Source organism: Equus asinus, chromosome 24 (assembly GCF_041296235.1).
Source record: "Equus asinus isolate D_3611 breed Donkey chromosome 24, EquAss-T2T_v2, whole genome shotgun sequence".
NCBI lineage: Eukaryota > Metazoa > Chordata > Mammalia > Perissodactyla > Equidae > Equus > Equus asinus.
In genome coordinates, this window is record NC_091813.1 from 42,959,691 (window position 1) to 43,014,346 (window position 54,656).

General features: G+C 43.8%; 2 protein-coding genes and 1 non-coding gene across 9 annotated transcripts; 1 reads left to right on the forward strand and 2 right to left on the reverse strand.

The window, feature by feature from the left end:
- Positions 1-1,087: 1,087 nt before the first annotated feature.
- MTRES1 (mitochondrial transcription rescue factor 1) lies at positions 1,088-49,165 on the forward strand. 7 transcript variants are annotated; one of them, XM_070496570.1, is made up of 7 exons: positions 1,089-1,226; positions 1,928-2,061; positions 4,551-4,666; positions 27,372-27,431; positions 42,154-42,626; positions 44,277-44,349; positions 48,886-49,165. In XM_070496570.1, the coding sequence occupies exons 5-7, from the start codon at positions 42,166-42,168 to the stop codon at positions 49,063-49,065; spliced, it is 714 nt and encodes a 237-aa protein (XP_070352671.1). In that variant the 5' UTR covers positions 1,089-1,226; positions 1,928-2,061; positions 4,551-4,666; positions 27,372-27,431; positions 42,154-42,165; the 3' UTR covers positions 49,066-49,165. The 7 variants fall into 7 exon arrangements, with proteins under 7 accessions (XP_070352670.1, XP_070352671.1, XP_070352674.1 ...); XM_070496569.1 differs by lacking the exon at positions 1,928-2,061 and having other exon boundaries at positions 1,088-1,226; XM_070496573.1 differs by lacking the exons at positions 1,928-2,061; positions 4,551-4,666 and having other exon boundaries at positions 1,090-1,226.
- On the reverse strand, positions 20,851-21,048 carry LOC123280520 (small nucleolar RNA U89). Its single transcript, XR_006519460.1, has one exon. It is a non-coding gene; the product is annotated as a small nucleolar RNA U89 (small nucleolar RNA).
- Positions 32,007-32,624, reverse strand: LOC139041806 (uncharacterized). Its single transcript, XM_070496452.1, has one exon. The coding sequence runs from the start codon at positions 32,622-32,624 to the stop codon at positions 32,007-32,009; it is 618 nt and encodes a 205-aa protein (XP_070352553.1).
- Positions 49,166-54,656: the final 5,491 nt, after the last annotated feature.

Here is a 54,656-nt window from a genome sequence, read left to right on the forward strand (position 1 = left end):
ATTGTTCTTAAGTAACAAACATGCTTTGCAGACTCTGATTTTCTTCGGACCGAAGCTTCATTAAGCTAAAAACCCAATTGCTGAAATAAATATGAAATTCAATCCTAAGAGAAACATCTAACATCACACTCAACTGGTCTGTAAGGAAGCACCTCTGCCTCCATACACAGCACAAACCGGCATTTCTCCCTCACTATGACGTTTCAGTTACCACTGGTGAAAGAAAGATAGTACTGATTTACAATCATCTCTGGTTCTCAACTCCACTCCAAGTCTTAAGGTTGAAACTTATGTTAATAAGTTTATTAAAATCAAGGGAAAATCAAGGGAAATCAAGGGACCAAGGTAAAGGCCAAGTGATATTAAGCCAGAGAAGCTTACAGAAGGAGCCAGCAGTACTTCTCCACCCCTTCTCCCAGCATCACCAGGATTGTCCTGCCTAAACACTTCGTGTAAAGATGGGGTTTAAGTCTCAAGCTTCCAGTCCCCAAAGGTGGAGAGAAGCTTCCTAGCCTCGGCTGCACGTGGTTTGCACAAGTTCGGCTGGAACACAGAGCAGAGCCTTGGGGGGGAGCGGCAGTGTAGTTAGTGCAGCAGGAGGAGGAGGGAGAGGAGGCTGGGGGCTCGGAGGGGTCTCTGTCCACTGCTCTTTCCCCACCCCCGGCGGGAGCTGCTCTCAGCCCCTTTGCATTAGTCGCTCCGCTCTCTGGGTCATGCGACCTTAACGTAACCGTACAGGAATCGGAGGCAGCGGCGGCAGCAGCGAGACGCAAAGGCGGGGCGGAGGGGAGCGGGCGGCCAAGGCTGCCCAGCGGTGGTGCCTCCACACGCCCCGCCCCCCCTCCCCCGGTGTCCCCGTGCCGCCCCCTGCCCGGGCTCCGGGAAGGCGGGGGCCACGCGAGCTCGCAAACGGTTCCGGCGGCGACAAAGAAAACTAATGACCCCCGTCCCAGGGTTCCGGATGAAGGCACGCGGAAGGCCTGGAGCACGCGAGGACCCGGGTCTGGGAAGCGAGGGCAGGGGCGCCAGGTGGGGACTCTGGCCGCCTGACAAAACCACCCCCTGGAGCCAGGCGGCGGCTCGGAGGAAGTGGGTAGAAAGAGGGCGATTCGCGTTCCGTTCCCGGTCGCCGCTCCCTCCCTTCCCGACTCCACCGCGAAGTGCATCCCCAGCGGCGGCGGCCGCCGAGCGTCTCGCGCTGGAGCCCCGAGAGGTGGGCCTGTCAGGTACGTGATCCTTCCGACGCCTCGACGCCGCTGCTTCTTTGGCAGCAAGACCGCCAGTAGCGAAAGTGGGCTTGGGGGAGGGAGGGACCCGGTCCAACCGGGGCTGCCCGTCCTCTCTGACACTTTTCCCATCCTTGGCCGCTCCTCCAGGGGCTGCCACCCGTGCTGCGGCTCCGCCTCCCCGCTTACGGGTGAGGGGCGCGCACGCGAGCTTCCGGCTTCCTCGGGTCTCGCGTTGTCTCTGGCTCTCGCGCCATCTCCGCCCCTCTCCCTGCCGGGCCACCCTACGCCCTCGGCTCCTGGGCCTTTGCGCGCGCCGTAGGCGTCGGCACTATGTTAAACCCCGCGGGACTTGGGAGGAGCGCGCGCGTGCACGCGGGACTAAGGGCAGCGGGGAGCGTGCCGCGCCGCCCGAGTTCGTGGCCCCTCCCCTCCGCCCCTCGGGGATGGGGGCGGGGCCGGAGTGCGTGGTGCGCGGTGCGCTTGCCTCCCGAGGGTCTGACCGGCCGCACCCCTGGCCCGGCCCACGGGGCGGAGCAGGGCGCGGCGGCCGTTGGGCAGTTGTTCCCCCGGCCGGGGAAGTGCAGGCCTCCCTGGGCTCTGCCCAGGTCGCCCGCTGACCTGTGACATTGGGATGAGTCTTTCTGGAGCTGGAGACTCTCCTGCCATCTCTTACCTGTCTGTTGGTGCTTCATCCCTAGGCCCGCTCAGCTGTCTCTGAAGTAACTTTGAAATTTGGGGCAAGTAGTGTGCCAGGCTGTCTGTCACAGTAAAGGGAGGACTGCAGATCACCCAGAGACTTTACCATAAATTTCAAAATGCACCTGACAAAAGGGTATTTATCACTTTTCCTACTTCCTTGTGATCTTCAGGTCGCAAAGCATGACCCTGAAAACCCAAAAGGGAATTGAATTTTTATTTTCCTGAAGAAGAAAACAAAAATGTAAACATTCTAAGCATTAGATCGAGAAAATTATTATGCTCAAGTAGGTTATCATTTTTGTTAGCAAATTAAACTTACATGATTAAAATATGACTTTGAGTCGATAGTAAGTAAGATTCAGTGTTTTATGATGTTGATATGCCATTAAGAGATGAAGTCAGAAGCCGTAGAACACTTAGCAGGAGTTGGCAGTCCGAGACATTTAGGACCATTTTTTAATGGAACAAAGCCCAAGTGAGAGGCTGGTATTTATGCTCAAACACACAATCCCCCGAGGTGTGCATCATGTGTCTTTCTCACTTTAAGAAAGCTCGGTGTGCAAAGATAGGAATTTGTAAAGCACTTTTATGTATCTCGTTAAGTACTTACGAAACAACTTTTTTACTTTACAAGAAGGGCTATTTTTATTACGTTTTTTACTTTACAAGAACCATGCAGTTCCCTTAAATAGTCTGCACCCCTAAGTTCTGCACCAAGCAAGGGTGAGCATCGAAATCGTCTTGAGAACGATTTCAGTGTGCGTGAGTTTTCCTATGCCACACCTAGTCATTTAGATTCTCCACGCCCTCAAAGAGATTCTGAACAAGGGTTGTCTAAGTGTGGTCTACAGACCTGTGAATCCCCAGGACCCCTTCACGGTTCCACGAGGTCAAAACTGTTTTCATAATGATACAAAAACGTATTGGGCTTTTTCACTGTTGACAAAATGCGTCAACATTGGGAAGATCTGCCTAACTCAATGAGCTGATGTTTTCCAAATGACCGATGGTTTATGTGAAAAATCATGCATAGGTGAAAGATCCATTCAAAGTGCAAGACAGAGCAATGAATTTTACTGTAATAGAGTAGGGAAATTTCATTCATTGATGTACTTTTAGACCACACAGCTGACCTTTAAGAAACTACCACTTGTCGAGTTTTGTTGTAATATCAAAGAAGAATATCCACAATAACCTGAAGAGGCTATTAAAATACTTCTTTTTCAACTACATATGTGTATGAAGCTGGATTTTCTTTAATACTCAACCAAAACAGATTTCACAATAGAGTAAATGGATAAGCAAAGTAAATGCAGAATCCGATTGTCTTTTATGAAAGAGATTTGTAAAAATATAAAAAGGTGCCACTTCACTATTTTTTTGTTCTGGAAAATGTAATTATTTTTCATAAAAATGTGTTATTTATGTTAACATGAAATGGGTGTACAATTGCTATTTTTAGTTGAATTAATACACATTTTTTAAAGTTCTGAGTTTTAACTTCTAATATGGTAAATATCAATAGTTACGTTCCACATAGCCAAACATCTTTGGTGTCCTCAATAATTTTAAAGAGTATGAAGGGGTCTTGATACCAAAAAGTTTGAGAACCCCTGCCCTAAAATATTGAAATCAATTATTCAATTAAGACTCTGAGTTAAAACACATTTGCAGCTCCTCTCTGGCATACACCGAGCATACCTATAGGTGATTATATTTTCTTCAGATTGATTTTACTAATCATCACAGAGGATATGAAAAAGGAAGGTAATATCTACTTTGGTGGGTTATTAGAAGCAAATTAGATTAGGTTTTAAATTTTGCTTTGTGGTCATATGTAGGTTTCCATAAAGTTGACTATAGCATGATGCCTTTAGAGTTATCACTTTAATATCAACTCTTTATTAGCTATAAATCTCTAACCAGCTTCTCTTTGACACTTAAATTGTCCCTGAACTGCCTCCTTCTGACCTCAACTTATACTTAGAAATTAAAACTAATTTTAATGTTAACTTAAGCAAAATATAATTGAAAAGACAAATCTTTTACAAATGCAATGCTTTGCAAAGTCAAAATAAGTGCTATTGGTTAGTTTATGTTACTCCTCTTTCTAATTACTATGAAAGGGGATTGACTAAAGAAATGTTGAGACAAATATACCAATCTGTGACCAAAACTAAGTAAGATACATTTCCTGGCTTTGAAATACTCTTTAAATATATATCAGAATTCAAAGGACCAGCCTCATTCAAGTTTACTTTATGGGCCCTCAAATATCAATTATTAATAATACGAATTGAAAAAGCAGTTTTTTCATCCTAGTAAGTGGTCTAAACGACTTGAAAGAATCAGTCTTACTTGTGCGTAGTGCTTTTTGTGTTACTGATGTGTCTTGTGCATTACAGCATTCATTTATGCACAAATAAAATCAAGGATTTCAGAGGATCCTTTTGGTGCCCTTGAAATGGGTAGTCTAAGTGGTTAGCATTTTAGAAGAGCTATTTTCTTTAAAAAGTGAATCATCAATTCCCAAAAGCTGGTTTGGTCTCCGATTCTTATACTCAAAGTGATAGAGGAACTTGGGTTGTCAAAATATAATGTGAATATATTTGTCCCGTTTAGCTGCACCTCCGAACGATGAGTAACTTACTGAGGGATCAGCACACATGTGCCACATGCTGGAAGCTGGAAGCACTTGACATCTGGGTGGTATCCCGTATCAGCATGGGAAAACAGTGGTGAGGATAAAAGCCCACATCATTTATATTTGCCTTTGGAAAGTGGTTTTTACTTATTTCAACATGATATGTCTTACAGTCTCTGAATTTACTTAAGAAAAAAACCTCTTTGTATACATATGCATACATAGAGAAGACACTCTATGAAAACTCTATTTTTAAGAGTTGCCTCCCCTTTCCATCTCTACTGTTCTTCAGTTCCTCTCTGCTCACTGTTCTGAGTTAGGAAAGAATGTATTCTGCATACCACTGCATCTACTGGGTCTGGAACCTATATAGCCCTCACCAAATATTTGACCACTTCGCAGATCTGCTTCTTAAGAGCTAGCCCTATGTGGGCAAGTTACTTAACTTCTCTAAGGCTAGATTTCTTCTTCTGGAAAGAGGGTAACTGATCCTTGGCATGTAATAACTGATCCTTGGCACATAATAACTGATTCTTGGCACATAATAAGTGTTCATTATTAATGCTATGGTTATTCATTATTATAATTAATAATGGATAATAAGAAAATGATATGCCATGGTATTGTTGAGGATTAAATGTTATGTGTGAAGGGTTATTATAAACTATAAAGCACTATCCAAAACTTAATTATTAGCATGAAGAAACAGAAAGTGACGTTTTAAAATTGAAAAATTCTTCCAAAATATAGTGTGCAGTAAATTGATGAGAATTTTTTAGGTTGCTCTAGGATAAATAGAAATTGAACTTTTACCCCAAATCACCCAGCTAGTCAGAGGCCAACTCAACCGTCTTCTCCTCTCCAAACATATAGTTATTATTTATTTAACAAACATTGAACACCAGACAATGTGCTAGCCACATGGGTTAAAGTAATAAATGATAAAGAAGACAGTGCCAGGTTTCAGGAAGCATCAGACAGATATGTGGAAACTGGCATGTTCACAGATGCTCCGGAGGCAAGAAGAGCCTCCCAGTCTTGAGGGTCAGGGAATTTTGCAGGGGACAAGTAGAGCTGGGGGAGGTGGGGCAGGCAGTAAGTGGTGGGTCCTTCTGAACATGGCATGTTCAAAAGTCCGACACATGGCCCGGTGGCACAGCAGATAAGTTGCACGTTCTGCTTCGGCGGCCTGGGGCTCACCTGGCCTGGTTCTGATCCTGGGTGTGGACATGGCACCACTTGTCAAGCCATGCTGTGGCAGGCATCCCACATAAAATAGAGGAAGATGGGCATAGAGATTAGCTCAGGGCCAGTCTTCCTCAGCAAAAAAGAGGAGGAGGGTGGCAGATGTTAGCTCAGGGGTAATCTTCCTCAAAAAAATAAAAAATAAAATAAAATAAGAATAAAACAAAATTACATGTCAAAAATTTCTATAAGACAAAATTAAAAGAGAGTGCGAAAAACATTAGCAACATATGTGACAAAGGGTCCATTTTCCTTATACACAAAATGTTTTACAGATCCATAAGAAAAAGACAAACAACCCAATAAAAAAATGGGCAAAGCTCATGAGGAGATACAAGAGGAAATATAAATGATCAATCAACATAAAAATACATTTCATCTCATCATTGAATCCATAGAAGGTAAAAAGCGATATTGGCAAAGATCCTTTAAAAATAATAATACCCACTGTTGGCCAGAGTGTGGGGAAGTGGGGGGGGGGGGGGGGGGTGGATAGACAACTCTCACACTTTGTGTGTCCATAATATTTAAATCTCTTATACCATGTATATATACTTAAAGGCAGCAATAAAAATAACAATTCTTATTAATTTTAAACAAACACACTTGCACATAGTACATTTTGACAAATCAAATGAAGCCCAGTTTAAATCCTGCTTCTTGCACTAACAGATTCTGTGATTTGGGCGGGCTACCTGTTTCCTCATTTATAAAATGTGATAGCAATACCTCAAATAGCTCAAATAAGTTAGAGTGAAATCAAATGAATAACATATACAAATGAATGGTTAACAGTAAACACTCCATAAATAATAGCCACTCCCGTCATTAGCATCAAGGGATAAATAGTGATGTGTGATTGTCCCTGAAGCCACTGTCTATGAAAGTGCCACCCAAACCTGCCTAAGCAGGTAGGTAATCAGGATCAGAGTCAGAGGACCTGATAAAGCAGCTCTTCAGAGTCTGCTCTGAGAGGAGAGTAAGATGCAAAATGAAGTATTTTTGTAGAGAAAGGCAGAGTAGTAAGATGGAAAATGGATTCTGGCACTTTTCAGAGATCAGCCTCGAAGACAAGCTTCTAAGGTAATATCCTGGTGGAGTTCAGGTTAGAGTGATGTTTCTTTGTAAACCCAGTTACTTTGCAACCTGGCAACATCTCTGGCTTTCATCCTGAGCCCCACCCCTTTTCTCTGTCTCCCCTTCCTGATCTTAATGCTTTCACCTTCTCTGACATACACAGAGGACAACCGGGAACTAAGTTCCTGAGCCATTCCACCAATGTTCACGCTTAAACGAGACTACAGTCCAGGTCTCTGTGCCCAAAGGACCACACACTTCGATGACCCTCCTCCTCTCATACTTGGCTATGGCTCTTGGTAGAAAACATGAAACTTGGCATCCTGTGTTCTTGCTTTGTGACCTGATCATTCTCTTAAAGTCTTATTCCATTTTGTTCGTTTGTCTTAGGTCACACTAATTTCTGAACCTGCCAGATCATCCCTAGAGCAGGAAGAGGAGTGGGGAATTCAGCACCAGCTGAGTAACAATTGCCATTGGTCTGGTTTTGTTTTTGTTGTAAAGCTTACTGGTAATGCATTCTCCACAGTAGCTTCCCTAATTCTGAAGTTAAGCATCATAGTTGTCCATTTTTAAAAATCTGGCTAATTTATTAATATATGGTGGACTTTTAAAAAAAATTTTTATTTCTGTTTATTTATTTTTGAGGAAGATTAGACCTGAGCTAACATCTGCCACCACTCCTCCTCTTTTTTGCTGAGGAAGACTGGCCCTGAGCTAACATCCATGCCCATCTTCCTCTACTTTATATGTGGGATGCCTGCCACAGCATGGCTTGCCAAGCGGTGCCATTTCCACACCTGGGATCCAAACCGGCGAACCCCAGGCCACCAAAGCAGAGTGTGTGAACTTAACCACTGCACCACCAGGCTGGCCCTGGACTTTTTCTTTTAATTAAACTTTTTATTTTGAGATAACTGTAGGTTCACATGCAGTTGCAGGAAATCACAGAGAGATCTCATATACCCATATACCCTTCACCCAGTTTCCTCTAATGGAAACATCTTGCAAAATTGTGGTACAATCTTACAACCAGGGTATTGGCATTGATACAGTTCAGATACAGAACATTTCTGTCACAAGGATCCCTCATGCTGACCTCCTATAGCCAAACCCTCTTCCCTCCTGCTCCTCTCACCCCTCCACTACTAACCTAGTCTCCATTTCTGTAACTTTCAAGAATGAAGATACGACTGAAGTGCTGCAATCTCATGATAAAACTTTAATGGATAAGGAGTTGCTTCTTATGGATGAGCAAAAAAAGTGGTCTCTTGAGATGGAATCTATTCCTGGCGAAGATGCTGTGAAGATTGTTGAAATGACAACGAAAGATTTGGAATGTTACATCAACTTAGTTGATAAAGCCACTGCAAGGTTTGAGAGAATTGACTCTAATTTTGAAAGAAGTTCTGGGGCTGGCCCCATGTCCAAGTGGTTGAGTTCATGTGCTCCACTTCAGCGGCCCAGGGTTTTGCTGGTTCGGATCCTGAATGCAGACATGGCACCCCTTGTTGAGCCACGCTGGGGTGGCGTCTCACATAGCACAACTGGAAGCACTCACAGCTGAAGTGTGCAGGTGTGTACTGGGGGGCATTGGGGAGAAGGAGAAAAAAAAGATTGGCAACAGTTGTTAGCTCAGGTGCCAATCTTTTTTTTTTTAAAGATTTTATTTTTTTTTCCTTGTTCTCCCCAAAGCCCCCCGGTACATAGTTGTATATTCTTCGTTGTGGGTCCTTCTAGTTGTGGCATGTGGGACGCTGCCTCAGCATGGTTTGATGAGCAGTGCCATGTCCGCACCCAGGATTCGAATGAACAAAACCCTGGGCCGCCTGCAGCGAGTGCGCGAACTTAACCACTTGGCCATGGGGCCAGCCCCCTAAGGTGCCAATCTTTAAAAGAAAATAAACAGGAAGTTCTGCCGTGGGTAAAGTGTTATCAAATAGCATTGCGTACAACAAAGAAATTGTTTGTGAAAGGAAGAGTCCATCACTGCGGCACACTTCATTGTTGTCTTAGTTTAAGGAATTTCCACAGCCACCCCAACCTTCAGCAATCACCACGCTAATCAATCAACAGCCACCAACATCGAGGCAAGACACTCCACAAGCAAAAAGATTATGGTTCACTGAAGGCTCAGATGTTGGTTGGCATTTTTTAACAATACTTTTTTTCTTTTTTGGATGAGGAAGATTGGCCCTGAGCTAACATCTATGCCAGTCTTGACACCACCACAGCATGCATGACCTGATGAGTGGTGTGTAGGTCTGCACATGGGATCTGAACCCTCAAACCCCAGGCCACCGAAGCGGAGTGCACAAACTTAACTACTGTGCCACCAGGCTGGCCCCAATAAAGTATTTTTAATTAAGATATGCACATTGTTTTTTAGACATAATGCTATTGCACACTCAGACTACAGTGTAGTGTAAACATAACTTTTATATGCACTGGGAAACCAAAAAATTTGTGTGACGTGCTTTATTGCAATACTCGCTTTACGGCGGTGGTCTGGAACCAAATCTGCAATATCTCTGAGCTGTGCCTGTAATGCTGCCTTCTGATAGGATGGCGTGGACAGTAATAGATAGACCAGAGACATCCTTTGTAAAGTTATATGCAGAAAGGTCAAATATCACAAAGGAAAGAGAAAAACTCAGCAGGAGAAAGGAAACAGATAAATTGAAGTCGACATTTTAACTGTTGTTGAAAGGACTGTGTCAGCGAGCCCATAACAGACAGGAGGGTGAGATTTTGTCAGACTTCATAGCTGGGGAAATGAGAAGAGAAATCAGGGTTTGGCCCAGTGGGGCAGCAGTTAAGTTCACACGTCTGCTTCTCGGCGGCCCGAGGTTCGCCGGTTTGGATCTCGGGTGTGGACGTGGCACCACTTGGCAAGCCATGCTGTGGCAGACGTCCCACACATAAAGTAGAGGAAGATGGGCATGGATGTTAACTCAGGGTCAGTCTTCCTCAGCAAAAAGAGAAGGATTGGCAATAGTTAGCTCAGGGCTAATCTTCCTCAAAAAAAAAGAAGAGAAATCAGTCACTCCTAGAGACTTAGGAACCCGCTATGGAAGAGCAGGTAGGAAGAAGGAACTTGTTAAGAGAAGAGAGGGGCAAGCATGCAAGGAAAAGGACAGGAATCAAGATTTTTTAAGCACCAACCACGTGCCAGGCCTTGGCAGTGCTAAGTACATGACATGTCGTGATACCTTCAACTGCCTGACACAGCAGAGTTTTAATAGGATTTAATATATGAGAGCTGTATGAGGGAGAATACTTAAAATCTCTAATGCCTACAGGGCAAAGTTCAAACTTGCTAGTAAGGCACCTGTGCCCACCCAGCCCTAATTAACCACCCCAGTCTCCCCCCTCTCCGCCCCATCTCTCCCAGCGTATTGTCCTTCTCACTGTCCCCGGCACAGCATCTTCCGTGCCTTTGCATATGCTGTTCATGTGGCTGGGGGTACCTTAGTCCACTGGTAAATGCCTGCCCATCCTTCAAGCCTCAGTTCAAATGTCACTTTCTCTATGAAGTCTTATCAAATTCTGCCAGGCTCAGCAAGTTTATTTCCTTTTTCTGCTTCCATAAAACCCTCCACATCTTTATACATATTAAAACATTTCATGTTGGGCTGGCCAGTGGTGTAGTGGTTAAGTTCGTGTGCTCTGGTTTGGCAGTTGGGAGTTTGCTGTTTTGGATCCCAGGCGTAGACCTACACACCGCTCATCAACCCATGCTGTGGCAGCATCCCACATACAAAACAGGAAGATTGGCACAGATATTAGCTCAGCGACAATCTTCCTCAAGCAAAAAGAGGAGGATTGGCAACAGATGGGAGCTCAGGGCCAATCCTCCTCAGCAAAAAGAAGAAAAAGAAAGACTCATGTTGCATTACAATGATCTGTTCTGTTGTCCATCTCCTCCAGACAGTAGCTTCTTGTGGGCAGTGCAGCATCCCAGCACCAGCACTATGCCTGGAACCTAGTAGGTATGTGATAAATGCACGTTGACTTAAAGGAGCATTGAATGAACAAATGTACACAGGCACTGTTTACTGAGCAATGACATGTGCACAACAGACATGTAAGCAACTAGCTGGAATACGTCAGTGTGTCTCCCTTTTGTTTCCGGTCAGTCTGCTGGATGAGATCTGAGTGTTACCCTCTTTTCCTGGCAATCTCTTTGAGACATTGGAAACAAGCGAGTGATTCAAATGACATAACGCATGTAAGTATACAATATGACAGCAATAGATCACTTTAAGCCAGTGCATCCAATAGAACATTCTGCAATGATGGAAATATTCTACATTTGCACTCTCTGAGGTATGGTAGCCACTAGCCACATGCAGCTACTGAGCACTTGAAATGTGGTAAGTGCAAATGAGGAGCTGAATTCTTAATTTTAGTTAATTTAAGATAACCACACGTGGCTAGTCGCTACTATATTGGACAGCACAGCTTTAGAGGATCACTAACCCACAACATAGCAGGGAAGTTCTACCTCATTATAATTTTTCTGTGCAAAAAACAAAAACTCAACTACTTTGACAAGCTGGGTAATCTTAAGAACTTCCCTAACCTTTCTGTTTCTCATTTTGTTCACCTGTAAACTCAGCAAGAAGGACTAGATGATAGAAGATTGACCGCTCGAAGCTCCATGAAGGTGTGCCTTTGGGCTCAGTTCTCTTTCTGCCACAGCGAGCCCTCTGGAGGGACAGCTGAAGGGAGCACCCCAAGAGCCCTTCCCAAAGTGGGAGGGCTGACAAATGCTCACACACCCATGTGGATCCTGGGGGTTTCCTCCAGAGAATTATAGATGACAGGTTCATTCCAACCCATGAGTCAGAGGACCATGCTGAAAACTCCTAAGGTCCCAGGGGAAATCACATGCAAATCTTAACATACAACTGGAGAAGCTCTCGCTAGTTGCAAAGCAATGCATCCTTGGGCCCTGTCAGTTCCTCAGGTCGGTGCAGTCTGGAGCAGCCTCCTATGTCAGGGATAAATCACTCAGCTGCTTTCCCTTAGGTGTTTTGTGCCCAGGTAGAGTGAGGCTTGTAGAGCCTGCTGGGCTATGTTTTTTTTTAAAGATTTTATTTTTCCTTTTTCTCCAAAAGCCCCGAATGCCCCCCAGTACACAGTTGTATATTTTTAGTTGTGTGTCCTTCCATTTGTGGCATGTGGGACGCTGCCTCAGCATGGCCTGATTCACTGTTCTAAGCACTTCACATATATTAACACATTTAATCCTCATCATCCTTTAAGATAGGTGTACTATTATCCCTCTTTTACAGTAAAGGAAACTGAGGCACAGAGGTTAAATGATGTGGTCAGAGTCACACTGCAATAAGTAGTAGAACCAAGATTTGAACCCAAGTTATCTAGCTTCAGAATCCATGTTCATAACCCTTTTATAGAATTTTGGTATTTTCTGCTCATCCATTTAATACTGAGCAATGGGCTTGCTCTGCTCGCTGCAATCTGAGGCAATCACAAGTTAGAGATGAGAAAGGAAGTTTAATTAGATTAGCCAGCTAATTGGAAGACGGGTGACTAATATCTCAAAAACCCATCTTCGGGCTTTACAGAATCTTGAGGCAGTGATATAGGGAAAATGGGCAGTGAGGTGGGTCCAGGGATATTGGTCTCCAGGCATGAGGGGCTCCAGGCATCACGCTGTTCTATTCTTCTGTCAGCTGTGATGGATACGTTGTTGGTGTGTTTCCCGCCTGTGGTCAGCCTTTTCCTGGAGAGAAACTCATAGAACAAAGTTTTAATTTATCAAGGTATCAGGGAGTACATACATAAGCGGAGGCCATAAATCAGGAGAGCATGTGAATTTTTTAAAGTACGTGCAAAGCCACGAGTAGTCACACAGAGGAGGGGCTGGGGCCATGTAGCAAAACAAGATGGCCTCACTTTTGCTCTCTTACACATTTACTCATTTGTCTTGAGAAAGATCACTGACAGGAATGGAATATTTGAGTGAACGGGGCAGCACCTACATTTCCCAAGAGGAAAGTCTGGCTGGGAAACAGCCTCAGGGTTATCAATTGTCGGGGGTTGGAACCAAGGTGAGGTGAACTGGAAGATCTCAATGGCCCCGACAGCCAGCCTCATGCCCCCAGCTCCCCTCACTAACTGGACAGGAAGATTTGTGTTGACCAGCCAGCCAGTGCTGAAGACATGGCCAACCTTCTAAGCTGGCTCTTACCTGAATTTCTAATAAGGGTTTATCCTGCCCTGGTACGTGCAGAGCACCGTGCTAAATACTAGATGTTGATGCAAAATAACCAATAACCATTCTATGGATGAGAGAAATAAGGTGAGTTTTCCTTTAGCCAGAGTGAAGGTCGTAACCCCGGGAAGGCCTTAGAAAGCGTTCCTGAGAAGGATAGTTTTCAGTACAGTCTTATATCTGTTTAGAACAAAGAACGTACATTAAACACACCCAGGATACGTTTTCATCAAAGTTTCAAAGAGGTATTTAGTTGCAAATTAGCAGGTCAACACAACCTTGATGTGGAGAAAGGGACTAATCTGGTTGTTACCACTATGGCGTTCAATAGGGAAGGGGCCTTCCGATAGGGAGAGGACATACACATTCTTATCTGAAGACAGTGCATTCTTTTCTTTTGATGTATGATGTATGTTTGATAGGCCATAAGTCAGGCTTTTTTGTTCTTATATTTTGAGGATGACTACCCCTGAGCTAACATCCGTGCCCATCTTCCTCTACTTTATATGTGGGACGCCTGCCACAGCATGGTGTGCCAAGCCGTTCCATGTCTGCACCCGGGATCTGAACCGGCAGACCCCAGGCCACTGAAGCGGAACGTGTGCACTTAACCGCTGCACCACTGGGCTGGCCCCACCCTAAGTTAGGCTTTTTAAAAGTTCAAGCTGATTCAGCTTTGAACCCAAATAGTTACCCCATATACCTCAATATGTGAAAATCTCTTGTCAAAATGGTAGAAAACAGCAACAAAACATGGTTGGAGCTGGGAACTGACAGTCTGGGAAGGAGCAGAGAGGTAAGCATCCTTCTGGAATACCATGGTTTATCTTACGTTAGGGAAAATTTAGTCTGCTGGATAAGTGGGATGCCTTCCTGCTTTGCCAATACCCTTGATGGAGGCATGGGAAACAGCTCTTATTTATTTTTGCTGGGCACTGTAATGAGCACATTACACAGGTAGGGTTGCCAGGTAAAATGCAAGCCACCCAGTTAAATTTGAATGCATATGTCCAGTGCAATATTTGGACAACTTATACTAAAAAAAACATTTGTGGTTCATCTGAAACTGAAATTTAATTGGGCATTCTGTATTTTTATTTGCTAAATCTTGCAGCCCTGTACACAGATTGTCCTTAATCCTTACAATAATTCTTTGAGGTAGGGGCTGTTACTGTCTCCATTTTACAGATCCAGAAACTGAGACAGTCAGATTAATTTTTCCAAGGTCATACGTCTATCTGTTAACACACACTTAGAAAACAAGTTCTTAGGCTGCTTTGTTTCCACCAACGGCCAATTTTGTGCATTTTATGTTGGTAACTGTCGACGAAAATAATCCATAACCAGTCTATAAATGAAAATTTGGGTGAGCTTATTCTGAGCTGAAATCTGAGGACCATGGCCTGGGGCCTTTCTTCCCAAAGGAAGAAACGGCACCAAAGAAGTGAAGTATACAGAGTGATTATATACCCCCAAACAGGACGTTTCACATATGATTGAAATGTCCCTCCCACAACAGTCACAAGACTGCCCTGTCAGCACAGCGCTTGATGGACACAGCAGGTAGTAGGTCTGCTATCTTGGTGGGCGTAGCAGGAAGCAAGTCTATTGTCTCGAGCTGGGCGGTCACAGGTGAGCACAGCAATCAGTTTCTAGCCTAAGGAAACATGCTTAATCTTTAAGGAGATGCCAATGTTGGGAGGGGGAGGGAAGTTGCACCTGTATCTCCAGAGCCTTTGTTCTTGCCATAGGGAATATCTAAAGCAGATATACAATGCATGCTCAACAGCCACGTTCAGGCCCTTTTGGAAAGACAAGGTCAGGCCAAATTAGGTTTACACAAAATGGCTTCCTCATATACTCCAATATATGCTATTACTTGCCATTTTTATTTGTCATAACTATTGTGGGGGGTCAGAACTGGCCACCCCCAAATGTGTCTCCCTGACTTGATTATTTTTAAGGACAGAAGACCCTGAAAGAAACTTTGACTTTCCCCCTAACTGTGGAAAAGAATTTCCGATAGAATGCCTGTTCCAGGAAGGAGCTAATACCATAAGATAACTAAAGTATAGGGGCCGGCCCCACGGATTTCACTGGTTCGGATCCTGGGCACAGACATGGCACCGCTCATCAGGCCATGCTGAGATTGCGTCCCACATGCCACAACTAGAGGGACCCACAACTAAAAATACACAACTATGTACTGGCGGACTTTGGGAGAAAAAGGAAAAATAAAGTCTTAAAAAAAAGATAACTATAGTATAATATAAACTGGGCATGATAGACAGGGAGGAAGCTAACAAGAGCTTTTTAATCAAAATCCTCTCCATCTCTCATTGTCTGCAAAGCACTGTCAACATTTGTTTATCAAACATTTGCTTTTTGATCTCCATGTAAATTGACTTCCTCCTCTTTGAAGTCCCAAATGACTACCCCCAACATCCTTCCTTGTCTTTAGCAGAAGGTGGTATTTAAGGTGGTGGCTTGGGCCATTTTGGTGAGTTACTCAGTTTTCCTGGGGTTCTCCCATGTACACATGTTATTAAACTTTTTTTATTTTCTCCTGCTCTTCTGTCTTATGTTAATTTAATTCTGAGACCAGCCAGAAGGACCTAGAAGGTAGAGGAATTGTCCTTTCTCCCTTACACTAGCATCACCTGTCTTGCTGAATCTCGTTTTCTGATGTTGTTCCCAAATTATCAGAGTCTACCCCACTCACTGACTAACATGAGAAGCTCTGGGTCCTGATTTTCAGAGTTAAAAAAGAGATTCAAGTATTATATAAATGGAGGAGAGGGATAGCACTTACTCATGATGGAAAAAGCAGATCTTTAATTTCTAAGAATGTGTGTTTTATTGCAATGCACATACAAAGGGAATGCAAAGAAAGAGCAGATGCTGGAACCACATGATGCAGAGGATGAGAGCACTGTAACTCAGCAAGAAAGCTGTTCTGGGAGACAGACGGCATTAACGGCATTATAAGTTGCACTTTGGAACATCTGAGTTTGAGATTCTTCAAACAGCAATAGTCTTAGTTCTTCATATTGATGAGGATCAAGGCTGCCCCAGGGAGAAAAGCCTAAGGCGTCCTGCCCTGCAGGCTGGTCTATGTCACCCTCCGGGAAGCATAGGAGTCCTGACCTGATCCTTATCCAAAGTTATAGGACCACCCGATAACCAGACCCTACCTATGCTGATACCATTTTAATGACTTTTTTACATAATCTTTCCTTTGTCTTGTAAAGAGATAACTCACATACCTATGCCTTAAATTTAGCCCTACCCTCAATCCATTTCAGCTCTTCACTGCCCGTGGGTCCTGTCCCCTGCCTACAGCACTTACTGCCCATGGGTCCTGTCCCCATGCTATTCTCTGAATAAAGGAGCCCTGCTACCAGACCTTGAGAGTCCAAGAAATCTTTCTTTTGACTCCTTGGCTCACCAAGCCAGCATCAATATGACAATTAAAACTGCTTGACAGTGAGTAAATTAATTTAGCTTGATTCTTTGTGATATTGATTCTTTCTGGACTCTCTCCCACTCCCTATATCAGTCATTTTTTCCCAGCTATTTAAAAGAAAACAAAGCCCATCTAATAGTGTGCTAAGCATTTGAAACACCACGGATTTTCCCCTGTAGCCTCAAAATAAAGACTTATTTCCTGATCAGACTTTAATAGCTAATCAAAAGTTCAACATTAAGTTAATTAGTGGCATTGCATCTTAAGGTTTACCGGCATATGACACAACCACTTATGGTGGCTCTTGAATTTTCTCCACTTTTTCTCCCTTAGCAGAAAAGAGTTTTCATGACTCCACCATAAGATTTGCTTTTATTCAAGCTCTAACTATACAGGGTTGAGCCATCTGAAATGGCTGTCTTTGTAGGTTAAAAATGGTCAAATAGCAGCAATCTCATATAGTTCAACCTGATGTAAATGCACACATGATATATCTGTCATTTGCAACAACAGTTCGAACTCGGAGGACATTATACTAAGTGAAATAAGCCAGACACAAAAGGAAGAAAAACTGCATGATCTTATTTGTATGCGGAATCTAAAAAAGTCCAGTGCATTGAAGCAGAGAGCGTAACAGGGTAGGGAGGTGGGGGAAATGAGGAGATTTTGGTCAAAGGGCATGAAGTTGCAGTTATGTAGGATGAATAAGTCTAGAGATCTAATGTACAGCATGATAGCTATAGTTAATAATACTGTATTGAATACTGGAAATTTACCGACAGAGTAGATTTCAGCTGCTGTCATGACACACAAAAAAATAGTAATGATGTGAGGACATGATATGTTAATTAGCTTGAGTGTAGTAATCATTTCATCATGTATATATACATCAAACTGTCATGTTGCACATGTTACATACGTAGAATTTTTATTTAAAAATAAAAATTTTTTTTTTGAGGAAGTTTAGCCCTGAGCTAACTGCTGCCAATCCTCCTCTTTTTGCTGAGGAAGACTGGCCCTGAGCTAACATCCATGCCCATCTTCCTCTACTTTATATGTGGGATGCCTACCACAGCATGGCTTTTGCCAAGCAGTGCCATGTCTGTACCCAGGATCCGAACTGGCAAACTCTGGGCCGCCGAGGCACGGAACGTGCAAACTTAACCGCTGTGCCATGGGGCTGGCCCCTAAAAATAAAAATTTTAAAATACACATTCTTCTTCATTCTTCCTGGTCATTGTAACAGCAACAATAAAAATTCTCTAAAGGTTCCTAGTTACTGTATAATATGCATCCAAATATAGATCTTAGAAATGTGGAGGGCTAGCCCGCTGTTTACAAGTTTAAATAAAATTAAGTAATACATTGTTAAAAAAAGACAAAAGAAATGTGGGATAGCAGTGAATGAATGGTGGCAAGGGGAGTGTTCATGGAAAATGAGAACAAATGATAGATTCAGAGTTTGAACATAATTACACAAAACATGAAAAGCTGCCCTTAAGAATATTCCAAACCACATGGTTCAAAGAACTAAGGATACTTCTGGCCAAGTACCCTTTTTATTTTCCTAGTAAGCTATAATTTTTGGTTTGTCCTTCAGGCTAGGATAGAGAACAAATGAAAAGCACGTTTATTTTTTAAAACTGCCGTTTCCTCCAGTATAACCCTTGGTACTTAACTATATATTTTTGGGCCGAGACTATTTCTCTTCATTGTTGCATGTTGTGGGTCACTTGCTGCCTTGCTTATTATTGGCATTGTCTCATCATCCCTGTTGACTGTAAGATCCTCATAGCAGGGAGCAGTATTATGTTTGGACAACCTTGAGGGAATGAATCATAACTAAAATATTCAGTAGATTCCTTTGACCTTATGGGCAGAAGGAAGGAAGTGAGCGGTATCTGTTGCAGGTTTTTCACATCCTAAAGTGATTACTATTGGGACCTATACTTATTAAGTGCTCAACAAATTTAGTTTGCTTGCCATAAGTCAATCTAGACCAGTAACCCCAACTGTGGTCCAAAGAACATTATTGAAAATACTGTGGGATGCAATTAAAGCAGCCCTTCAGGGGCCAGCCCGGTGGCACAGCGGTTAAGTGTGCACGTTCCGCTTCTTGGCAGCCTTGGGTTCACCAGTTCAGATCCCAGGTGCGGACATGGCACTGCTTGGCACGCCATGCTGTGGTAGGCATCCCACATATAAAGTAGAGGAAGATGGGCATGGATGTTAGCTCAGGGCTGGTCTTCCTCAGCAAAGAGAGGAGGATTGGCAGCAGATGTTAGCTCAGGGTTAATCTTCCACAAAAAAAAAAAAAAAGAGCAGTCCTTCAAAGGAAACATATACCCTTAAATGCTTGTATTAGAAAATGAGAGACTAAAAGTTGTAGAGCTAAGATCTAGCTAAAAGTATTAGAAAAAACACAACAAAATAAAGCCAAAGAAAGTAAAAGAAGGAAATAATAAAGAAAAAAGATATTAATTAACTAGAAAACAAAGAGACAATCAAAAAGGATTTTTTAAAAGCCAAAAGTTGGTTATTTACAAACACTATTAAAATTGACAACCTCAGGGCCAGCCCGGTGGCACAGTGGTTAAGTTTGCACATTTGGCTTCAGTGGCCCGGGGTTTGCTAGTTCGCATCCCACGTGCGGACATGGCACTGCTTGGCAAACCATGCTGTGGCAGGCATCCCACAAATAAAGTAGAGGAAGATGGGCATGGATGTTAGCTCAGGGCCAGTCTTCCTCAGCAAAAAAGAGGAGGATTGGTGGCAGATGTTAGCTCAGGGATAATCTTCCTAAAAAAAAAAAAGAAATTGACAACCTCTGGCAAGATAGATTAAGAAAAATAAAAAATAAAGAAAAGGATGTAAATAATTATATTAGAGATGTAAAAGATAAGACAATATTATAAACAATTTTGTGCCATTTAATTGGGAAACAGACAATGAAATAACTCATGAAAAATTTAACTTAAAACTAATTCAAAGAGAAATAGAAAGCCTAGATAGTCCCACATTATTTTTTTTAAAATAATTGAGTCTGGGGCCAGCCCTGTGGTGCAGCGGTTAAGTTCGCACATTCCACTTCAGCGGCCCAGGGTTCGCCAGTTCAGATGCCGGGTGGGGACATGGCACTGCTTGGCACGCCATGCTGTGGCAGGTGTCCCATATATAAAGTAGAGGAAGATGGGCACGGATGTTAACTCAGGGCCAGTCTTCCTCAGCAAAAAGAGGAGGACTGGCAGTAGTTAGCTCAGGGCTAATCTTCCTAAAAAAAAAAAAAAAGAAGAAGCAGGTTATTCCAATAGTATATAAATTCTTCCAGAGTATTAAAAAAAGAGGCAGCATTCCCTTAACCATTCAATGCAGCTGATAAAATTGAGATTCTAAAGCTATTCAAGGACAGTATAAGTGGCTAATCTTGCCCATAAACATAAATACAAAAATCTGAAACAAAATATTAGCAAACAAAATTCATAAGAGTGTCACTGTAGACCAAAAATAAAACCCCACAATGTTGTCTGCAAGAAATCCACGATAAATTCAAATTCCCCATCCCACAACTAGAAGGACTTGCAACTAAAATATACAACTGTGTACAGGGGGGGTTTGGGGAGATAAAGCAGAAAAAAAAATACAAATTCCGTAATGCAATTTAAAAAAATGACCAAGTTGAGTTTATTCAAGAATAGTTTAATATTAGAAAATGTACACAGACACTTTATTACATTAACATATTAAAGGAGAAAAACCATATGATCTTCTCAATACATGCAGAAAATATATTTGAAAAGTTCAAAAATTCATTCATGATTAAAATCTATAAAATATTCTATAGTAAAATAGGTAAAGAAGCATGCTTATTAACCTGAAAACAAGTATATGCCAAAAACCTTTAGCAATTATCAATTTTAGTGGTAAAAACATTAGAAGCATTCTTTTATTTTTTATTTATTTATTTTTTTTGGTGAGGAAAATTGTCTGTGAGCTAACATTTGTGCCAATCTTCCTCTATTTTTGTGTGTTGGATGCTGCCACAGCATGGCTTGATGAGTGGTATGTAGGTCCGCACCCAGGATCTGAACCCTTGAACCCTGGGCCACCGAAGCTGAGCACATGAACTTAACCACTATGCCAGTGGGCCAGCTCCTAAAAAAATTAGAAGCATTCCTTTTAAAATCAGGAAAAATTATACTACCACTGCTTTTCTTCAACATTGTGCCAGAGCACCTAAAACAGAGTGGGACAAGAAAAAGATTTAAGTACAAAGATTAGAAAGGAAGAAATAAAACTGTTGTTATACACAGATAATATTGATCTGCCTTACAGTGGGGAGCCAGGCCTCCTACTAAGATTTCAGATCCCGTTCAAAACCGCCACCCTGCGAGGAGCCAAGGATCAGAGAGCACGAGGTCTCATTTGCCTTAGACTCATCAGCTGGTATACACAGATAATATGATTGTCCACACAGAAAGTCCCAAACACTATATGGAAAAAATGAAAACCACCGGCATATAATAAATGAGAGTATAGTAAGGTAGCTGAATGAGAGTTCAATATACCAAACTCAATCGCATTGCTGTATACTAGCAAGAAGGGCTTAAAACAGACAGACAAAGCTGATGTACAGTAATAGAGGTCAGAGCAGTGGTTATCTTTGGGAGTTGTTCACTGGGAGGGAGCAGGACAGAGCCTTCTGATGTGTTGGTAAAGCTCTCTGTCTTGCTCTGTATGGTGATTACAGGGATAATACATACGTACGAAGTCACTGAGCTTGTAGTTAAGATGTATGCACTTTACTATATGTTATACGTCAATTAAAAAGTTTTCGAAATGTAACTAAATTATACAATTTGAAGAGCAACAAAAATACGTAGCACCTGGGAATAAATCTAATAAAATTTGTACAAGACCTTTATATTTTAAATTTCAAATTATTGGAAAACATTAAAGAAGCTCTAAAGAAAAGGAGAGATACACCATGTTTTATTTATTTATTTATTTATTTATTTATTTATTTATTTATTTATTTTATTTATTTATTTTGGTGAGGAAGATTGGCCCCAAGCTAACATCTATTGCCAATCTTGCTCTTTTTGCTTGAGGAAGATTGTTGCTGGGCTAACGTCTGTGCCTGTCTTCCTCTGTTTTGTATGTGGGTCACTGCCACAGCATGGCTGGTGAGTGGAATAGGTCCACACCCGGGATCCAAACCTGCAAACCATGGGCTGCCCCAGCAGAGCGTGTGGAAATTTAACCACTGAGCCATGGGGCCAGCCCCAGCAGAGTTTTTGTGTGTGTGTGAGAGGAAGATTGGCCCTGAGCTAACATCCATTGCCAGTCTTGCTCTTTTTGCTTGAGGGAGATTGTTGCTGAGCCAACATCTGTGCCCATCTTCCTCTACTTTATGTGGGATGCTGCCACAGTGTGGCTTGATGAGTGGTGCCAGGTCCACGACCAGGATCAGAACCCGCAAACCCTGGGTTGCCGAAGCAGAGGGCACGAACTTAGCTACTACACCACCAGGCCAGTCCCCCATGTTCATTTTATTGGAAAACTCAATATTTTAAAGATATTGATTCTTCCTAAACTAATTCAAACTGAAGAAATCAAATAAAGAAGTGATATGGGAGAGAGGGGAATTGTCCTAGCAAATACCAAAACTTATCACAAAGCTGTTATATTAAAATCATGTAGTATTGGGATAGGGACCAATGGAATATAACAAAGAACTCAGCCACACATACAGACATATATGAATACTTGACACATGACTGAGGTGTCATTCTGATCACTGGTGCAAAATACCTATTCAACAAAATAAGCTGAGATAGCTAGTGATCCTCATGAAAAAGGGATGAAATTGAATCTTTGCCTCACACCATACATAAAACACAGTTCTGGAGCTAGCTCCGGTGGCCTAGTGGCTAAGTTCAGCACACTCCGCTTCAGTGGCCCGGGTTCAGTTCCTGGCATGGACCTACACAGCTCTGTTAGCAGCCATGCTGTGCTGATGGCCCACGTACTGAAAAATAGAGGAAGATTGGCATGGATGTTAGCTCAAGGTGAATCTCCCTCAGACAAAAACCCCAAAAACCTAAAAAGACAAACAAAAAAATCAGTTCCATGTGGAATAAAGACTTAAATATGAAAGATTAGACTGAAGAATTGTTGGAAGAAATTATAAGAGAACACCTTCATGACTTCAAGGTTGGGAACGATTTCTTGAAGAAAAACCAAAATGTGTTAACTATTAATGATAAAATTGATAGATTTGACTATGAAGGGGATCAGAGTTTGCCTCTTTGGTATTAGGATTATTTTGAGCTGAAGGCAATTGAAAAACAGCAGATGCAGGAAAAGCTCTCTTCTCTCCCCCTTGTATACCCCAGGCAGGGTATAAATTTCCCCTTGTGAAGGTGTTCCCCTCCTCTCTCTCATACCTGGAAAAGGAGAACCATCAGAGACACTCATCACCCCAGAGACTGCACAAGATTGAGTCTGCATAACAAACCTTACTAAAATAACCCTCATCTGCCATTAGTTTCCCCAATATAGTTACATTCCCACTATTTTTACCACCCCCAGAAGGCTAAACTCTGTTTCCTTTGTCTCGTCACTTCTCCAGTCCTCTGTTAAAACGGTGTATAAGCCCTAAATTCTACCACCCCTTTGAGTTGCTCATCATTGAGTTCTCCCACATGTACGTATGTTGCATGCGTAAATAAACTGAGGTTTTTCCTCCTGTTAATCTGTCTTTTGTCAGTTTAATTTGCAGGGTCCCAAGGACTGAACCTAAGAGGGTAGAGCAAAAAGGTTTTCTCCTCCCCTACAACTACATTAAAAATAAGAAGTTCTGTCCATCAAAAGATACCATAAAGAAAGTAAAAATCCACAAACTGGGAGAAGATATTTACAACATCATAATCAACACAAAATTGTAACACAGAATATGTAATGAATTCCTACAAATTTATAAGAAAAAGAAAAACTCCCTGTTTTAGTTTCCTAGGGCTGCTGTAACATATTACCACAAACTGGGTGGCTTAAAACAACAGAGTTTTATTCTCTCACAGTTCAGGAGGCCAAATGTCTGAAACCAAGTGTCAGCAGTGTTGGTTCCTTCTAGGGGCTCTGAAGAAGACTCTGTTCCATGCCTCTCTCCTAGCTCCTGGTGCTTCCAGAAATCCTTGGTATTGTGTGGGCCTGGAATTGGCCACCCCAAGATATGTCTCTTTGGCTTGATGATTATTTGGGGCTGGTTGCTTTGCAGACAGGAAAGCAACTGAAAAGTAGAATTTACTTACTCTTTGTAAGAGACATTTACATTGTAAAGGAAATCTCCATCTGTAAAGGTGTCTCCCTCTCTGTACCAGGAAGAAGGAGGGATGACCTTAGCTCTAGAAACTCCTATCAATACAGAATGCAAGGACTTAAATCTGCATTTGTTTATTGTGTTTGTCTGGTAACCTCCTGTAACTGACTCCCCCACCCCCAACATCCTCCTTTGTCTTTAGCTGAAGATGATATTTAAGGTGGGGGCTTCAGCCATTTTGGCGAGTTGCTCAGCTTGCCTGAGCCTCCCATGTACACATGTTATAAAGCTTTGTTTAATTTTCTCCTGCTATTCTGTCTCGTCTGAATTTAATTTGTTCTCTGGCCAGACGAACCCAGAGAGGATAGAGGAAATGTCTTCCTCCCCTACAGTATTCTTTGGATTGCAGCTGTGTCACTCCAATCTCTGCCTCCATCATTACATGGCCTCTTCCTTGTGTGTATCTTCTGTGTCTCTGTATCCAAATCTCCCTCTCCTTTTTCTTATAAAGACACCAATTATTGGATTCAGGGCCCACCCTATATAACCTCGTCTTGATTACATCTGTGAACACCCTATTTCCATAGTAGGTCACATTCACAGGGACTGGGGGTTACAACTTGAACATATCCTTTGGAGGGACACAACTCGGCTCACTTATATAGCCCAATAGAAAAAAGGAGGGGAGGGACAAAACAGGAAGAGGAAACAAAAATTGATGATAAAGAAAAAGATGCTCAACCTCATGAGTAATCAGAGAAGTACAAATTAAAAGTACAATGTGATACCATTCTACACCCACTAGACTGGTAAAAATTAAGAAGTGTGACAATGTAAGCTGCACTTGTTGGCAAGAATTGAACCAATGGAAAGGCTCACACACTGCTTGGTCAGATAATACTTGGTATAATTGTTAGCAAAACCCAAGTGGATTCTTCTCCTGGTGAGTTAAATCAGGCTCTCCACGAGAAGTAAGTTGTCTCATAAAGTATATTTGCAGCAAATAGGAGACCATGAAGAATCATTTCCAGAGTCCTGGCATCCCCGAACAAAGGGAAGCAGTGACCTTTTATTTTAGATGAGGAATGAATATTCAAAAGGGAGAGGTGGGTATTCGCTTCTGCAGGCCCAGTTGGAAAACATGCTTCCACGTACACTACAGGTTATGGTAATAAGGCCTAAGCTCCTCCTGGAGAGATCTTACCATTAAAAATAAGGCAGAGGTGGGGCCAGCCTCGTGGCTAAGTGGTTAAGTTTGTGGGCTACACTTTGGTGGCCCAGAGTTTCACAGGTCCGGATCCTAGGCACGGTCATGACAGTGCTCATCAAGTTGTGCTGAGGCGGTGTCCCACATAGCAGAACCAGAGGCACTCACAACTAGAGTATACAGCTATGTACTGGGGGGCTTTGGGGAGAAGAAGAAGAAGAAAAGAGAAGATTGGCAACAGATGTTAGCTCGGGTGCCAACCTTTAAGAAAAAAAATAATAATAATAAGGCAAAGGCCATAGATAGGCATAGCTCTTGTGCTGAGGCTTCCTCTAGTTCAGGGTGGTTGGTGATTGCATCTTCTTAACGTAACAAAAAGGAGAAAAAAAACAATTTGGAAAAACAGTTTAAATGCTTCCAAACCCAACTTGAGTTCCTTGGGGCAACTAGTCAGTGAAATAATCATTTTAGAAAATAGTTTGGCTTATCTTAGAAAACTGGATCTAAGCATACTCAAAATTCCAGTCATTCCACTCCTAAATTGATACTGTCTGAGAAATTCTGGCACATGTATACCAAGATATGTTTTAAAGACTGTTCATTGGTGTATTTTCCATTATAGAAAAAACAAACAAAATAAAACAGAGTAAAAAGAAGTCACAGTCCGTCAACAGAAGAATAAAAAATAAGTTATGGCATACTCATACGATGGAATATTATAAGCAGTAAAAGAAATGGATGAACAACTGCCAGCTACAAATAGGTGAATCTTAGAAATGTAACGTTGAGCAAAAGCAGCAGTCATAAACATGCAGTATGTTGATGACATTTAGTCATCGTAAGTGTGCCATACAGTATGACACCATTGATGTAAATTTCAAGAACAAAACTCATCAATATATGGTTTAGGGAAACAGAAACATGTGACTACAACAACAACTATTTTTAGAGAAAGCAAAGGTATCATAAACCCAAATCAGGAGCATAGTCACTACACTGCACAACTCCAGGGGTGCCATTTTCATTGCAGTTCATGTGAATGATGCTGTTGATGAGCATGCAGTGTTCCTAGAGTTATGGTGCCCATGCATGGTGGTACTGGTGTGTACCTTCGGAGCAGAGGCAGGTGATTGGAAAAGAAAACTACATAGAAAAGTGGGCAAAGGGTATAAATTGGCAAATTAAAGGAAGAGAAAATCTGAATAGCCAATGAATATATAAAAAGATATTAGGGGCTGGCCCAGTGGCACAGCAGTTAAGTGCACACGTTCTGCTCCAGTGGCCCAGTTTGCCAGTTCAGATCCCAGGTGCAGACATGGCACCTCTTGGCAAGCCATGCTGTGGTAGGCGTCCCACATATAAAGAAGAGGAAGATGGGCACGGATGTTAGCTCAGGGCCAATCTTCCTCAACAACAACAAAAAAAGAGGAGGATTGGCAGCAGTTAGCTCGGGGCTAATCTTCCTAAAAAAAAAAAAAAAGATATTAAATCTCACTACCAGTCAGGGAAAGTTTACAAATTAAAACAAGGTGCCACTTTGCATACATGAGACTGACAATATTTAAAAATCTGATAACATGAACTGTTAAGGAGAATGGGGAAAAATATGACTTTCATGAGCTTGTGCAAAATGTAAATTAGTAGAATTAGGCCATTTTTGGTGAGATTGAAGAAAAACATACTTATTCTAGGACCCAGAGATTCTATTGTAAGTAAATACTGGAGAAACTTTCACAGATTATTACCTCCACAAGTGCCATTGCTGCAATGTTTGAAAGAACTGAATTGTTTTTTAGGAAAGAAACAAATAAACTGGGAATAATTTATATATGAATTGTATAAAGGAGCCAAAATGTATGTATAAACATGGAATGAGTCTCAAAAATAAAGTGGAGTGAAAAAAACTATCACATTATTTATATTAAATTTAAAAAATTAGCTACTGCCCCCTTGACCAAGTGGTTAAGTTCCCATGTTCTGCTTCAGCTGCCCAGGGTTTCGTGGGTTCAAATCCTGGGCACGGACATGGCACCGCTCATCAGGCCATGCTGAGGTGGCATCCCACATGCCACAACTAGAAGGACCCACAACTAAAAATGCACAACTATGTACCAGGGGGCTTTGGGGAGAAGAAGGAAAAATAAAATCTTAAAAAAAAAATTAAAAATATCTCGTATCTAGGGCAGATCTATGTAACATAACTAGAACTTGTTACATGTTTGTGTTCTTTGTGTGCTGGCAGGAAGGATCTGGAAGAGTGAGAAAGACTGATGATTCAGGAAAGAGGAGCGCTCCTTAGAAGGTAAGCTCCTTAGCAGGTGAGAGGGAATGGCATTCCAAGTGAGGGATGGGGCTTTGTAAAGGATTGCTGTTAAAATGTCTTTGGTAATTAGCTGACCTTGAGGTTTGGGATAAGTAAGGTGAAACTGCAAGGGAAGTTTCTCCTCCAGGTAATTTTTCTTCACTTAAACAAACAAACAAATAAATAAGTGATACTAGCTCAGCACAAGGTTGACATGGGGAAGTCATACTGTAGAAAAGAAACCATAGTGTAACTTTGAATGACCTCTGATTAACTCACCCAGCTGTGATAAGTCAATAACTTTGTTCTTTTTTCTTTTTGTGAGGAAGATTCACCCTCAGCTAACATCTGTGCCAATCTTTGTCTATTTTGTATGTGGGATGCCTCCACAGCATGGCTGATGAGTGGAGTAGGTCCACACCCAGTATCCGAACCTGCAAACCTAGTGGCTGCCGAAGCAGAGCACATGGAACTTTAACCAATTGGCTACAGGGCCGGCCCCAGAAGACTTTTGTGTGTGTGCATATGAGGAAGATTGGCCCTGAGGTAACATCTGTTGCCAATCTTCCTCTTTTTTCTTAGGGAAGATTATTGCTGAGCTAACATCTGTGCCAATCTTCCTCTATTTTATGTGGAATGTTGCCACAATGTGGCTTGACCAACAGTGCTGGGTCCATGCCTGGGATCCTGACCTGCGAACTCTGGGCCAACAAAGCAGAGCACACCAGCTTAATCACTACACCACCGGCTGGCCCCAACTTTGTTGTTTTGAGTTTCTTAGGAATATGATAAGCCTTGGGCAGAGAGTCTATGCTGATAGCCATCATCTATGATCAGTGTATAGGGTGTTGCTCTGGTCTCTGGTGCATATCCAGTAAAACAAAAGATTATCAAGAACTAAGACCAGATGTCTGCCCCGCACAGAGACCGGATGCCTCCTCCACCTGAAGACCAGCCCCCTCTATGACTGGCCCGTAGTCTTTGTTCTGTAAGATGGTTCTTTTGGACTTTTGTCAGCCATCTTCCCCCTTGCGAGCAAGCTGTAATGAAGCTCTTTCTCTCCTACTATCTTGCCTCTCGACTATCGGCTTGTCCTGCTGTGGGCAGATGACCACTCGCCTTGGGTGGTACCATAAGCAGTAAATAAATTGTAAGAGAAAATATAAGAAAATAAAATCCAGACCATAATAATGTACAGAGTATCAAAAGTGAGGGTGTTCCTGATCGGTGGTTGCCAGGGGAAGGGGGGGTGGGGGAGGGCACTAGGGGTGAAGAGGTGTACCTACAACATGACTAATAATGATGTACAACTGTAATTTCACAAGGATGTTAACTTTCATAACCTTAATAAAAAAATTTTTTTTAAAAAAGTGAGGCTGTTCCTCTTACATTAAAAAATAACTTCAAGCTCATCTACAGGCCCCAACCAAATGCACTGTCTGATTTACTCATCTCTTTGTGTAAGATTAAATATTTGAGCTAAATTAAAAGCTGGAGCCTTGATTTCTAGGCTCAACTCCAGCTCAATTCTCAGTGTCTTGTGGTCTGAATAGTGCAGCCCTGTTGACTGAAATGGGAACTTAGTCCACTAAGTGGTCTAAACCTTTGAAAACTACAATGCCCACAATGCACTACAGCAGGGGCTCCTGCGCATTGGGGAAAAGAAATGGAGTTTCTGCGAAAAAAATCATAAATATGTGTATACATACACATTACATATTAATCTCACAGCCGTTTTTTATGTTAATTAGCTTTTTTTTTTTGAGGAAGATTAGCCCCGAGCTAACATCTGTGCCCATCTGCTTCATATGTGGGACATTTGCCACAGTAAGGCTTGACAAGCAGTGCATAGGTCCGCACCTGGGATCCAAACCAGTGAACCCCAGGCCGCTGAAATGGAAAGTGTGAACTCAACCACTGCACCATTGAGCTGGCCCTGTAATTAGCATTTTTAAGTTAAAAATTAACTGGATCGGGGCTGGCCCCGTGGCCGAGTGGTTAAGTTCGCGCGCTCCGCTGCAGGCGGCCCAGTGTTTCGTTGGTTCGAATCCTGGGCGCGGACATGGCACTGCTCATCAGACCACGCTGAGGCAGCGTCCCACATGCCACAACTAGAAGAACCCACAACGAAGAATACACAACTATGTACCGGGGGGCTTTGGGGAGAAAAAAGGAAAAAAAAATAAAATCTTTAAAAAAAAAAAATTAACTGGATCATCTAGTGAAATGCTTATATTTTTGAAGGCCAATGACCAAGTTGATTCTATGTAACCCAATATCACTGTATTCTTTGATCTCCTTCCATGATCACCCATAATCATACCACAATTTTGTCACTTTATAATGTCGATGACAATAATCCATAACCAATCTATAAATGAGAATTTGGGTGAGTTTATTCTGAGCTGAAATCTGAGGACCATGGCCCGGGGCCTTTCTTCCCAAAGGAAGAAAGGGCATCAAAGAAGCAAGGTATAAAGAGTGGTTATATACCCCCATACAGGACGTTTCACATATGATTGAAATGTCCCTCCCACAATAGTCACAAGATTGCCCTGTCAGCACAGCGCTTGATGGACACAGCAGGTAGTGGGTCTGCTATCTCAGAGGACATAGCAGGAGGCAAGTCTATTGTCTCGAGCTGGGTGGTCACAGGTGAGCGCAGCAATCAGTTCCTAGCCTAAGGAAAGATGCTTAATCCTTAAGGAGATGCCAACGTTGGGAGGGGGAGGGAAGTTGCACCTGTATCTCCAGAGCCTTTGTTCTTGCCATAGGGAATATCTAAAGCAGATATACAATGCATGCTCAACAGCCATGGTCAGGCCCTTTTGGAAAGACAAGGTCAGGCCAAATTAGGTTTATACCAAATGGCTTCCTGATATTCTCCAATATATGCTATTGCTTGCCATTTTTATTTGTCAATAATAATACCAATTAACCCCTGTTACTGGCAGATTTAACAATTTTTCTGTAATCTTTTACAAATAACACTAGTAAATGCAACTATGTATTGCTTGTATAAAATGTCAACAGTGTAACCTGAATTGACATAATGTTTGAAGTCGTATCACTTCAGCACTTGAAACAATTTGTAACTGCTTTTTCTTATTGCACAAATGCAACCAAGTAGCCACTGTGTGAAGCAGTGAGCAAGCAGTGGAAAAGAAACTGTTCAAGTCTTAGAGCTGATGCATAAGACAGGAAAGAGAAGAGAGGACCCTCTGAAAACAAGAAAAAAATCATGTTTTAATTTAACACACAGCATGTATCCCCGTGAGCATTAATGTGAACATATAAGGAAACTTCATGAAACAAATTGTCCCTTGGAAGTCCTTCTTTTAATTTCTGATTCATCTTTTTACATCACAAAAGGTCTGTTTCCACAAAGTCTACTGCTAAGCAGTGATGTGGGCTTGGCAAGCCTAGGAGTTGAAAGAAAGATTTCTTGGACTCTCAAGGTCTGGTGGTAGCGCTCCTTTATTCAGAGAATAGCATGGAGTAGCATGGGGACAGGACCCATGCTGAGTGAAGAGCCCATCAGTGAGGTGAGGATAGGGTTAAATTTATAAGGCATAGGTATGTGAGTTATTTCTTTACAACACAAAGGAAAGATTATGTAAATAAGTTGTTAAAATGGTATCAGGGCAGGCGGTTATAGTGGTTGGGCGGTCCTATAACTTTGGATAGAATCAGGTCAGATCAGGTGAGGATGTCCTACACCTCCCGGAGGATGATATAGGTCGGTACATAGGGCAGGATGCCTTGGGTTTCTCTCCCTGGGGCAGCCTTGATCCTCATCAAGCAGTATTTTCAGAGTTGGGTTGGGGCTCTTTTTGGTGAGGAGTCTTCTCTTCCTCTTTTGTTTTCTCACCAAAGCTCCCAAGTACACAGTTGTATATTCTAGGTGTAGGTCCTTCTAGCTCCTCTGTGTGGGATGCTGCCTCAGCATGGCTTGATGAGCGGTGCTAGATCCGCGCTCATCCAGACGGGTGAACCCCTGGCCACCGAAGAGGAGCCCACGAACTTAACCTCTGCGCCACAGGGCAGACCCCAGAGTTAGTTTTTTTCTATTTTATTTCGGGTTTTGCCATCTAATCACCTACTGCCTGACCAGTAAGCTGGACAGGTATGACTCGATCCATCTTTTGATTTATTGTTTTTTGCAGGGAAAGATTCGCCCTAAGCTAACATCTATTTCCAATCTTCCTCCTTTTTTCATCCTTTTTCCTCCCCAAAACCCCAATACATAGTTGTGTATATTTGTAATTCTTCTGGTTCTTCTATGCGAGCCTGTACAGGGACAGCCTTGCTACCAGTAGAGGAGTGGTGTGGTTTCCCGGGCAGGGAACCAAACCGGGCGCCAAAGCGGAGCGCACTGAACTTGAACCGCTAGGCCATCAGGGCTGGCTCTAATTGCTTTATTCTTGAAAAGAAGTTCTGAACTTCCCTTAACATTATCAGAGAATTCTGACGGGTGTGCAGATTTTTCTGGAGACAGCGTCTATAACTCTCTGAGATGTTCTAAGGGGTTGGTGAACCCAAGAACCTAAGCGCACTGCATTAGATAAGCTCTCTTCAGCCACGTGGAGTCACCCGGCGCTGGCTTCCGGGCTCCTCTCCAAGCCAGCCGGTCCTGGGGCGGCCCTCCCCGCGCAGTCCTCCGAGACGCGGCCTCCAGCAGGGGTCGCTGCACCCCCGCCACCGCGCCAGAGGGCCCCGCCCGTCCCGCTCTCGCGGCGCCGGCGCCGGCGCCGACGGAAGGGGCGGGGCCTGGAGGCGGGCGGGCGGGCGGTGCGGCCGCGGGGAGGGAGGAGCTGCGCCGAAGTGCGGACACCTGCGCCCCGGCCCGCGCGGCCCCTCTGTTGCTTCACCGCGCGCGCTTGTGAGATAGGGGCGAGCCGAGCGCCTCTGCCCGCCCGCGCTCCTGCCGGGGCTCCGCGTGCCGCTCACGCGTGCTGCCCCGGCCCGGCCCGCTCGAGACGCCCCGTGGACCCGGAGGCGGCAGGGGCTGTGGGACCCCGGCGGGCCGAGGCTCTCCGCCCTGGCCACAGCCGCGACTGCTGCCTCCAACGCAGACTGGGAGCTCGAGGACGCAGGTGTCCAGTTTCCCTTGACCTTGGGGACCCGGGAAGGTGCGCGGCCCGCGGGGGTGGGGAGGGAGCGAGGGGAACCCGACCGCGTCTCAGCGGGCATTCCGCCTCTCAGGTCGCCAGGAGAAGGGCCGGATTTTAGTTACCGTAGACCTAAAAGCAGTTGGAGCAAGTTCTCCTTACGGAGTAGTGGCCAGGCTCGGCAACGTGGAGCGGGTCCCGACGTCCCGCAGGTCAAGGACAGCGTTGCCTCTGTATTCCAGACTTTGCTTTTCCTACAGCCTTCCGTTAGCTCACAGATTTTGTCTCTCTCCTGAAGATCTCACCCGAAACCTCTTTCGGGCTTCCTGCTGCGATCATCTCCTTACTCGTGTCCACACCGTCACCAAAGAAATCTTTTAAAATGCCCTCCTCTCGGGTCACTTCGCTACTTAAGATCTTTGTCTGGCTTCCTTGCCCTCTGGCTCAAGTCCAAACTTTGATATGCAAGGTCCTTCTTGCCCATCAGTCCAGCCCCATTCTTTGTTCTCTTCCGGATTCATTCTAAGGGCTCCAGTTCTGATCAACTTTCTTTCCACGGTATTTAATTAAGCATTTACCATGTGCTGGGCACTATTCTGGGCGCTTGGGATTCGGCAGAGGAAAAAAATACAGATAAAGATTCTTGCCCTTGTGGAGTTTATATTCTAGAAGCGGAGACAGACAAAAAACAAAACAGTAAATTATATAATATAATAGCAGGTAATAAGTGCCATGGGAGAAGAAAGTAGAGGAGCGTAAGGGGAGATTGGGAGGGCAAGATGCTCATTAAATGGAGTTGGAATGAGTAGACCTCGTTGTGGTGAAGATGAGTTATCCAGGCAGATATCTGGGGTGAGTGTGTTCTAGGCGCAGCTGGAACAAAGGACTCTACCCAGAAATATGCCTGTTGTGTATGAAGAGCCTCAGGAAGGCCAGTGTGGCCAGAGCTGAGTGAGCAAGGATGAGAGGCTGGAGATGAGGTCAGAGAGGAAATCGAGGGGCCAGATCACACACAGCCTGTAAGCCACAGCAGGGAGCTTGCTGTTACATTGCTTTTGTAGGATTTTGAGGACAGGAGTGACATGGTGTAAATTACTTTTTAAAAGAATCACTCTGACTCCTCTATGGAAAACAGACTCTAATGGAGCCTTTGTAGTAACCCTGGGGATAGATGATGATGGCCTGAATCTGCGGTAGCCGTGGAAGTGGTGAGAAGTGGCAGGATACTGGACATATTTTGAAGACAAGCCAACATGATTTCCTGACATAGTGGATATGGGTATGAGGGAAAGAAGAGTCAAGAATCACTGGAGGCTTTTGTTCCCAGCAACTAGAAGGGTGAAGTCACCGTTAACTGAGAAGGGGAAGGCTGCAGGTAAAGCAGATTTGGGATTGGGGATATATCAGGAGTTTGGTTTTGGACCAATTAAATTAGAGATGCCTGTTAGACACCCAAATGGAGATGTCAAATAGGATATGGTGGCAGGGGTCCCGGAGACTACCCCCAGGTTCATTGATTCACTAGGAAGTCTCAACAGGACTCAGCTATGGGTCACGGCTGTGATTTATTAACAGCAAAAGGATACAAGACACAATCAGCAAGGGAGAAGATGGATGGAACAATGTCTGGGGAAACCAGGTGCCGTCTTCCAAGAGTCCTCTCCCAGTGGACACCTAGGATGTGCTTAATTCCTCCAGCGACAAGTTGTGACAACTATGTGAAATGTTGTCTATCAGAAAAGCTCATCAGAGACTCAGCACCCAGGATTTTTATTTTGATTTAGTCAAATAGACACCCTCTACCTAGAATGGACCAAAATTCCAGACTCCCAGAAGGAAAGCAGGTATTCAGCATCAATCAGATTGTACAGTTTAGGCACAGCCACCCCTGTCAGATCTGGGAATGGTGAGAACTCCCCTGACATCCAAGGTCCCAGACATCAGCCAAGGGCCAGCCCTACGAGCAGGCCTTGGGCAGGCCTTCGTAAGGAGAACAGTTTCAGGCCTGCTATGTTAACTCTTTCTTGCCGAGATAATACAAGTTTGGAATCTGGGAGAAAGGTCTGGAATGGGGATATAGATTAGGGAGTAGTTGGCATATAGGTGGTATTTAAAGCCATGGAAATATCTGGTGTCTTGATATGCATTTTCAGAACCAACTGACTGACAGCTGAGCTGGATGGAGTGAATGTAGAAGGCTGAGCCCTGGGGCCCTCCCGCATGAAGTTGTCAGGAGCAGAGAAGGGAGCAGCAAAGGAGTCTTAAGCAGCAGCGGGTGCAGTAGGAGGAAAACCAAGAGTGAGGTGTCCTGGAAGCCAAGTGAGAAAGAGGGGGGTGCTCAGCTGTTCCAGATGCTGCTGAGAAGTCAGATAAGATGAGACTAACAAATGACATTCTGGATTTAGATAATAAGAGGCAATTGAGGAGAGGGCAGACAGCCCTTTTGAGGAGTTTCATTGTAAAGAACAAGAAAAGAGCTAGTGTCTGGGGGTTGTGGGGAAGGGTTGCTGGTTGGTTGATTTTTGCATGAGAAACAACAACATGCTGGTGAGAATGGTCCATTAGAAAGCGAAGGTTACTGTTGTAACTTGCTGTTTCTCCAAAGCTCAGTGTCAGGCCACCTTTGCCATCAGAACTCTGCTTGGGCACCCCTGCTCTGGGCACCAGCCTGTGCAGGGTCCAGCCTCCTCTCGACCTCAGCTTTCACTTGTGTTCTCTGACAGCCAGTTCACTTGTCCACATTCCGTAGAAATAGCAGCTCCTTGAGGACAAGGGCAGTGTGTTTTACATGTAGGCCTAGCTGGCCACTTGGCATATGTCGGCAAATGAGTGAATGTGGGAGTGGGTGTCGTAATAGCTAGGATGCTCATTTTATTTCTAGAAAATGAATCTGCAAGTATTAACTGGTTTTTGTGTGTGCTGAGCAGATTGGGGGTGGGAGTGAGGAATGGAGCACAGTTCCTGTTCTGTCACTACCCTTGGAGTTTGGGAGATAAAAATAGTGCAAGAGACACACAGCATTGGTGCAACATGAGTTTGGAAAAGGGCAGAGGAGGGTGGAGGGGGAGGGTGGACATTGTGTGGAGCCTGAAAGAGGGGAAGCCATGCTCAAAGGACAGAAACTTTTTTTCCAGTAGTAGAATCCTTTTTCAAGTGAAGTATAAGAAACCCCAGGATTCACCGGCGCTGCTGCTCTGGTTGAAGAGGGGTTGGAGCCTGGTTAGCCCTCTCCTCTGGTACTCCCACTCCTCTCACCAGTTTCAAAGCTCTGAGGCAGGACCTGGTTCTCAGACTCCACCCCTGTGGCCCTGGGTGTCCCCTGCTAACATCTAAAAATGGTCATCTCCAGCAAAAATTAAGTTAATGTGCTTTCTTAATTTTATGATCATAAATTTTATCTTAACCAACCCTGGTCGTCTAGTGGTTAAGATTTGGTGTTCTCAACCCCGCTGCCCAGGTTTCCTGGTCGGGGAACCACACCACCCATCTGTTTGTTGTCATACTGTGGTGGCTGCCTGTTGCTGAAAGCTATGCCACCTGTATTTCAGCATCACCCATGGCGGACAGGTTTCAGCAGAGCTTCCAGACTCAGACAGACTAGGAAGAAAGACCTGGCCACCCACTTTGAAAAAATTGGCCATGAAAACCCTATGAATAGCAGCAGAGCATTGTCTGATATAGTGCCCGAGGTGAAAGGGTGGTGCAAACAGACCGGGCAGGGTTCCACTCTGCTGTACACAGGGTCTTGAGGAGTTGGATTTGACTCTGTGGCACTAACAACAACACATTTTATGTAAACTTCCAGCATTTACCAATGTTTGTCTGCTGGAGAGTGAAGCAGATTATAATGACTGAGTGAGTAACCAATAAACACAAAGATAATGCTTGACTTGAAATTTTGATTATGTTTATTGTATTTACGTGTGAGTCTGGTTTTATTTTATTTTTTATTTTTTTGAGGAAGATTAGCCCTGAGCTAACATCTGCTACCAATCCTCCTCTTTTTGCTGAGGAAGACTGGCCCTGAGCTAACATCCGTGCCCATCTTCCTCTACTTTATATGTGGGATGCCTACCACAGCATGGCGTGCCAAGCGGTACCATGTCCGCACCCGGGATCAGAACTGGTGAACCCCTGGCTGCTGAAGCAGAACATGCGCACTTAACTGCTGCGCCACTGGGCTGGCCCAAGTGTGATTTTAAATAGTTATTGTGTGCTAGTAAAAGTTTCCTAGTGTAGGTAAATATAACCTATTTGTGATGTATGCAGGGAGCAAGATCACATCCAGGCCTTCCTCACAGGCGTGGCATAAAGGCAGGACTTTGGGGTGAGGAATGTGGGAGTCCAGGGACTGACATGGAAACAGGACTTCCCTCCCCCAGGATGTCTCCTCTTAGGACTTCTTCCAAGTAGGGGCAACAGTTCCTCCCACTCCTCTACTCCTGTCTGTTTTTACAGTCAGTGAAAGTTAGCTTTTGTTCAAGAGAAAATGAGAAAATAAATGTCATGGGGTAGCAGGAAGAGCTGTGGACTTGGAGTCAGAAGTCTGATGAGGAGTTCAGCATGGTGGTGAAGAGGCTGACTTAGGAGCCAGGGAGCCTGGGTTTGAATGTACTTAATGTCTGTGTGGCCCTGTAACTGAGATGGGCCTGTTGGAAGGAATAAATGGGTTAATATGTAGAGCAGTGCCTGACCCATAGTAAACAATGAGTGTTCAGAAGAGATGGCATTGGAGTCCTGGCTGTATGACTTAACAAATTGTTAAGCTGCTCCAAGTCTTACTTGTACTCATCTGTAAAATGAGGGACCTGCACGAAGTTATCCCTGAGAGGCCACCCTTTTTATCTCTGCAGACACATACAGCTCTGGAGTGTTGTTAATTGGGGTGGAACGTGCAGCCAGCTCCTGAGCTCCAGGGCACACATATGGCCTTTGGCATTATACCTGATAGCAAAACATAATTTGTTGAACTCAGACCAATGTTTTCAAACTTTTTTATCGTTATCCACAGTGAATACATTTTACGTGATGACCCAGTGTGTGTGTGTATGTATATGTGTAATTGGAACAAGTTTCATGAAGCAGTATTTACTCTTACTGTAATGTGGTGCACTGTCATATTTTCTGTACTCTTCAGTTCTAGTTCTTAAAAAGTAAAAATTTTAATAATGGCTCATGACCCATAGTTTGAAAAACACTGACCTGAAGATAGGCAGATCCTGGGGCTGGCCCCATGGCCAAGTGGTTAAGTTTGCGCGCTGCTCCGCTGCGGCAGCCCAGGGTCTCGTCAGGCCATGCTGAGGTGGCATCCCACGTGCCACAACTGGAAAGACCCACAACTAAAATATGCAAGTATGTACTGGGGGGATTTGGGGAGAAAAAGCAGGAAAAAAAAAGACTGGCAACAGTTGTTAGCTCAGGTGCCAATCTTTAAAAAAAAAAAAAAAAAAGATAGGCAAATCCTCATTGTTAATACCAGTCTTCATCTCCGTTACCTGAGCATCTTATAGGCCAGTCTGTCCAGGCCCAACAGCAGGTGGTGATTTCAACCACGGCTCTCTTGGCCCATAACTTAAACATCACCTGGGTAAATTCTAATGAGTCTAGAACTTAGGCCCAACACAGAATTCCTGAGGCCGATACAGAGCTCTGGCCACTTACGGTTAACCTTCCTTGTGTTTTGGGTGAGTAGGAAGGTATGAGAGGCTCTGCTTATGAGTGAATTATTTTTCTTAAAACTTTACACTGAGGAATATAGGCCAGAGTGTTAACAGTGGTGATCATGGAGTGGTTTTTGGGTGGTTTGAATTTTCTTTATATATTTAAAAAATTTTCTACTATGAAAATGTATTTCATATATAATTGTTGAAATCTCCTTTTTCTTAAAAAATTATGGTAGTAATAGTGGCAATTACTACTAAAAAAATCCTTACTTGGCAAAATAGAGGATAAAACATATCTTTACTTGGCAAAATAAAAAGTCCACCATTAGGTAACTGTAAAAAATAATTTTTTTTATTGAGTTCACAATAGTTTACATCAATGTGAGCTTTCAGTTGTACATTATTTCTTGACTGTCACCACATAAGTGCTCCCCTTCACCCCCTGCCCACTCCCCACCCCCCCTTCCTCTGGTAACCACTGAACTGTTCTCTTTGTGTGTTTGTTCATATTCCACAAACGAGTAAAGTCATCTGGTGTTTGTCTTTCTCAGTCTGGCTTATTTCGCTTAGCATAATTTCCTCCAGGTCCATCCATGTTGTTGCAAATGGCATGATTCTGTCTTTTGTATGGCTGAGTAGTATTCCATTGTATGTATATACCAATCTTCTTTATCCAATCATCAGTTGATGGGCACTTGTGTTGTTTCCATGTCTTGGCTATTGTGAATAGTGCTGCAGCCAACATAAGGGTGCATATGTTACTTTGGATTGTTGATTTCAAGTTGTTTGGCTAGGTACCCAGTAGTGGGATAGCTGGATCGTATGGTAATTCTATTTTTAGTTTTTTGAGGAATCTCCATAATGTTTTCCATGGTGGTTGCACCACTTTGCATTCTCACCAGCGGTGTATGAGGGTTCCCTTTTCTCCACACCCTCTCCAACATTTGTTATTTTTAGTCTTAGTGATTATAGCCATTTTAACAGACGTAAGGTGGTATCTTAGTGTAGTTTTGATTTGCATTTCCCTGATGATTAGTGATGTTGAACATCTTTTCATGTGTTTATTGGCCATCTGTATATCTTTGGAAAAATGTCTGTTCCTATCCTCTGCCCGTTTTTTTGTTTTGAAGTCTTTTTTTTTTATTATTATTAAGATTATGATAGTTTACAACCTTGTGAAATTTCAGTTGTACATTATTGTTAGTCATGTTGTGGGTATACCACTTCGCCCTTTCTGCCCTCCCCCTACCCCCACCTTTCCCCTGGTAACCACTGATCAGTTCTCCTTGTCTATATGTTAACTTCCACCTATGAGTGGAGTCATACAGAGTTCATCTTTCTCTCTGGCTTATTTCACTTAACATAATACCCTCAAGGTCCATCCATGGTGTTGTGAATGGGACGATTTTATCCTTTTTTATGGCTGAGTGGTATTCCATTTTATATATATACCACATCTTCTTTACCCAATCATCAGTTGCTGGGCACTTAGGTTGGTTCCACGTCTTGGCTATCGTAAATAATGCTGTGATGAACATAGGGGTGCATGGGACTTTTGGAATTGCTGATTTCAGGTTCTTACGATAGAAACCCAGTAGTGGGATGGCTGGGTCATAAGGTATTCCTATTCTTAACTTTTTGAGAAATCTCCATACTGTTTTCCAGAGTGGCTGCACCAGTTTGCATTCCCACCAACAGTGTATGAGGGTTCCTTTCTTTCCACAACCTCTCCAACATTTGTTGCTCTTGGTTTTGGATATTTTTGCCATTCTAACAGGTGTAAGGTGATATCTTAGTGTAGTTTTGATTTGCATTTCCCTGATGATTAGTGATAATGAGCATCTTTTCATGTGTCTGTTGGCCATCCTTATATCTTCTTTGGAGAAATGTCTGTTCATGTCCCCTGCCCATTTTTTGATGGGGTTTGATTTTTTGTTGTTGAGCTGTGTGAGTTCTTTATATATTATGGAGATTAACCCTTTGTCGGATAAGTAACTTGTAAATATTTTTTCCCAATTAGTGGGCTGTTTTTTTGTTTCAATCCTGTTTTCCCTTGCCTTGAAGAAACTCTTTAGTCTGATGAAGTCCCATTTGTTTATTCTTTCTATTGTTTCCCTCGTCTGAGGAGTTATGGAGTCCAAAAAGATTCTTTTGAAACTGATGTCAAAGAGTGTACTGCCTATATTCTCTTCTAGAAGACTTATTGTTTCAGGCCTAATCTTTAGGTCTTTGATCCATTTTGAGTTCCTCTGCCCATTTTTTGATTGGGCTCTTTGTTTTTTTATTGTTCAGTTGTGTGAGTTCCTAAAAAATTTTTTTTTTATTTTAGTGACAGGTGAAATACAAAGTCTCGGAGCAACTGAACTGTATTATTGTCTTCCTTTATCCCTACTTATGATAAAATTTAAAGTTTTTTCTATGAATGGTTATTATTCATTCTCTATTAAATTAGATAGAATGGGGCTGGGCCCAGTGGTGCAGCGGTTAAGTTCGCACGTTCCGCTTCTCGGCGGCCCAGGCTTCGCCAGGTCGGATCCCGGGTGCGGACATGGTACCGCTTGGCAAAAAAAGCCATGCTGTGGCAGGCATCCCACGTATAAAGTAGAGGAAGGTGGGCATGGATGTTAGCTCAGGGCCAGGCTTCCTCAGAAAAAAGAGGGGGATTGGCAGCAGTTAGCTCAGGGCTAATCTTCCTCAAAAATAAATAAATAAATAAATAAATTAGATAGAATATGTGTAAAAATAATTTCTTTCAGTAAGTCTCTTTAAAGTGCTTCACATAGTTTCTTAGTCAGTATTTTAGAGTACTCTATGGATTTTATATAGCATTTAAAAAATATTTCAAATTATAGCAATATTGTAAAACAGCCTTTAAACTGAGCCTGCTTTGTGTCTCATTTAAGACTCATATTGGGGTCCCAAGAGCAGTGAGATACAGAGTTGAGCTTGTGTTGTCTGCCTCATTCATGCCAACAGAAATAAGGCCCCAAATGTTAACAAATAGCCAGAATAGCTGGAAGTAGCTAGTTATGTGCTTTTGCGTGGGCTTCCGGATAATTGCTCTTGGCAGCTTTGTGATGAATGGAAAGTAGGAAGGAAAAGTCGTGCAAATCATTGTCAAAGAAGTCAGTCTGACAGTGTAGCCTTGGCACAAGGGAGGGTCATTTGCAGGCTAGAGGTATGAGGATATTGACCGTGTGGCACCCCTTCTCGCATTACTAAATCCTGGTCTCCAGAACCATCTCAATGTGCTTGGGAAGGTCTGCCGCCATTGTAATAAGATGCCTTCTGCTGCCTTTGAGGTAACAAGGAACCGATTGCTCCCTGGCGTATCAGCACCTCAGAGCCTCAGGAAACAATTACCTGTCTGTGGGTCTCCAGGCCCCTTCCTTCTCTGCTAGCTAATGCCTCCCTTAAACAGTGGGAGGAAGATGTAAAAGGAGATAAAATGCAGATCTGTCAGTTTGCTCATTCCTGCCTCTGATTTGCTGGGATTGGAGGTTGAAATAAAGTTTAGAGATTTGCTCTGTTTTTATGAAGTCATGATCCTTAGCAAAGTCAATATTGTAAAGATGCAATGTATATCAGTAAACAGTCTTTCTGTCCTCTCCGTGATTTTTTAATTCATCGAGAACTATTGTTAATATTTTTCAGTAGTATGCAGTACCCATGCTAATTTGGGGGATGGAGAGAAGTAGAACCAGTGTTTTCACACACATTAGTATCTAATTCAGCCCTCCTGATGACACTGGGAGGTAAGCACGGTAATTCCAGCCGGAGGACTCACTGTGACAGTGCGTGGCCGTGGGTACGTGCAGACCAGTATGGCCTTTCGTAGGGAGCGTAAGTACAGGACTAGATAGAAAGTGTTTGGTGTCTCCGGTTCATGTTGTGAGAAGGTGAGGACACTGCTCTTGTGAAATAAAGCTGAATTATTGTCTGTTTCAGGTCACATGTGCCATGGCTATGGCTAGTGTCAGATTGGCCGCCAGTGTCTTAAGAAAGCCAGATGCTTGGATTGGACTCTGGGGCACACTGCGAGGGACACCTTCGCATAAACCCTGTGCTTCCTGGAATCGATACTTCTATTTTTCTAGTACCAAGTTAAATGCATCAGATTATAAAACACTTTTCCATAACATTTTGTCACTGAGACTCCCAAGGCTTCTAATATCTCCAGAATATATTTTCCCATTTTCCATAAGACTCAAAAGCTCTAAAAAATCCACAAAAAAGACTTTGCAAAAAGTTGAAGATGAAGAGGTCTCTGATGAAGAGAGTGAACAGCAAGAGATAAGCGAGCAGGAAGAGGAGCTCGAGGATGACCCCAGTGTAGTTAAGGACTATAAAGACCTGGAGAAGGTAGTGCAGTCTTTTCGGTATGATGTCATCCTGAAGTCAGGCCTCGACGTTGGGAGAAAGTAAGTATGACATGCATTTTATTAGAAAGTCGCTTGTCGTCTTGTTGGTTATTTTAATGCAGCATTCCCGATCACTTGGCCCATGTTATGGTGAAGAGTAACCATAGATATGAAAGGACCTTATAGATAATATATTTCAGTTATTTCATTCTATAGATGAGAAACTGATTTCCAAAGAAATCAGGTGACTGCCTGCAAATCCCATGTGCCATATTTCCTTGATTCTAAGACAGTTGACGATAAGATGAACCATTGATTTAATATCAGCTTTTTGAGGAGAAGGAATCACATGTTAGATGTATATAGCAAGCCTGAGAAGGGACCCCTTAGGATCAACGGAAGCAGTGTAGCGTGGTGGTGAAGAATGCAGGCTCTGCAGCCGGACTACCGGGGTTTCAGTCCAGGTTCTGTGTGTGACCTTGGGCATGTTACTTACATTCTCTGTGCTTCAGTTTCCTCATCTGTCAAATGTATAATAGAATCCCCTTTAGAAGGTGATTGCTAGGATTAAATGACATCTCTCTCTCTACCTAACGCAGTTGTAACAGTGCCTGGCACATAGTGGGTACTCAGCATATGTCAGCTATTGTGAAGAAAATACTGTGTGTGTGCATATTTAGTGCACAGAGATATTAAGTGTATAACTTTCAGGATTTGTTTAATACTCTCGTTCTCTCTCTGCTAGACTAATATAAGAGCAGTGACCCTCACTGTTCATTTATTCCTTTAGCAATCATTGTATGCATACTGCATGCAAGGTAAGAACTGTGGTATGAATAATCAATTCAGAAAGATCTCCTTGTGTAGTTTGTACCTTTATGACCTAAGTTAGTAGCATAGTTTAATTTTTTAATCCATGAAGCTTAAGGACTCATCAAGATGACTCTTGAGTCCCCAGCACGCTGATCAAGATTTGTTAAATGTTCTCTAAAATCTGGCAAACTCGTCGTAAGGAGACCTCTCCCTCTCCCATATTAGTAGCTGCTGCTGTTATTTTTAAGCAGAACCCGAGATGTCAGTCACCTGGAGTCAGAGCATTGAGAGGCAAACGGCACTGATTTTTGTCTGCACCATGCCCTCGTCTAGTTGCCACAGTGCTTAAATGCAAAGGGAGCAGCAGCTACTGGATTAGAATTTCCCCAGCCTCAGTGCAGACTAATAGAGGGTTTCTTGATGGTTTCACCATGCATGTGGTGCCTGGTTTTTCTCTCAGAGCTGAGAGGAAGGGAGTGCCCACTGACTTTGGCTGTTGTGAATTGCAGGAGCTGCCACCTCGCAAGCAGTGGCTGCATAGGGAGTCAGGTGGAGTACCCCAGGCCTGTCCTCACTGGGCTTGGTGGCCTGTCCTGAGTGGGCTTGCTGGGCTGCTGAAGCCTCTGGGAAGGCCCCCATCAGAGTGCTGATTACCTGCCTGGTGGTACTAGCAGATCTTGCAGCAGTTCAGCATGCATTCAGAAGTGCGCCTCCATCTCCCTGTTCCGGATACATGTGGGAGTGGTTGACTTTCACTTTCCCAGCACCCAGGATGGAGATTTTGTGGGCAGGTCGGTCACTGTCAGAATAAGCATTAATGGCAGGTGTTTTTCTCAAATTGTATAATTGTTTTGAATATATTTCTATTTTAAAGCACTTTGACTTTTTTTTTTTAAGCAAAGTGGAAGATGCATTCTACAAAGGTGAACTCAGGCTCAACGGGGAAAAATTATGGAAGAAAAGCAGAACGGTGAGATACTATGACAGCCAGATATTTTTGTCTGTTGTTCTGCCAGTACTCAGTGCCGCCCCAGTCTCCCCTTAGGCTCCTGACTTGGGGCCTCAGTGGCTCCTTGTGTATGTCCGTCTTACCCTCTCTGAGGTCCCCTGTGGGCCTGGTCAAGTTAAAGTCACCAGCCAGCTTTACTCACACAGACTGCTGGCTCTTCTGCAGCCTTCATGACTTTGCCATCAAGCTTCTCCTTTTTCTTTAAAATCTTAAGCCACTATCAGAACTGGCAAAAATCTGTTAATTAAACTTCCAAGTCATTAATGTTAACCCCCATGAAATCATAGTAATTAGGCTAAAAAGAAACATTTGATCCATGCAGAGGTTTCTTTGGCCTGGTGTTAGCTGAGCAGATGTGTAATTCTGTTCAGCTCAGGAGTGCCCCTGAGCACTTGCTGGGTGCACCTCTCTGGGTGCAGGGCAGCTGTTAAAAAGGAGGTTCTATATTTTTTCTGACAGCTCCATATTCATATTAAGTGAAAGACACTTATAAGAAAATGTATTTCCAGTATCCAGTGTTAAAGTAAGTCATTTATATAAAAATTCTGTTAAAAATATGTATTTTTGTAAAAATACATATATTCAGGGACCAGCCTGGTGGTATAGTGGTTAAGTTTACGTGCTGTGCTTTGGCAACCCGGAGTTTGTGGGTTCGGGTCCCGGGAGTGGGCCTACGCACCGCTCGTTAAGCCATGCTTTTTTGTATGTGGTGGTGTCCCACATACAAAATAGAGGAAGATTGGCACAAATGTTAGCTCAGGGCCGATCTTCCTCACAAACACACACACCTCCCCACAAATTACATATATTTATACGTCTAGAATTAAAGTATTAATGTTACTAGTATTTATCTTTGGGGCATTATGGGTTATATTTTCTTTTCTTTTCTTTTTTTTTTTTTTGAGGAAGATTAGCCCTGAGCTAACATCCGCTGCCAATCCTCCTCTTTTTGCTGAGGAAGACTGGCCCTGAGCTAACATCTGTGCCCATCTTCCTCTACTTTATATGTGGGACGCCTACCACAGCATGGCTTGCCAAGTGGTGCCATGTCCACACCTGGGATCCGAACTGGTGAACCCCAGGCCACTGAAGCAGAATGTGTGCAATTAACCGCTATGCCGCCGGGCTGGCCCCTGGGTTATATTTTCTTTAGGCTTTTAATTTTCTTTCTTTTCTTTTCTTTTTCTTTTTTGCTGAGGAAGATTCACCCTGAGCTAACATCTGCTGCCAATCCTCCTTTTTTTTTTCCCCTTAAGGAAGATTAGCCCTGTGCTGACATCTGTGCCAATCCCCCTCCAATTTTCTGAATTTTTTATGAGTATCACTTTCATAATTGGAAAAAACCAATAATGATAGTAAAAGTTAACAAAACACAATAAAAATGTGTATGACAGAGACCCTTAAAAATTGGAAAACACAGACATATGAGGCATTGGCAGACATACCCTCTCGGTCAGTGTCCAGAGGACAAATGTTCCAGGAAATTGGACACATTTTGAAGGCTGTTTTTAAGATTCTTTCATATTTCAAAACACCCCTGGGGTTGGAGGACCAGAGCTGCATCCCATTGCCCTGGGACATGGGAGGATGTGAGCCATGGGCCATGGCCCTGGGTAAGTGCTGAGGCTTCTTCAGAGTCCTTGCTGGCAGGGGTTGTGTGTGTGGGGGGGTGACAGACGGGACACTCCCCAATGCTTGTCTCAGCTGCCAAATCACAAGGCCTACGTTCTCCCTGATGGCACCTGACCTGGCAGGTGCAGACTGCGGTGGCAGGCGCTGCTCAGTGAGCTGCAGGAAGTCAGGCTTTCCAGACACGCATCTGGGGATCAGGCCCTTCTAGTCCCTTTTTTTTTTTTTTTAAAGATTGGCCCTGAGCTAACATCTGTTGCCAATCTTCTTTTTTTCTTCTTCTTCTTCTCCCCAAAGCCCCCTGGTACATAATTGTATATTCTAGTTGTAGGTCCTTCTAGCTGTGCTATGTGGGACACTGCCTCAGCATGGCCTGGTGAGTGGTGCCATGTCTGCGCCCGGGATCCGGACCAGCGAAACCCTGGGCTGCCAAAGTGGAGTCCATGGACGTAACCGCTCGGCCACGGCCCGCCCCTGCTTCTAGTCCCTTAGCTGCTTTTTCCTGGCTGTAGCCCTGCCCCTCAGCTGCAGTGTTCCTCAGATGAGACCTGTTCCTGGAGCACCATGCCTCTGCCGGGGCCTCATTTACAAACACTACAAGTCTGTTTTTCTCCCTCTGCTTTGAGATGTTGTTAACTACAGCCTAATTGCTGCTGCTTCATTCTGCTTTGGGTGTTCTGTGTCTCGGCTGCTTTCCAGATTTCTCCTGAGGGTCAGCAAAGGAAGGGGCCAGTGTTAACACTCAGCTGCCTTGTTACTAGGAGCCCTGGTAGCCATAGTAACTGCAGCTAAGGGGAGATTTGAAATGTAGATATTTGGAGCAGCCCCTAGTCTCGGCCGGTTTTGCTTTGTGTCTGCTGTGCCATCTCCCACAGTAGAAAGGACAGGGCCTCGCAGGGAGTGAAGAACACTCCCCTTCCTTTCCGTGGCCTGCTCCATGGGGCCCGTGCCTGGCTGCTGGCCCAGAAGGGTCAGGCGCTTGTCCCATGCCACAGCTCTAACCCTGGCTGCCTGCAGCCGAGCACAGCTTCTCTGTGAGCTGCAGACCAGGTGGGAGCAGAGTGCTGGAGGTGCTGGCTCACTGTTGACTTAAACAGAGGGTGCATGGAGCCCAAGTGTGGTGATTGAAGCCTTCCTAAATGCACCTCTCCCTGTGATTGACTGGGTGAGGGGGAACCTTCCTTCCCTATTCTCTGCCCTAGAAATAAGCCGCCAAAGGGATCTGCTCTTCCGCTCTGTGCTGCCTGCTCTTTTAAGGGGCAGGCATCATGCACACTGTATCTGTGAAAGGATACACAAGAACGGATGCCTTTTCTTTATATAGCCTTTAAAATTTTGTATCATGTGTATATATCACTTGTGAAAAAATGAATTTTAGTGAAACAAAGTTATGCCAAAAATGGTAAAGTGGAGTTCCCATGCCTTGTATCTTGGACACTGATTTTAAATGTCCACACAGGTGGGCCAAGTGGTCCTTTGTTTTTTAGTAAAATCCAACAGAACTACAGGAAATGGAGCCCCCCACATGATGCCTGGGTCAGTCCATCCTTTAAACCCAGGGGGAGAAACAATCTTCTTGCCTAGCTGTGGTATGAGCCTTTCTGCTTCTCAGCCCAGAGGGGCAAAGTTAATGGTTTAAAATTGGCCCCTGTGTGAGTTTTACATCCAGCTGCTCTGCGCTGTCTGGAATGACAGTGTGGTGTCACTTGTGCGTTCCCATGTTATAGACTGAGTATTGGGCTTGCATAGGCCTTGAGTGGCTGGGGGAACAGGTATGGGCTTGCCCTGGTGAGGTACAATGTTCAGACACTGTGACAGTTCGGACTGCTTCAGAGAGCACTAATTGGAAAATAAGGTAGAAGCCAGCATTTGACACTGCTTCTTAAACAGAAGCCCTCCAGTAGGCTTTTAAATGGCTCCATGTGCCCACACATGGGGTTGCCTCCCCTCCTTGGAGTGGTGGTGAGTGGTCTGAGCTGGCTCCTGGTTGTCCCTGGTTGTGTTTGAGCAGAAGCAGCATATGCCACCTAGGTCCGTTTAGCTCCTTCCTTAGTTACTGGGCGGGTCCTGAGCTGCCAGGACCAGGTACCTGTCATGGGCTGTCCACACCCTGGAAGCACTGACATGACTGCCCCAGGGCATGCCCTGCACTAGCTCAACCCAAAGCTCCCATGGGGCAAGAATGGGTTTGACCTCAGCCCTTTTAACACATGGAGTCCGCATCCAACTCTACCCACTTTTCTCTGGTATTCCATCTTTCTGACTTGCATTCTGTCTCTTCTTGATGATGTGGCATCACCGGGGCTGCCAGTGCTGGAAAAGCAGTTTCTTTACTTCCATTTCTTTAAGAGCGACAGGTAACCATTGCTCCACAGTGACCAATTTCCAACAACCTGCCCCTTCCCCAGTTATGTAGCTCATCTGGGTTGAAATGAATGAAAAGTGTTACACTGAAAATTGTCTTCTCAGGGCATAGAGTAATTACTGTGCACGTATTCTCTAAGATTGTGCCCCACTTTGTCTTTTGCCATTGTTACCAAAATAAATGCCTCCATTCAAGTGTTTCCTTAAATCATCCGATAGAGGTAGTATTTGAGCCACACTGCACCATCCACGAGCAGCCAGTTGTCTAGGTCTGAAGGAAGGACACTGGCTGGTGCTGGGCCACGTGTGTGAGAGGCACCTTCCAGGTGGAGCCCTTTCACCCTGAGGCGCTGGGGATGAGTGACTGTTCCAGAGGGGACAGGACCTTTTCTCACCTGCCCTCCGGGTGACGGCCGGCCACTGGGTGAAAACTCAAAGCGGGGATGTGCGCATTGGCCTCTGTTTCTCAAAACGTAGTAGACTCACTTTTCTTCTAATTTTCAGGTGAAAGTGGGAGATACTCTGGATCTTCTCGTTGGAGAGGATAAAGAAGGAGAAACCGAGACAGTGATGAGGATTCTCCTGAAAAAGGTGTTTGAAGAGAAGACTGAAAGTGAGAAATACAGAGTAGTGTTACGACGGTGGAAAAAGCTAAAGTTGCCTAAAAAGAGTACATCTAAGTAAATGGATTGCCTTTTATTGCTAAAGCTCCTTTCTAGTGGTGGGGGAAGGGCCCAGCTTAAAAAGAGGACATTTTTATTAAAATAAAGTTCTCTTACCATTTGTGGAATCTGCTGAGCCATTTTGTGAAAATCAAGATCCATATCTTGGAGACACTTCTCTTGGCCGGGAATTCCCTCCCGGGTTTATTTTGTGCTTGTTTTGACCTCGAGAGCATGAGTGAGATGTGTGCTGAGTGAACTGAGCCCAGAGAGGGTTTTAATGAGGAGCCTGCTGTTTCCTGCATTAACTACCTCGGGAGTCGATGTAAAAATAAACTTTGCCTTGTTGTTAAGTGGTTTTATTTCAATTTTACCCCTGGTGGTCAGCTTCCCTGGGTTCAGGCTTCTTAAGGCAAAGCCAAGCAAAGTCAAGGTCACCCTTGACATCCTTAGGGCAGAAGCACCAGGAGAGGCCCTTCTCCACCGGCCCTTCTGAGTCACCAACGTGTTGGCCCTAGTTCCCTTCAGTTTGTCTTCAGAGGTCTGCGTGGGTAAAGTTGTTCCGACCCTTTCCGAATGGAGTAGTCAGAGCCCATTTAAAATTAATTTCTTAGGGCAGGGGTTGATAAACTGAGGCAGCCAGAGGGTTTTTGCAAGGCCCTCAAGCTAAGAATGGTTTTTATATTTTTAAGAGGTTTTTTAAAAAAAAAACAAAACAATGACCGAGACCTTATATGGCCCACAAAACCTAAAATATTTACCATCTGATACTTTATAGAAGAAAATTTGATGACCCTCCTGGTTTAGGGTAATAATCTCAGGGTTTAATTTTCAGGTGAAAGTAGGAAATACACAGATTTTATCAATGAAGAGAATGAAGAACAAGAGACCGACTCTAATTTTGAAGACTGTGTTATAAAAGAGACAAAACCTAAAAAAAATAGTATTAGAGGGCACACACACACATAATATAGCTCGTCTAAGAGAAGGGCATCTGCACAAGTAAATTGGTTTGTAGACCCCCGGGAGCCGTAACCCACAGCAGTGGGATGTTGGGGCCCATGAGTCTGGAAGCCTTACCAGCCCAGATTTCAGGAGATTAGGAAAATTGATTTTTATTTGAAAACTTAAACTCTCAGGAAGAAATAATACACACTGTGCAGTGTAACAGAGGGATTTTTCTATTTTACCGCTTGTTAATTGGGCTTTACTGAGTCATCAGTGAAAACAGTCCATTTAATTTCAACATAAGTTAGTCATTAATCATAATTTAGGAAATTATATTGATGTCCCTGCTTCTTGTCATTTCCTTCACCTCTCTGTCCCTTTCTCACTCTCCCTCTCTCCCTCCCTCTCGTCTCTTGACTTCTCTTTGGAAAATGATGGAAAGCCTGAGAGGGCTCAGGTGGTGAAGGGAGGCAGCGTGATCTAGTGATGTGTCAGGGGTCTTCTGGTTCAATCTTGCCAGTTGCAAGTTGGGTTACCTTGGTCATAATTTGACCTTAACCTCTCTGAGTTTCACCTCCTCGTTGGTCAAATGGGGATCAGGATACTAATTGCCTTACCTTGTGTCCCCTGTCTTGAAGGAGGAAGAAAAGTAAAAGGACTTGTATGAGGTAAGGTGAGTTGACAGTAGCTAGAAAGAGGCAGGGCCATTTAAAAGGCTTTTTGGGAGCTCTGTTGGTAGTTAGAACCTCAACGTAGCTGCTTGGCAGGGTTTGACCCATTCCAGACTTCTGTTTTTAAAAAACTAAGAAAAAGATCTGATGATGGAGAATGTTGGTTTGGTCATAGCATGTGGCAAAAACTGATCGATCTCATTGTCTACAGTGCAAGGGACTTGGAAAATATTTATGAACAAACAAAAGTCATGCATAAAGATTTATGGAACTCTTGCAATTTGCTCATTACTTGACCCAAATGGCAGCTGCTTTATAATGCCATCCTGGCAAGGCCACTTCAGTGAAAATGTGACCAACATGATGAAAAGATTAAAGAAAAGATTTGGATGTTTCTAATGCATTTTTTTTTTTTAAAGATTTTATTTTTCCTTTTTCTCCCAAAGCCCCGCAGTACCTAGTTGTATATTTCTAGTTGTGGGTCCTTCTGGTTGTGGCATGTGGGACGTCGCCTCAGCATGGCCTGATGAGCAGTGCCATGTCCACACCCAGGATTCGAACTGGTGAAACCCTGGGCCGCTGAAGCAAAGTGCGCAAACTTAACCACTTGGCCACGGGGCCGGCCCCTCTAGTGCAGGGGTTCTTAACGGGGGGTGATTTTTGCCACCCATTGTTGGCAGTCTGGAGATATTATTGGTTGTCACAGCTGAAGGGGGTGGTGTGGGCATTGAGTGAGTAGAGAACAGTGATTCTGCTAAACATTGTCCAGTGTACGGGGTAGTCCCCACAACAAAGAATTATCTGACCCAAAATGTCAGTAGTGATGAGGGTGAGACACCCTGCTCTGATGGGATGACAAGAGGGAAGAATTGTTTTTTTTAATAGTTCTTGCTTTCTCAGGAAAGTCTGAAACTGCTTCTAGTGTATGTTTGTTTTTAAGGAAGAACAATTTAAAGTTATGACTGTTTTGGTAGAGGCCTATCTAGCCCTTTTACCAGTAATGGTTAATCCTTTCAAAGAAATAGCTCATCTCCAGGAAAGATGCTAATTGCATTTCTCTGCCAAATAGCACTAACTGTCTTTCCTGGAAAATTAGAGAGATGCTTAGGCCATAGTTTCATTATCTTTTTAGCATTTGGGGGATAAAAATAGACATTTTGGGGATAATTCTTAAGTTATGGTTTATTTGTCAATAATGATTGGGGAGACAGAGACATAACTACCATTTTTCAAGAAACTACAAGGAAAGATTTCAGTTGGGGGTAGTCTATGTTCCATGACCCTTCTTAAAGGCCATGCAATGTATATCAGGCAAGTAAGATGACACCCCATTAAAGTTCTGCTGTATCTTGGTCATGTATGTTTGGCTTTCAGAAAGTTGCTGTCAGAATCCTCAGTCAACTTACATTCTCAAGGGAGTAGTGAAGGAAATTAACTCCATCGAGCAGCGTCAGGAGAGCAGGAGGCGTGCATTTCTCAAACTGCTTTCAGTGAGTCATTCAGTTAGCTTGAAATCAGCCACGGTAGGAGTATTTCCGCGGTGGAGATCAGCAAAGACCACGAATCAGGATTTATTTCTCCCTTGGAGAGCCAGTTGTTAAACATTTACCAGTACCCCATTGGGTGGAACGGGGATGCACACCCACAAGTTTTCCCATTAGGAAACGCCCTAGCACCAGTATCCACCCTCCAAGGCTTTCTTTCAAGTTATGTTTTCTCTTCTCTTGTCCTCATGTATTTTCACATGGCCTCCTCCCTTACTTTATCCAACCATTCTCATGTGTTTAATGTGTATCTTTTTGCTTGTCCACATTCTTGTAAAATATGTTTTGCTGTTCTGTGCACATATATGTTAAATTTCATAAATGGCATTACTAAATATTTCATTTTGTATCTCACTTTTTTCCCTCAGAATGGTTTTTTAAGATCCGTCCATGGCACTCTAGGTACATCTAACCCATTGCTTCTCACTGCTGTGTAGTGAATACTGAGGTGCACCCACCCCATTTTGCCCACCCCCTGCCCAGGGATGTTCTCCCAGACTCCGCCCAATCCCCTTGCAAGTACCATAGTGCTTGCTTACTGGCCAGAACTGCTGCCCCAGGCTGCCCTCTCGCCAGCAGCACACAGACGTGCTGTAGGCCCATACCCTCACCTGCCCCCTGGCGTGGTCCAGCTTTCTCATTTTTGCCAGTCCAGTAGAAGCGGAAAGAGAATTACTTTCCACGCACCTTTCCTAAGCTCTCCTTTCCTACACATGCCCGCCCCCGCAGCCTGCTGCTGCTGCCTCTTGGTAGCTACTACCCGCCAATCTTGCTTGGAATTTCTCCGAGGGCTTTGAACTCCGATGCAGCTTTCCGAGACAGCCACTGCCCTGTTCTCAGACATGGTTGCTGGCTCTGCTGTAAGGTTCATCGTTACTGGCTAACAGACGAGGTGTATCAAAAGCAGGATGGTGAAAGTCTACAATTTTACACGGTCCTGAGGACACGGATCACTCACCGTGCACTTGATTCCTTTGCGGAGCTGTCACCTGCACCCTATGGGCCTTCTATCCTGGGACTTTATTGTTAAAGCTGGAGAGACCTTCCCAAGGCAGACGAGTGAAGCCCCAACGACTGCAGTCAGAGTAGAGCAGCATGGTCTAAAATGGGTGATTTCTGTTTTGAGGTCTGGACTGGTACTACCCATTCTGGAGCCCCGCCCAGAGGGGTTCTGTCACATACTTCCCCACAGAATGTAAGGAATTTTCTTCAGGGATTGTAGGGCAAATCTCTTAACTCCTGATGGAGACAGAGAACTCAAAGGAGAGGCTAACATGATAGCAGCCAACTCTGGATTCCAGCAACAATCAGGATTAACCTGAAGAGAAGGCGCCCATCGCACAGGGCCTTCCATATGCTGAAGGATATGTCCCTTCACGCCTAGAACTGTGCCTGGCCTGAGATTTCGGCTTGTCAAGTCCAAGGAGGTGAAAAAAGTTTAATACCTTGTGTCAGAAATAGCAGGAACTAGGGACTGGCCCCGTGGCTGAGTGGTTAAGTTTGCGCGCTCCGCTGCAGGCAGCCCAGTGTTTCGTTGGTTCGAATCCTGGGTGCGGACATGGCACTGCTCATCAAACCACGCTGAGACAGCGTCCCACATGCCACAACTAGAAGGACCCACAACAAAGAATATACAGCTATGTACCGGGGGGCTTTGGGGAGAAAAAGGAAAAATAAAATCTTAAAAAAAAAAAAAAAGAAATAGCAGGAACTGAATAGCAGAAAGACCAGGGCTGTTGAGTTCTGCGGCAGCATTCGAGCATACTTAGCAGTCGTCTGTCTGCGAGAAACCAGAGTCAGGAAACTGCAGTCCTGCAGGTGTGCCTCAGGCAAGAGATGTCAGGTTTTGTGCTGTTTACCATCAGAACCTTCTCTCCAAGCACAAACAGGCTTCTTCACTACCGATTAATGAGGCTGGAACCTAGAATCATGGAACAGTGCCAAGGAGATAGCAGGCGGTACAAATATTTTTGCTGAATGAACGAACTTCCTTTCGAGACAGAGATGATTCTTACTGCAGTCCTTGTGCTGTTTCCTGTGGCACTGAAAGGTTTCCTGAGTCAAACACCCTCTCACTGGGGCAGATCCAGAACCTCAGAAACTGGATAGTCAGCAAAACCCCAAGTTAAATGGCGGGGGACCATTAGGCAGAGAGATGGAGAATTTTTTCCCGCACAGCTATGCAACAAGAGCATGAACTTCGCAGTCAGCCTGGCCATCATTAGATGCCCCCAGTTCTATGTGACCCCGGCCATTACTTAACCTCTGGAAGCATCTCCATCTGTAAAATGGGGGATAAAAATCTCCACCCCACGGGGTTTCTGTGAGGATTAAATGAAAGAATGTATGTCAGGTCCCCAGCACATCCTGACCCATTAGAGCTCAGAACATGGGAGCTCTTATGAAAAACAGAAGTCTCTGTAATGTAGGGACCCACCGTCACTTCTGAA

Coding starts and splice junctions, on each gene's coding strand:
- LOC139041806 (XM_070496452.1), bottom strand. CDS start 32,624: ATGCCCGCTGAGACGCGGTCGGGTTCCCCTCGCTCCCTCCCCACCCCC.
- MTRES1 (XM_070496569.1), top strand. CDS start 42,166: ATGGCTATGGCTAGTGTCAGATTGGCCGCCAGTGTCTTAAGAAAGCCA. Junction 42,627..44,276: donor GGCCTCGACGTTGGGAGAAA/GTAAGTATGACA, acceptor TTTTTTTTTAAG/CAAAGTGGAAGATGCATTCT. Junction 44,350..48,885: donor TATGGAAGAAAAGCAGAACG/GTGAGATACTAT, acceptor TCTAATTTTCAG/GTGAAAGTGGGAGATACTCT.